The sequence below is a fragment of the Triticum aestivum genome, chromosome 5D (assembly GCF_018294505.1).
Source record: "Triticum aestivum cultivar Chinese Spring chromosome 5D, IWGSC CS RefSeq v2.1, whole genome shotgun sequence".
In the NCBI taxonomy this organism is placed as follows: Eukaryota; Viridiplantae; Streptophyta; class Magnoliopsida; order Poales; family Poaceae; genus Triticum; species Triticum aestivum.
This window is the reverse complement of record NC_057808.1, coordinates 371,151,620-371,212,694: the sequence shown is the minus strand read 5'-3', so window position 1 is coordinate 371,212,694 and position 61,075 is coordinate 371,151,620. Positions and strand designations below refer to the sequence as shown.

Genomic DNA, 61,075 nt, shown 5'->3' with positions numbered 1-61,075 from the left:
TCAAACTATGAAAAAAAATCATATTGCTAATGACATCTAGTCAAGGTTTTAGATCATCATGATACTTCAAATCCTAATTTTCATCAAGTGTCAAATTTTGTTCTTCAAGTTTTTTAGCAAGATCATCATGATAAAATAACTACTCAAATTTTGTCAACATCACAAAATGAAACTATAGCTATTTGACAACATCTCAAATATACCAATTTTGTTCTTCAAATTTGACAACATTTGACAACATCACTAACTTACCAAAGCTATAACTAACCAATATACATCAATCCATCCATTCATCCATACAACATGCATCTATCACATAACAAGCAGTAAAAAATGCAAAAAAAAATGAAAAAAAAGCTCACCGGGGCGGCCGCGGACGGTGAGGCAGGGGCGGCCGGTGCAGCGGGCGAGCAGGGGCGGCGGTGGAGGGCCTGTTGAGGCAGGGACGGCCGGGGACGGGAGGGCAGGGTCGGCCGGGGACGGGAGGGCCGGGCGCGCGGGCCGGCAGGAGCCGCGGCCGGCGCGCGGTCGGGGGGAGGCCGGGACGGCGGTGGGGTCGGGGGAGGCCGGGGCGGCGCAGCGCGGTCGGGGGAGGCCGGGGCGACGGCGGGTGGAGACGGCGACGGGGGAGGCAGGGGTGGAGACGGCGGGTGGAGACGGCGGCGGGGGCGACGGCGGGTGGAGACGGCGGGGGGAGGCAGGGGTGGAGTGGGCGGCGGCAGGGGGCGGGGGCGAGTGCGGCGGCGGAGTTCGCGGGGTCGTGCGGGGGAGCTGGGAGAGAACCAGTGGACCAGACGCCGCGCGAGGGGATAAGGCAGTCTATGCCGACGGCTGCCGTCGGCATAGACGCCACGTCACCGATCCGCGTGACACGTCCCCTGTGGCCGCATCTATGCCGACGGCTTTGCCGTCGGCATAGCTATATTTTTTGTTTTTTGCTGCTGTTTATAGTTTATACTTTTCCTTCTTTATTTTTTATTAAATACAGATTTTTGAGTGTTTTTTATAGTTATATTTTCCTTTTTATGTTTTTATGTATTATTATTTCATATAGATTTTTAATGTTTTTTTAACCGCTCGGCCCTCTCCTCTCCCGGAACCACACAGAGGGGAGGGGAGGCGCCAAACTCGAGCAGCTTCGTCCGTCGAGGCCTTGGCCTGGCCGCGGGTCTGGGAGCGCTTGGCCGCCGCCTCGCGTGCTCGATCTGGAGCTTAGTAGGTCAGCTGAGTGAAGGGTGAGGGGGGTCGTCGACGGACAGTGAGGCAGGGGCGGCCGGGGACGCGTGCCACCTCTTCGGACATGCCACAACACCACCCCGCATGTATGAGGGGTCGGTGCGACGCTCCGGTGGCATTGCTACCCGCCCAGGGCCCTCATCCCGCCTAACCCTGGAGCGATTGACCACGAGATCTAGCCCTTTGACTTCCCACGGGCGGGTTTGACCAGTGGACCTCTCCACCCGGTTGTGTCATGTCAGCACAGAGGGACACCTGGGAGCAACATCCGGGCCAAACCCACAGCTACATCCCCTCCGTGTAGACCCGACGCGTCCGTTTCCCCCCTCCAGGTGCCGGCGGCGCCGTCCGTGAGCTGGGAGGCCACGCCCCGGAGACGCGTGCCGGGCGTTTGCAACCACCACAAAACCTCTAGACTTGTGAGAAGCCACGTACGCAAGATTGGCGGCATGCTAGCCCACGGAGGCCGCCGGTCACAGTTGTAGACATGCGAAGGGCAATCCGCGTTGAGGGAATTGTTCGGATACTTCTCCATCACCAAAAATTATGAAAAATTACCATCGTTCCTATAGAACATGTGCCCACGTCGTGTAAAAAACTCATGATTTTATCGCGATCCGAGTATTTAATAATATTCACGCCGCACCGTTACCGCAGAACGTCTACTACTGTGTCATCGCCGTCCGTGAGGGGGCCACACCCCGGAGACGCGTGCCACCTCTTCGGACATGCCAAAACACCACCCCTCATGTATGAGGGGTCGGTGCGACGCTCCGGTGGCATTGCTACCCCCTAGGGCCCTCGTCCCGCCTAACCCTAGAGCGGTTGACCACGAGATCTAGCCCTTTGACTTCCCACGGGCGGGCTTTGACCAGTGGACCTCTCCACCCGGTTGTGTCATGTCAGCACAGAGGGACACCTGGGAGCAACATCCGGGCCAAACCCACAGCTACATCCCCTCCATGTAGACCCGACGCGTCCATTTCCCCCCTCCAGGTGCCGGCGGCGCCGCCGTCCGTGAGGGGGGCCACACCCCGGAGACGCGTGCCCCCTCTTTAGACATGCCACAACACCACCCCGCATGTAGGAGGGGCCGGTGCGACGCTCCGGTGGCATTGCTACCCCCCAGGGCCCTCGTCCCGCCTAACCCTGGAGCGTTTGACCACGAGATCTAGCCCTTTGACTTTGCACGCACGGGCTTTGACCAGTGGACCTCTCCACCTGGTTGTGTCAGGTCAGCACAGAGGGACACCTGGGAGCAACATCCGGGCCAAACCCACAGCTACATCCCCTCCGTGTAGACCCGACGCGTCCGTTTCCCCCATCCAGGTGCCGCCGCCGGCGCCGTCCGTGAGCTGGGAGGCCACGCCCCGGAGACGCGTGCCGGGCGTTTGCAACCGCCACAACACCTTCAGACTTGTGAGAAGCCGCGTATGCAACATTGGCGGCATGCTAGCCCACGGAGGCCGCCGGCCATAGTCGTAGACATGCGAGGGGCAATCTGCGTAGAGGGAATTGTTCGGATACTTCTCCATCACGAAAAATTATGAAAAATTACCATCGGTCCTATATCACATGTGCCCACGTCGTGTAAAAAAGTCATGATTTTATCGCGATCCGAGTATTTAATAATTTTCACGCCGCACCGTTACCGCGGAACTTCTACTACTGTGTCATCGCCGTCCGTGAGGGGGGCCACACCCCGGAGACGCGTGCCGCCTCTTCGGACATGCCACAACACCACCCCGCATGTATGAGGGGCCAGTGCGATGCTCCGGTGGCATTGCTACCCCCCCCCCCTCTAGGGACCCCGTCCCGCCTAACCCTGTAGCATTTGACCACGGGATCTAGCCCTTTGACTTTGCATGGACGGGCTTTGACCAGTGGACCTCTCCACCCGGTTGTGTCAGGTCAGCACAGAGGAACACCTGGGAGCAACATCCGGGCCAAACCCACAGCTACATCCCCTCCGTGTAGACCCGACGCGTCCGTTTCCCCCATCCAGGTGCCGCCGCCGGCGCCGTCCGTGAGCTGGGAGGCCACGCCCCGGAGACGCGTGCCGGGCGTTTGCAACCGCCACAACACCTTCAGACTTGTGAGAAGCCGCGTATGCAACATTGGCGGCATGCTAGCCCACGGAGGCCGCCGGCCATAGTCGTAGACATGCGAAGGGCAATCTGCGTAGAGGGAATATTTCGGATACTTCTCCATCACGAAAAATTATGAAAAATTACCATCGGTCCTATTGCACATGTGCCCACGTCGTGTAAAAAAGTCATGATTTTATCGCGATCCGAGTATTTAATAATTTTCACGTCGCACCGTTACCGCAGAACGTCTACTAATGTGTCATCGCCGTCCGTGAGGGGGGCCACACCCCGGAGACGCGTGCCGCCTCTTCGGACATGCCACAACACCACCCCGCATGTATGAGGGGCCGGTGCGACGCTCCGGTGGCATTGCTACCCCCCAGGGACCCCGTCCCGCCTAACCCTGTAGCATTTGACCATGGGATCTAGCCCTTTGAATTTGCAGGGACGGGCTTTGACCAGTGGACCTCTCCACCCGGTTGTGTCAGGTCAGCTCAGAGGGACACATGGGAGCAACATCCGGGCCAAACCGACAGCTACATCCTCTCCGTGTAGACCCGATGCGTCCGTTTTCCCCCTCCAGGTGCCGGCGGCGGCGCCGTCCGTTAGGGGGGCCATGCCCCGGAGATGGGTGCCGCCTCTTCGGACATGCCACAACACCACCCGGTTGTGGTAGGTCATCCAATAGAAACACTTGGGAGCAACATCCCCACCGTATAGACCCAATGCGGCTGTTTCCGCCCTCCAGATCCTGGCGGCGGCGCCGTCTGTGAGAGGGGCACACCGCGGACGTGAGGGGGTCACACTCCGGAGACGGGTGTCGGGCGTTTGCAACCGCCACTAAACTTCTGTCGCATAGCTGTTTTTGATTTTAATAAAATATAAGTTCCTATATTCAAAAGAACATGAAAGCACATTATTAATGTGCTCGAAAAAAATTACAAACTATATATATATTCATAATCTATGGAAAAATTACAAACTACATATATATTCATATAATACATAAAAAGCATAAAACATATTTAAAAAAGCATAAAACATATGTAAAAAAAGCATAAAAACATAAGCAGGAAAACGCATGTAAAAAAAATATATGGCAGGGTTTTGGTGGGCGCCGTGCCGCGGATCGGTGACGTGGCACCTATGCCGACGGCATACCTACGCCGCGGATCAGTGACGTGGCATGCGGAGATATGCCGATGGCCGCCCGTCCCGACCGTCGGCATAGGTTTGACGGCGTTAGCCGCTTGTCACGGGCGGGGTCGCCGGGCCCACAGGTATACCGACGGCGGATTTGTGCCGACGGCTGCTGTCGGCATCTCTGCATCTAGGTCAACGGCCGTTGTGTGCCGACGGCTGCCGTCGGCGTAGATCGGTGTAACCCGACGGCCAGGCTAAGCCGACGGCCGTCGACATAGCGCTAACTAGCGCTGACTGGGCTGTTGGCATAGCGCTAGCTAGGCCGACGGCAGCCGTAGGCATAGGTTTGGCCGTCGGGGTAGGCCCGTTTTCCGGTAGTGAGCAGCAGCCCACGCTTGTTCAATGACCTCGGGTAAATCTGAAGCTCTCTCCCAAAAGAGTTCATACTGCCTGCATCTTTTCTTGTTCTGCACCAATTGTTCAGCCTAAAGCTTGAGTAGAAGAAAACAATGATCCGAGCAAGATGTAACAATATGTTCCACAGAGGCATCCGGAAAGAAATCCCGCCAAGCATCATTCACCACGACTCGATCGAGTCGTACTCTTACATTCTTCCTACCGGCATGTTTGTTATCATAAGTGAAAGGAACGCCTCTAAATCCAAGATCAGTGAGTGCACAATCATTCAGAGCTTCACGAAAAGCCTCCATCTGGCTCTCGGCGCCGCGAGTGAGGGAGAAGTGCTCAAACTGCCAGATAGCCTCGTTGAAGTCGCCCTTGACACATAAAACAGGCAGCACTCTCCTCTCTGCTCCCTGATTGTGCCTGCGTTTGTATCCCCACAAGGCAAAGGCTGCATGCGTGCATGCCTGCACCACGCCAGCGCCACACCGCACAATTCCTGACCATGCATGCATGCCTGCACTCGATGACACCTGCATCTGCATGCATGGCATCCGCATGCACGTCCGCCTCGTCTCGCCGCAGCGCTTTCTTGAAATGAAGAAACGCCGCAGAGCAGCGGCGTGGCGCCATGCCGTGCCGCGCGCCGCTACTCGCTGCAAAGTTAGGAAAACAGAAGGCCCATCGCGGCGGCAACCTGGGACCTCTGCCATCGATGCAGGAACTGACATGGATAGACTGGTCATGTCATGTCACCAGGCCATTCATCATATAGACAATAGACTTGCGTCATGCGTAGCGGATCAGCGTGGCGGACATCATGGTACGCATCTGTCGGTTTCTGAGCAGATGGAGATGATGATCGAGGAACAACGGCAAGCATTTTGCGAGTGTGTTTTGCACATGGTATCGGTAAATGCCCGTGTTTGCCGAGTAGCATCTATTGCCGAGTTTTCCTCTCGGCTTACTTTGCTTTGCCGAGTGTCCGTGGTTTGGTTCTCGGCGAAGAGCTAGGCACTCGGTGTATGAGGAAATTCTAGTGGTGACGCGGCATCTTCTCAAAGCTCAAATAGGGTAAAAAAAAAAAGAGGAGCACAAATATTTTCCTTTTTGATAAACACCGGTTACAACATACACACATGTTTTTGCACACAACGCCTACTGAAGATCAGTACGCTTCTTTTTTTTGACAGAATGAGTTGCGAAATCATAACCGTAATGCTCCTACTTATGATACTATTGTGCCACAGCAAGTTACGACCTGCTATTTCTCCTTTGGCAAGACTTAAGCACGAGTCTTGGTTTAAATCTGCTTATGAGCTAAAAGAGACCACGGCTTGCTCTCGAGTCTTGGCACCATACAGTCGTTGTCAGGAAGAGGAACTGTAATGGATTAGATACGAGAGCTTCGTAATTTCAGGGCAGTACTAACATGTCTCCATTAACCGGGCACGGCGCTGCAGAATCAGGTTGTCCACGTCGACGAATCGAATCTGGAGCTCGGCTTCCTCTTTCGCTTGGGCCTTGATGGGCCGGCCTCGCTCTCCTCTCCTTTTCTCTGCTGCAAAACAAAGGATGCTGTTCTAAGAGAAAGGATACAGATGCTGATCTACAGCCTTGCAAAATGACATGATTTTACTATTCAAATCATTCTAAAACCAGGGATGCCCCTGCTCTTTTCTGACCTAAACACGTATGGTGCAGAGTATCAACTTTTGTGTGCGTCTTTAATTTTGATGTTTCCAAGATGAATCAGAATATCTACTTCAAACTTCTACCAGTGCTTTGAATAAATGAATTGTATCTAAACTGAACTGCACATGTAGCGAAACTGCAAAAGTGAATACCATCATACTGATATACCCTAGCAGCAAGTCATTACCTTCCTTGTTTAAGGGAAATGGGGCTAGATAAGGAACATGTAACATGAACATGGAGGCTACTAGAGTAATTGTAAGTTAGGTCTTCACAAACCTTTGCGTGGTCTGCCGCTAGGGTCATCTTCTTTTTCTCACCACAGGCCGCGTCCGCTGCCTGCGCTATGACCTAGAAATAACATGTCAGCTTTGTCAAATTCACAACATCAGAGACAATAGCAAAATGATTCTGCTGAAAGAAGAACGTACCGCCCATGGAGCATCCAAACCCTCAAGATGAGATTTCAGCATGTTCGCCACCCGCCTCTGCTCCACCCAATTAAGCCGTCGGAGGGGGCTATCCTGCTGCATTCACATCAGACACTTTTAAAAATCCTCACTCCAAATTCGTAAGGAAATGTTGATCCAATATATTAAAATCTTGGTAGCTTTCAGTTCGACGCGGAAGGATGAAGTTTACCTGATCTGGCGGGGCAGGCAAGTTCAGACTGATGGCTACGCCCATCATACGTGCCAGTTCCTGCCAACAAGGGTTATTACAGTGTGTCACACTCAACATCTTCAACAGTAATGAAATTAACATATATAGGTTAACAAGGGAAGTGAAGCTATTATACATGCATCCTTTGCTGAATCCCATGGCCGGCTCTCCACAGCTCCTCTACCTCAGAGCGTTCGTGTTCCCACGCCTCCCACTTCTTCAATCTCCAACCCTCTTTTCGCCTTGGCGTGCACACGATGCCGGCCTTCTTGTATGCATCCAACCGCACAAGTGACTTCACATACATATAGGATTGCATATGCCCGATCCAGCGGGGGCTGAAATCTAACAGCTTCGCCAACTTGGTTACGTCAATCGTAAATTTCTGGCTAGTCAATTCATGGCAGTATATGCCATCGTTACCACTATGCATGGCAATCTTATCCCCGTAGATGAAATGCGGTCTTAGAATGTAAAGTGCTGATAACTCAATACTATGCTTCAGGATCCAGCTTTGCTTCACCTTGTTGTCAAGTGTCCAAACATGCAGCCTCCCTGCAAGCCCAGAATCTCTTCTGGCTTGAACAGCAGCCACGGACACCTTGGAATCTATCTCCGTGATCCGATATAACGGATTACCAAATGCAGGATCCGCAAAAATAACCTCGGGCAACCGTATTAATTTTTGACGTTCATCTCTGAGATCAAAGGATACAACGGCCCGTCGCCAGCTGCTTTCTTCGTCTTTGGTTAGCCAGTACATTGCTCCATCAGCGTTGACGACCCCAGTTTGTTTCACACAGAACAAGCTCAGAGCTTGTTCAGTTCTGACGTCCCTCCACTTCTCATCGCCCAGTGTGTAAACTTGAATGACACTGAAGGAACCACCAACATGGTGGCGCTCCTCGCCCGGAAGAAAGTGCAAGACCTTGTATTCATTTGTAGCTGGGCTGAAACCAAAGCTGTAGAACGAAGAGTGATCATCCATGGAGTGCTTGTACTTGACGGGTTTGGCGAGGTGCATACTTTCACCGGTGGCGAGGTTGGCTATCTTGATGGTTGATTTATCCGAGTACAAGCAAACAAGACCATTGCACGAAGCACACATGAAATCATCAGGCTCAATCACCGGCACACCCCGTGTCGACGGCAACCAGGCCTCATCAAAGAGGACCGCTTCGCTAGGGAAGGACTTGCCATAAGTCTCGCCTCGTTGGAAAAATAAAAGGGGGCGAGGCTGCGCGTGCCTGAGGTGTGCCATGGTGAACTGCGGATCCCGGATGATGCCATCCCACTGCTTGCAGACAACACGGCACCGCAGCAGATTGCTCACCGGAAGCCTCACAAGTACCAGTTCGATGATATCTTGCGGCAAGCTGGCCACGCGTTTCTTCTTTGTTGGCTGCATTGCCATGGTTCCATCGAAGCCACAGTGAGAGAGCTACCAGATCCTTCTGCTGTCAACAGTTTGACGGACTGGCAAGTGAAACAAATTCGGAGACTGAATAAACTCTGCAGAAAATGCATGAAAGTAAGATCATTCATCGTAATTTTAAAACAACATGGGATCAGAGCAGGAGCTGAAGAAATCGCCATATGCTCTCAACATTATCCCTCTTTATCTGACTAGGAGGTTCATCAAACAATCCATGATCCATAATCTTTGAATCTAATCTAATTATATACAGAAATAAAACACTCCCTCCATCCGAAAAACCTTGTCCCAAGATTGTCCCTCAAATGGATGTATCTGGCACTAACTTGGTGCTAGATACATCCATTCGAGGGACAAGCTTCTCCGGACGGAGGGAGTAAATGGTAGTACTACCTAGTCATGCATCCGTCGCCGCCACTACTTCGTACTCGCCTGAATTTCATACTATAGATCCCGACGGATTGAACGTTTTTCCCTTGCGGGTTGCAACCTAACGATCGATTTGTATTCCCTAGGGGATCAAGCAGGCGCGTGATGCGGAAGAAGCGCCGTAGCAGAAAACGTAGAGGAAGGGAAAACGAGATCGGGAGTTAGGGGAGGGGAGGGGAGACTCACGGGCGGATTCAGACGAACTCCTCCGCCGGCGCCTTGGCCCCCGCAAGATGAGAGAAATAAAAGATGAGATCACGCCGCCGTTTCACCGAGAGGGAGCGCGGTATTTGACCGCCTGTGCGCCGGACACGGCTCACGGAATTCCGTCTCTGGCCCGGTGGTGAAGTGGCCAGGTTCGGAACGGATACGGCTTCAATCCCCAATCCCTTTGTGGCGCCTATAGCGTTGGTCATATTGTTATTTGTCTCTAAAATAAACCGCTTCCCATGGTTTTTTCTGTAGCGGTTTCCTGTGGGTTTTTTCAGGACGTTTTTTTTGGTTTTCTTTTTGTACTTCGTTTAAAATATTTTATCCGTGAACTTTTATTTCAAATTCCCCAAAAAATAATTCCTGGACCTTTTTAAAATTCGTGAACTTTTCTCACATCCATGACCATTTTTTGAATGTGCGGATTTTTTTTCAATCCATGATTTTTTTTTCAAATTCACAAACTTTTCTAAAGATCCATAAACAATTTTCCAGATCCAAATACAGGGAGGTCAAGACAACCAAGGATACTTGCAGTATGAACCATTTATGCCCGTCTTATACACTACACATCCACAAAACCCATGTGACATGGGGTATTTGGAGGAACATGTATTTTAGACGATGTTACAGTTGAATAAACACTATCAGCTTGATATTTTTAAGTGAAGATCACCTTACAAAACACATCAAATAAGGTGCATAAAAAGGGATTAATATCACAGACAATTCATAATTCAGTGACATGTATAGCCCCTTCCGTTGAAGTGGTCTGCGTCGTCTATGCACAGTTCTTGCAAAAAGACTACCGTGGAAGAAGCTTTTTGAAACCAGCAGAAAATCATCACCGTGGCAGCAGAAAATCATCACCGTGGCAGCAGAAAACGCTGTCATGGAAACAGTTTCGAAAACTCTACTGTCGCAATCTATTTTTGCTGCCGTGGCAGAACTTTTCTACCCTAGCATGATTCTTCAACTTTTCTCACCGGAGAACTCCTTTTTCGCATATGACGATTGTATCTCATATAAACATATTAATCTTATGAAGGCTCATACCACATCACATGCAAACCTCCTGCAAAAATAAGTTAGATGCCTCTAATCACTTTTGCTAATTACCATGGATGCTATACTTAAGTGGATCTTTTTTATTTTCCTACGAAACCATAAGCACGCACTTCACGTTGTTGTTTAATAAACATGCAGGGTGCCTTAGAGCATGCATCTCCAGCCGTTGGCCCCCAGTGGGCGCCTAAAATCGCCGCCTGAGGGTGAGCCGGCGTAAAAAATCAGCCTGGGGTGAGTTGGTCCCCAGCCGCCGGCCCCGGGCCGCCCCAGGCGCGTTAAAATATATATATATATATATATATATATATAGCAAATTTCGGCAAAGTTCGGCTAAACACGACTAAATTTCGGCGAACTTGGGCATATATTAGACATGTTCGCGGATTTTCATTACATAGCAAATATATAAACTAATTTAAAAAAGAAACTGGCTGAACGCCGAGTAGTCGCCGTCGTCGCCGCCATCCTCACCGCCGTCGTCATCGTCGGCCTTCTCCTCCTTGACGCGGGCGTCCCTGCTGGACCCTTGCCCGGCCTCGCCATGGCGGACTGGTGGCGGCGGCGGCGCGGCATCGTCGTCGTCGTTGTCGTCGATACGACGACTCCTCCTTCGTCGCGGCCCTGGCGGCGCTGCGCGAAGCGCCGCAGGGCGGCGCACTGGCGCTCCCTCGCCATCTTCAGGGAGTCCTGGCGTGCCCATTCCAGGGCCGCGTCGTCATCAAGCTCCACGTCGCCGTGCTCCGTCTTCACGGCGGGGAGACCCGGCTCCGTCTTCACCGGCGCGAGCCCCAGCTCCGTCTTTGGCTTGACGAAGCGCGGAGGAGGAGCCGACGAGGAGGCGCGCCGGCCGCCCTCGTTGATGACAATGCCGGCGCTGCGAGTGCGCCGGCCAAGCGGCGTCTCCGTCGCGGGCTCGGCCTTGATGCCGAGCAACGCCGGAGAGCCGGAGGAGTGGGAGGAAGAGCGCGAGGAGGAAGAAGAGGAGGAGCCGAACCTCCTTGGCATCCATTGCCCATAGCGTCGGCGGTGCGCCGGGGCGGCCGCCCTCGCCGGGGGGTATGCCAACGGCGGGTTGTTGCCGCCCTCGAGGTGCGTCAGCACGCCCTTGAGCGTACGGCCGAGGACGCCCCACCACAGGTGGCGCCCCTCGCTGTTCTTCAGGCCGCCCACCACCGGCGCGCCGTTCGTCGACGCCAGCCTCTGCTGCTGACGGTGCTGGAAGTACGCCGGCCAAGCCGCGTGGTTGCCGGCGGTGTACTGGGGGAGGGCGAGCTGGGCGTCGGTGAGGGAGGCACGCACGATCTCTACCTCGTCGGCGAAGTAGGAGAGGCGCGCCACGGCGTCGGGCAATGGGGGAATGGGCACTCCCCCGTTGCTGAGCCTCCACCCCGTCGGCCCGGCGCACATGTCCGGCGGCGTCGGGATGTTCGCCTGGAACAGGAGCCACGACTCCTGTTCGCGGAGCGTGCGGCGGCCGAAGCCGTTGGCCGCCGCCTCGTCTCCGGGGAAACGCTCGGCCATCGGGAGAGGGGAAGGGAGAGGGAGGGCTCGGCGGCGGCTCACGGGAGAGGGAGAGGGAGGGCTCGACGGCAGCGCTCGGGAGAGGTAGAGCTCGGCGGCTAGGGCGGGGCTGGTGTGGCCAGAGGCGAGCGAGGCCACCGGCTTATATAGCCGCGCCGCGCCCGTGTGTACGCGTGCGAGGGAGGGGAGGCGTCGGCGCGCCGCCCCGTGACGCGCCGCCCGTGAGGAATCAATGGCAAGGCTGCAGCCTTGCCATTGATTCCCCGCGGGAAACCGAGGCGTTGGGGGAAGACGAGGCGCGGTGTCGCTGACGCGGCTGGCCCGCGGCTCTTTCGCGCCAAAACCGCTCGCCCCGGCGCCCCCGGGCGCCCCCAGCGCGCCGGGTTCAGCCTGGGTCCGCCGACGCTGATTTCGGCCCAGGCCGGCGAAAATCGGGCTCCTGGGGCGCGACTGGGCCTTTTTTCGGCGCCGGCACGAAAAAATCGCCTGGGGAGGCCTTTCTGGGAGCGCGGCTGAAGATGCTCTTAGGATATACCGAAGACTAAACTTCATCATTACACGCGACCCCGTGTAGATCAAATCTACAAGCCCTCTTCATCGTAAGATTTAGCATTCTCAACTTTGGTTGAACCGGAAGAATCTGAAGCATAACTTCGGTTAGCGAACAACATACTCATGAGAAGCATAAAAGTACCTCATAAATTCAGACCGTTGTAACAAAGTTCTTCCATGCCATCGAGATCAAAACTACGCTAAATAAGGGTTACAACATGAACGTGCGGTAATTAGAGCTCCCTAACCACTCCGCACGCAATGCCGCATATCACCATATGCTCTAATTGTACCTGCATCTACTCATAGATATGCTCATGATACCATTGTAGGGGAACATGCTATACGCAACAACAAAAAATTATGCTACACGATCACACCCAGGAACAATATCAAGAGGGCAGTAATGATCAAACTCACAAGTAGAGTAGCGGAAGTGGTTAAGAAGTTGGTGAAGCATGATGATTCCCACAACTAGGTTATACCGCCCAGCGCAAAAATATTCTCTGAAACGAGAGCCGAAGTAGACGATCCTACCGAGGTATACATGCGTTCCAAAGAAGTAATCCAACAAAGATCCAACGTCCAAGAATATGAACACCAAAAAAACTAGAAAGAGAGAAAGCCTAGCGGCGCTTCTCGTCTAATTTGGAGTTTATCTAATTGGGATCCTAAACCTTTAGACCAATAAAGCGTGGAGCTATGTGGAGAGGACCTCCAAGATTTGATGTGCTTTGGAGGAGATGGATGCGCGCGCGCGCACACAGAGAACAAGGAAAGGTGCAAGAGGCCAAACCGAATTGGGGAGGAATCCTCCACCAATCCGGTCACCACAAGGAGGTGGAGGAGAATTAGGATTCCTCCTCCCCGATTCGCCCCCCTGAGCGAAAACTCAAATTCCAGCAGCAATCTACATCTAGAGGGCTTAGATTTGTCTCCCGCACACAAATCCACACACCCGTCGTTTTGGATTAGAAGCGGATTTTTTTAGAGGCGCAGCACGCAGAGTCATGGCGATGGGGAGGGGGCCGCAGCAGATCATAGTCGATTGGATTTTGGGTGGTAGGCAATAATTCCTATCGCCTTCCTATCCGATCCCAGGGATGTAGGCAATAACATGCAGTGTTTGTAGGCAAATAGAAGATGTAAAACAACTCCGATAGCTAGGCAATAACTGTGGATTTTCAGGCCTCTTTTCTAGAGGAGGCAACAATGTGTTTCAGTACTTGCCTACATTTTATATCAACTGACGGAAAACACACAAAGCACCTGCCATCTTTTATAGGCAATACAATATGTTTTTGCAGGCAATGCGATGTGTTCTTTTAGTCTTGATCTCTTACTGCCAGTGGGAGTTATGAAGTTAATCTCTCTAGTATTTTTTGTGCCAGCACAAGTTCTTTTTCTGCAAACCCCTGCTGCTGTTGTTAGTGTCGTTAAATTTCAGTTAAGTTCAGTCAAAAGATTGGTTTATCGTTTCTGCTGTTGAACATTTTTCTGAATAATTGTTAGGCCACATAGTAAGGTCCAGCCAATAGTAAGCAAAAAGATTTATAAGACGCACCACCAGGGAGAGTTTTTTTTGTGTGTGTGTGTGTGTGGTAGTTCCATTAATAGTTTACTGTGAGCAACTTCTCTTTTTAATTGCAGCAGCTTGATGTGCCTACAATTTTTACATTGGACAATACAGGGGAACTACTACTATATATTATATGAGCAATTCATGTCCTCTTTTTGTAACAAAGCCCTGGAAATGTAGGCACATTTAACTTACAATGGCACAGAGAACTTTGCTGTAGGCAAAATTCTACCCAAATGCTGAGCGGTGCGCGTGGGCGTTATCAAACGCACTCAAGCAGCCGCACAGGAACCATCCATCTGCTGTAAGATCATGACACGTGGAGAGGTGGACGTCAAGCGGACAAGCATGAGATGGTGGTTTTTTGTCGCTTCCCCTTGAAATTTGGGGAGACGCGCCCAATTTTTTTTAATTACTATAATTTGTGTATAGACCAAAGGGTTCGATCAGCATGTGGCATATTGTTTAATTGGTTTTGGGAAGGCAAGCATATAAGTTCCTCGGCAAAACAAATTTTGTTGTGTAGATATTGCTGTACTAGAGATCCATTCCTATATTTTACTGATATGCATGCTTCAATAGTAGTACTTATGTTACGATGAGGAGTAACGTAAGATGAAGTGAAACATGGTGGACATGGCTTCGTCACCGAGCTAGCGGAGAAATGTCACGGGAGATGTTGAGGCCGGCGGCAAAAGAAATGGCCAAATGGGGTTCCTCGGCGCTAGCGAGGAGGCTGGTCGGTTCCCGTGGAGCAATGCAATGTTGCAACAACAACATCTTGGGTTTCATTTTCAGGTGGAGAAGAACTGATGAACGACATGTGCGTGATTCATTCGTTCATTTTTTATCCTTCCTTGTTTCACTCAACTCAGATTCATTAACTTTTGCACTTACCCATGGAATGAGGACTGAGGAATATCATATATCCATAAACCTCAGATATTTAGTGACATTAATTGGAATGAGGAATATCATATATCCATAAAGCTCATATTCCTTTTTTGGGAAACCTCATATTCTTTTAGTGGAACATGGTAATGATGAACCAGCAAGATTTTAAAAATGCCCGTGGCAACGCACTGGCATTCTACTAGTTAAGTATAATTTCTCATACTTCTCTGTTAATATGGTGGTGACCGCCGGCGCTGCCGAATCAGGTTGTCCACGTCGACGAATCAAATCTGGAGCTGGGCTTCCTCTTCCGCTTGGGCCTTGATGGGCCAGCCTCACTCTCCTCTTCATTTCTCTGCTGCCAAACAAAGGATACTGTTCTAAGAAAAAGCATACAAATCTTTTTAAAAAAAAATAGGTATGCAAATGCTGATCTACAATCTTGTAAAATGGCATGATTTATAGTATTCAAATAGTTTTAAAACCAGGAAGGTTCCTGCTCTTTGCTGAAGTAAATTAACACATTTGGTGCAGGGCTTCAACTTTATGTGTGTCTAATTTCGATGTTTCCAAGATGAATCAAAATATCTACTTCAAACTTTTAGCAGACTGCAGACCAGTGCTATGAATCTGTTAATTAAATTTAAACTGAAAAGCACATGTTACAAAAGTGAGTCCCATCATACTGATATACCCGAACAGCAAGTCATTAACTTACTTATTTAAGGGAAATGATGCTAGACTAGAAGGAAACAAGTAACAACAACAGGGAGGCTACTAGAGTAACTGGAAGCTAGTAGAGCCATCACAAACCTTTGCCTGGTCTGCCGCTGGGGTCATCTTCTTGCTCTCACTACTGAAGGCGTCAGCTGCCTGGACTAAGACCTATAAATAATATGTCAATTTCACAACATCAGACAAACAGCAAACGATTCTGCTCAAAGAAGACCTCCACACCATACCTTCCATGGAGCATCCAAACTATCAACATGAGACTCCAGCATGTCCGTCACCCGCCTCTGCTCCACCCAATTAAGCCGTCGGTGGGGACTATTCTGCTACACTCACATCAGGCAGTTCTAATTAAGAATCCTCACTCCAAAATTAACTGAAAAATGTTGATTCAATGTGTAAAAATCTTGATAACTTTCAATTCGATGCGGAAGGATAAGTTTACCTGATCTGGTGGGGCAGGCAAGTTCAGACTGATGGCTGCGCCGATCACATGTGCCATTTCCTGCCAACAAGGGTTATTACAGTGTGTCACACTCAAATCTTCAGCAGTAATGAAACATATACTACTGTACTATATAGGTTAATAATGGAAGTGCAGCTATCATACATGCATCCTTTGCTGAATCCGATGGCCTGATCTCCACAGCTCCTCTATCTTAGAACGGTCATGTTCCCACGCCTCCCACTTCTTCAATTTCCAACCCTCTTTTCGCTTTCGCGTGCGCACCATACCGGCCTTCTTGTATGCATCCAACCGAACAAGTGACTTCACACACATATAGGATTGCGTATTCTCGTAGCTGCGGGGGCTGAAATCTAACAGCTTAACCAACTTGGTTGCGTCAATCGTAAATCACTGGCTTGTTAATTCATGGCAATATATGCCACCATTACGACTGTGCATGATAATCTTATCCCCGTAGATGAAATGCGGTCCAAGAACGCTAAGTGCTGGTAACTCAATACTATACTTCTGGGTCCAGCTTTTCTCTACCTTGTTGTCAAGTGTCCAGATATGCAGCTTCCTTGCGAGCAAGGAATCTCTTCTGGCTTGAACAGCAGCCACAGACACCTTGGAATCTATCTCCGTGATCCAGTAACAGAACGGATTAGCAAATGCAGGATCCGCAAAATCAACTTCGGGCAACCGTATTAATTCTAGACATTCATCTCTGAGATCAAAGGATATAACGGCCCGTCGCCAGTTGCTTTCTTCGTCATGGGTTAGCCAGTACATTGCTCCGTCAACATTGACAACTCCACTTTGTTTCACACAGTACAGGCTTACAACCTCTAGAGTTCTGATGTCCCTCCACTTGTCATCGCCTAGCGTGTAAACTTGAATGACACTGAAGGAAGCACCAGCAGGGTGGAGCTTCTGGCCCGGAAGAAAGTGCACGATCTTGTATTCATTTGTAGCTGGGCTGAAACCAAAGCTGTAGAACGAAGATTGATCTTGCGGAGCGTACTTGACGGGTTTGGCTAGGTGCATACTTTCACCGGTAGCGAGGTTGGCTATCTTGATGGTTGAGTTACTTGAGTACAAGCAAACAAGGCCATTGCACGAAGCGCACAAGAAATCATCAGGATCAATCACGGGCACATCCCGTGTCGATGGCGACCAGGCCTCATCAAAGAGGACTGCTTCGCTAGGGAAGGACTTGCCTGAAGCCCGGCCTCGTTGAAAAAATAAAAGGGGGCGATGCCGCGCACGCCTGAGGTGTGCCATGGTGAACTGCGGATCCCGGATGATGCCATCCCACTGCTTGCAGACAACACGGCACCTCAGTAGATTGCTCACCGGAAGCCTCACAAGTATCAGTTCGATGATATCTTGCGGCAACCACGTGAGGCGTTTCTTCTTTGTTGGCTTCATCGCCATGGCTTCCGTCGAAGCCACAGCAAGAGATCTACGAGATCCTTGGGCAATCAACAATTTCACGGACTGGCAAGCCAAACGAACTCAGAGACTGAATAAACTCTGCAGAAAATACATGAAAGAAAGATCATTCATCGTAACTTTCAAACATTTTGGGATCAAAAAAGGAGCTGAAGAAATCGCTATGCCCTCAACATTATCCCTCTTTATATGACTACTCAAGAGGTCATCAAACAATCCATGATCCATAATCTTTGAATCTAATATAATTATATACACAAATAAAAGACATGGGTACTGCTACCTAGTCATAGGGCGCCGCCAATATTTCGTGCTGGACTGAATTTCATACTAGTACATACTAGGTTCCGACGGATTGGAGTTTTTCCTTGCAGGTTGCAACCCTAACGATAGAACTTGTATTCCCTACGGGCTCAAGGCGCGTGATGCAGAAGAGGCGCGATTACAGAAAGCGTAGAGGAAGCGAAAACGAGATCCGGAGTTAGGGTAGGGTATAGGGGAGACTCACGGGCGAATTCAGATGAACTCCTCCGCGCGCCGGCGCCTTGGCCCCCCGCAAGATGAGAGAAATAAAAGATGAGATCACGCCGCCGTTTCATCGAGAGAGAGTGCGGTATTTTAACCGCCTGTGGGCCGGACGCGGCTCACGATCGAAATTCCGTCTCTGGCCCGGTGGCCTAGTGGGGGCCAAGGCGCCTTCAACCTTCAACCGTGGGACCTTTTTTCTTCTTCATTCAAAAAGAATCCGAAGGCCGAGGGGCAAAGTCTCCTGGGGCCTGAAACCTTCGGGTAGATTTTGCGATAAAAGAAAAAATCAAATGTCCTTGGGGAGCATCCTCATTCACCCATTTGTACCGGCCTTGAGCAGTCAGTTCAGACTTGAGAGGCAATATGAAAGGTTTTGCTTTCATCCATAGACAGAAGATTATAGTGCAACTACAAGTTTCGCACTTGCAAGTATTCGGTAAATCTTCAATACATACTCGGTGGCAGGAGTTAGTTTGATCTTCAGATCAAATGTCTTGCTGCCCCGCAGATTCTTCAACATCTCAAATTGACCAATATGTTTAAGTGCCATAAATATCATGAATTCAAATGGACAAAAAACATGACAGCGCATAGGTGGTACTGCAGAGATCACTGTTTTACAGGTGAAACAGCTAAATGTTCCATCGGGGTACAAACGAACAAGAGTTCCCGAGAGCTGAGAAGAATGTGACGATAAGCTCTCAAGTATCAAATCTTCACATCATCACCCTCACTGCGATTCTGAGAAGAAATGCCAGCATCGGAACTCGACGCACCAATCTGAAACATGAGTAGGGTTCAAATACAAGACAATACTTTCATCACAAGTCAGGGGAAGTGTGGAATTCACATTTGAGGAGAGCATAGCATCATTGTTTTCTTTTCCTCGAAATCAAAGGTGCATAGACTGTTTTACAATGCCGTTAAATTTCAAAATCAAAGCTCAAAACAGAAAATGGGAAATGGAAATTTTGACATTTACCAACCAATCCATGCTTCATATTCTAAATGTTCCTTAACTCTTCCTGTGCTAATATGTCTGCTATATAAGGGTGTAGGATGTACTAGAACAATTTAAGTACCTCTCCACTACGTTACTTGACAGCAACCGAGTAACTTTTCATTCTAAGCACAGCTATGCCCAATTTATCATTATTCACTTAGTGTGCCAGCAAATGTGCAAAATGGAACAGCAGAGAATACCATGCGATTCAAAGATGCTAAAATTAATAGCTTGATAGGACCTATATTTATGCAAATCTGAAAATACAAGTTAAGGAAGGAATCGACACGCAAAGTATTTTGCAATCAAACCCAGTTCATAAATTTAGGGCGCCTATGTTAACCTTGACAAAAAATATTTCTTATTGATGTAAAATATGTTGACTGTGGGCTACCTACGTAACAGCGTAATGAACACAGTAACTAGACAACTTGCACAGTAAGAAAAAGGAACTAAAGTACACAAGTATGCATACATTAAAATATGGGATGGAAAATTATTGTATTAGAGGGGAAGTCATTCACTTGTATGAAAGGAGATAATACAAGTACTTCGCTTATATTTCAAAAGAAGCTAATTTGTCTATTTATTGCGGAAGATATTAAAACAGATATAGGAGACAAGAACTAGTGAGCTATAGCAGAAAGGGAAAACATGAATAAATTAGAGCAAATGTAAACCTTTACCTGATTTAATACAGCATTAACCATCATGCTAAAGATACTATGCCTTGCCTCCCTCGTAGCCTGTACACAAGTTAACTTTATTAGTCCGCAAAAAAATATAACTTTATTAATTTGACATGTCTTAAGGAACAGTTGCATATGATCTGGCTTGTAAACTTGAAACACTATTACCTTCGCGATATTATTCCAATTCTCCATACAACCGAATAAATTTTCCCTATCCTGCTTCCGTGCCACACAATTAAGCTGCCGGAGGGGCCTTGGCTACTGGAGTCTCATGCAAGAAATGTGTTGAAACAACAATAAGGGTACACTTAAACAACATTAAATATTCTACTTTTCAGATGATTGTCGACCATTCAAACTTAATATGAAAATAAAAGGTATGCTGACTTCCATTTAGATAAAGAAGTACCTGATCTGGAATGTTCGGAAATATTTGATTGATTTTCATGCCTATTTCCAGTTGAATCGTGTCATTCAATATACGCGGCAGCACACCATTGATCATTGTGCGATAGCATTGTGCATGTGCCTATCAAATAGCAATGCAGAAATTATAAATATTTCCAACAAATTCTCATTAAGCTAAATTTGAATTCAGCCTACATACAGCTCCCTCATGCTCGTCTCGATGAGTATCGGTCCATATTCTTTCATTCTCAGAGGGCTTGTGCTCCCACGCCTCCCACTTCTTCAATTCCCACACTCCCCGCTGTTTTGGCCTACGAACAATGCCAGCCTTCTTGTATACATCTAAGCGTATAAGTGACTTCATACAGATGTAGGATTGCATGTTGTCAGGCTTGTGGGGCCTGAAATCTAACAGCTTTGCCATCTTACACAATTTAGTATTGGAGTTGTCCCCAAGCAACTCAAAGGAATATAGGTTACGGTCACGACGTTGCAATATGATCTTATCCCTATGAACCAAATTTGGACCCGGAATGTAATCAGGTGAGTACTGAATATTGTACTTCTGGCTCACCTTTGCTCCGTTTTGTTCTCAAGTGTCCAAATTTGCAGCTTACCAACAAAGCCTTCTGGGCTGAAAGGAACAGGTTTGAGCCGTTGCTATACATATCTTCCCATCAATCTCTCTAACCCAGTACCGACGAGGCCCATCACCTGCAGAGTCTTCAAGCACAGTTGCTGGCAGTTGTATCCGTGCAAAATTTTCTTCACTGAGATCAAAGGTCATAACTGCATGCTGCCAGGTAGCTACCATGTCTTCAGTTAGCCAGTACATTGTTCCACCAATATTAACTGCTCCAGAGTTTTTTACACAGTTTAAACTTAGGGCTTCTGGAGTTTTAATATCTCTCCATTTGTCATCACCAAGTGTGTAAACTTGAACGACTCTGAATCTGCTATTATTATGGAGAGGGTGGCCCTCGACAGAATCACCAAGGAAGTGTATAATCTTGTATTCTTTTGTCACTGGGTGAAATCCAAAGTTATACAAGAAGTAATCACCCCTTAAATTCTTTACAGGTTTATCAAGATGCAGACATTCACCCGTTGCAAGGTTTGCTATCTTGAGTGTTGATGACTTTGTGTATAAGCAAAGAAGCCCGTTGCATGAACCACAAAGGGAATCACCAGGGCCAACCACTGGCACTGCACATGCCGACTGTGACCAGGTCTCATCAATCAGGATAGCATCAGCAGGATAGAGCTTTCCTGAGATCGACTCTTGTGGGAAGAATAGGAAAGCACATTGGGGCGCATCCTGGAGGTGAGAGGTGACAAACTGGGGATCTCGGATGATTTTGTGCCATTCCTTGCAGACACCAGTGCACCTCAACAAAGTGCTCACTGGAAGCTTCAAAAATATCCGCTCAATGAGTTCTCCTGGGAGACCGTTTATAATGCGTTCCTCATCTTTTTGCTTCTTTGGTTTGGTTTCCTCAGCCATAGTAAGCAATCTAGTCTCTTGAGGAAACCTAGATACCAAATTCTTCTGCAGACACATTTGAAAACAATAGGGCAAACTGAATAGAGATTATGATTGAAGTAATTTACAGGAAAATAACATGAAGTTTAGGTGAAGTTTAACAGATGTTTGAGTTTATCTTCTTAGAATTGGTAAAGAAGGAAATATGCGGCAGGCCTTACAAATATGGAGCCCTGTATGGCTATTGATTAATGACCACAAACAAATCAATATATGTATGATGCCTACAAAGTTGAAAAATCAAGCTAGCTTATTACTAAAAGCATGGTGAAATACATATCAATATGCATATATGAAACACAAAGCGAGTATGACACTGCTAAAACTCGCCATACAATTTTAGCCAAACGCCGCAAATGACTCTCCTCAACAATTATGTGCATCAACGCAACAACCAGACAACTTAGAAATAGTTTGCATTGCGACACTGGACAAAACAAGCAGATAACGCATTCTTTGGCATTAGAAAAGACGTATGAACTCCGGAATCAAGCAGCGAAACTGCATCAGCGACAAATAGGACCGGTCATAGACAGCAATTTCTGCACCTTTTGTAAGTTTCAGTAGCTACAGTAGTATGCAAATGTCTAAACAGCTCTCTGCTATATTCCGGCAGCGTGGAACAGAAAATAAGGGTGTGTCTGGTTGTTCACATTACTCCAGCCTGCAACGTATCTGGGATCCTGGCTGAGTTGATGGAAAGATAAGCTCAGATGTGTGTTTGGTGGCCTATATGCTTTGGGGCAGGCTGAGCAGAGATGTTGTTTGGTTGTTTCTTTCTACTAAGGGTGTATGAGAGATGATGTATTTAACAGATGTTGTTTGGTAGGTTGCACCTAGTTGAAAAACTTCTGATCAGTATGAGATGCGAACCACCAACCAAGGTGCAAAGTGATATATACATAACACATCATGGCATCAAATTTAAATTATCATCAGTCCTCATGAGCAAACTAGTACAAGGCCAAATCCAAATGTGCTTATCAATTCCCGTATTTTCTTTTACAAGAATTCATATCCACCAATTCTGTGCCACTAGAAATACATTACCAACAAAAATATAATCACCATTTATTATATAGAACAACCATAACAAATCTGAGTGAGAGAAGCTAGCTAGATTTTTTTGGAGAGGAGGCCGGCTACCACCTCCCAACGGCGGCGGCGGAGAAGTAGAAGAGGGCTGGTGAGGTCCCCTCCGGCTGCTGGATCTCAATGGCGGCAAAGGAGCAGAAGGAGCCGCCGGCGGCAGCGGCCCTCCTTCAGGGCGACGGAGGCGAATCTGGGGACCGGTCGAAGGAGGAGGAGAAGGCGGCGGCGGCGAATCTTAGGCCGGACGGAGGGGATGGGAGGACCGGCGGTGGCAGCGGAGGCGGGCGTGGTGCGGGCGAGAGCAAATGTGGGGAACACAGGTTGGTTTGTTTTCTTTGTTTCTTTCGCTCTTTGTTTTTCGTTCATTTTTAATTTTATTTTGTTTATATTTGACATATTTTAAATATATTTGTATTAGTTTAATTTGGAATTTGCATAATTTCTAAAAAAATCATTGCGCATTAAAAATGTTCAATCTACAAAAGCGTTTCATGATTTTGGAAAAAAAGTACCATTAAAAAAGAAGTTTGTAACATTTAGAAAAATGTAAGTAACACATAAAAAAATGTTTCACGTGTTTTTAAAATTGTTCAAATCATTATGGAAAATGTTAAATGTGTATTCAAAAAAGTTCAACGTGCATTTGACAAATGTTCAACATTTATTCATAAAAATGTCCATCATGTATTTGGAAAATGTTCAACGTCCATCTGAAAAATGTTCATTGTGCATTTGACAAATGTTCGACATGTATTTGAATAAAATATTCAACATGTATTTAAAAATGTTCAGTGTGCATACAATTTTTTTCAACTTGTATTAAAAAAATCAACATGTATTTGACAAGAATAAAGAAAACAAGAAAAAGAAGAAGAAAAAAAAGAATAGAAGACAACCCAATGAAAGCGATGAAAAAATACTGAAACCAAAAAGAAAAAAAAACACATGCAGAAGCATCCCAAAACTGCTCCAATGAAGCACGTTAGTGGACCGGTCTACTAGCGAGAGCACCAGAGGCGAGTCGTGCTTTGCTCTCTCAATAGGCGAGATCTAGCAATTACGTCCATGGAACGATTGAGTCGTGTGTATCTCTCAGTCTGGTTGAGAAGGTATTTTTTGCATCAGTTGGGCCAGGCCCAGATAGCTATGCAGTTATGTTGTTGGGGTCACTTTCTGGTGTTAATTACTTCCATGTAGTTCATGCTTGTGATTATTTGGTGAAAGATATGTGTGTTCGGATTGTTATCATATTATTACCCCACTGATTATGATCATAATAATGTCTTGTGAGTTGTTTGTACTCCCTCCATTTTTATATACAAGGCCACTATCAAAATTACAATTTGCAGATATACAAGGCCACTAACGCTAATCGATGCAATATTAATGATGTTTGCCTCATAGTACTAGCAAAGGAGGCATTAACACTTCTATCCGGCTGATGTTATAGAGATTCTGAAAATAAAAACCTCTCGCCGAGGGGAGGCTGATTCTATTGCTTGGCAACCAGACAAGCATGGTCGTTTCTCTGTGAAGTCGGCGTACAATTTTGCAAGGGATGATATCTTGGCTCGAAAGGGGACTGTTGCGTGTAGTACTCGGCCTGATGGCTCAAGGCCGGGGTGGAAAATGCTATGGAGTTGTGGAGCACCACCCAAAGTCTGTGTGTTTGCTTGGAAAGCTGCTAGGGAAGCACTGGCCACTAGGCAGAACAAGATGAAACGCCATATGGAGGTTGATGGAGTGTGCACCATTTGTGGACAGGAAGATGAATCAGTTCATCATGCACTTGTACGCTGCCCCCACGCTCGGAACTTGTGGAATGTTATGAGGCTAGTTTGGGACCTGCTATCGGAGGAGGTTCTTAATAAAAGAGAACCAGATTGGTTGTTGCTGCTCTTACACGAATTATCTGAGACCCAACGGATGCTTGTGCTCATGGTGTTATGGCGTGCTTCGCATATACACAATGAGTTGACTCATGACAAGCCACTGATTCCAGTAGAGGTGTCCAAGAGGTTCCTTTGTGATTATGCGCAATCCCTGTTGACAATCAAGCACTACCCACATGCGGATACTATCAAAGGGAAACTGTCGGTCCTGACAGAGTTAAGCAATTTTGTTCCTGTCACTAGCAGTACAAAATGTTTGGTCAGTCCTGTTGCTTGGGAACCCCCACCGGACGGACATGTCAAACTGAATTTTGATGGCTCGTTCGTTGTCGCTGATGGGTCTGCGGGAGCGGGCATGGTACTGCGTGATCACTTGGGCCAAGTAATTTTTGCAGCGTGTAGATGGCTGTATGATTGCCCAGGACCACTGGAGGCTGAGATTGCTGCATGTGCTGAAGGGCTTAACTTAGCTCTGCATTGGTCCCAGAAACCCATCTTAGTAGAAACAGACTGTGCTGAACTTGTGTCCATGATCAAGACTGGACCGGCGGATCGATCTAGTAGCATGTACCTTATTTCAGAAATCACGGATGAAAGGATCGATATAGTTGACTAGAGGGGGGGTGAATAGGCAACTAACAATTTTTAGCTTTTCTTTACCAAATTAAACTTTGCATCAAAATAGGTTGTCTAGATATGCAACTAAGTGAGCAACCTATATGATGCAATGACAACAAGCACGCAAGCAAATAAGAGTAAACTTGCGAAAGTAAAGGGACGAGATAACCAAGAGTGGAGCCGGTGAAGACGAGGATGTGTTACCGAAGTTCCTTCCTTTTAAGGGGAAGTACGTCTCCGTTGGAGCGGTGTGGAGGCACAATGCTCCCCAAGAAGCCACTAGGGCCAGCGTATTCTCCTCACGCCCTCACACAATGTGAGATGCCGTGATTCCACTATTGGTGCCCTTGAAGGCGGCGACCGGACCTTTACAAACAAGGTTGGGGCAATCTCCACAACTTAATTGGAGGCTCCCAACGACACCACAAAACTTCACCACAATGGACTATGGCTCCGCGGTGACCTCAACCGTCTAGGGTGCTCAAACACCCAAGAGTAACAAGATCCGCTAGGGATAAGTGGGGGGAATCAAATTTCTCTTGGTGGAAGTGTAGATCGTGGCCTTCTCAACCAATCCCGAGCAAATCAACAAGTTTGATTGGCTAGGGAGAGAGATCGGGCGAAAATGGAGCTTGGAGCAACAATGGAGCTTTTGGGGGAAGAGGTAGGTCAACTTTGGGGAAGAAGACCCCCTTATATAGTGGGGGGAACAATCCAACCGTTACCCCCACTTCAGCCCCGCAGAGAGCGATACTACCGCTTGGCCAGCGGTACTACCGCTTGCCCCTATAAGCGGTACTACCGCTCCCCCTCGCGGTACTGCCGCTGGGCCCAGAGCGGTACTACCGCGGTGGCAGGGCGGTACTACCGCATACGAGCGGTACTACGGCCCCCACTGCCGTGGCTAGTACCGTAAAACCCGACACGAAAAAAGACCCCTCGAATCGAGGCGGTACTAGCACGAGACCGCAGCGATACTACGGCTGGGGGCTACCAGCGGTACTACCGCTCCAGAGTGGTACTACCGCTCTGGCGCGGTACTACCGCTTATAGCACCCAAGCGGTACTACCGCTCCGGCCCGTGGTACTACCACTGGGACCAGAGAGGGCACACTGAAGTGAGGAACGAGCCCATCATAGAAGCGGAAAGGCTCGGAGGGGGGGCAAAGGAAGTGTACGTGATGATTCCGCCCTAGCCTTTCCAAAGCGGACCCCCTCTTGATAGTACGGTGATCCCTATGAAACTAGTCCACCAAACTAATTCGAAAGGACTGCACCGTCTTCGCTTCAAGCTCCGAGGGGAGGGAATCGTCTCGTGCCAAAAGGATGAATCTCTGAAAACACTCAATGCACACGATTAGTCCGCAAAAGCATTGTCATCAATCACCAAAACATCTTAGGGATAAATATGCCCTTACAATCTCCCCCTTTTTGGTGGATTGATGACAATACGGGATTTGCACAACTGGGAAAAGACAAAGGACATAAGCAAACCCCAAATCTCTAAAATATAGACGGGCTCCCCTAGATGTGTGCCATCAAGATAAGTGCTTTGGACTGCATGACACACATACTAGGATCAACACTCCCCCTGTATTTTAGAGACCAACAACCTAAGCGAGATACAAGATAGCAGGATATATAACATAATAAAGCATGCAACTCATGAGATACCAAATGACTAGAGACAAAGATAAAGATATGATAAGGATAGGGTAGCATATGTCTCACACCATATGACTTGAACTAAGGTCTCACTGAACACAAAACCAAACAAAGCACAAGGTAGCAAACACAACGAAAGCACAAAGTCAAAGACAACACACTCGCAACACAACGACGCAAATCCCTAAACTCTCTCCCCCTTTGGCATCGAGACACCAAAAGGGGCAAAGAGCAAACCTACGGCTCCAGGTGAGAGCAAGCTGAGGATCTCGAACATCAGGACTCTGCGTGATCATCTGCACCGCCGTCCTCGGCCGGAAACTGCTCGGCATCTGAATCGGTCCACGGACAGTGCTGCTGGATCCACTCCTCCTCCTCAGCGATCTGACCCTCAGAGTCGCTGGTGACTGTCGCACCCAACTGACGCATAAGCTCCTTGTGACGTCCCCTTGCCTTCTTCTCAGCCACATGAGTCATGTACTGACCGTGAGACTCCATGCAGAACAGCTTCTTCATCTTGTGTTTGAGCTTCTTTGCCCAAGAGGGCTCTGCCACAGAAGGCTCTGTCCCAGAAGGCACATAATCCTCATCGTCATCATCGTCATCAGCCTCGCCCTCGGTCTCCATGGCAGCAGCAGAAGATGGAACTCCAGATCTAGGAATGCCCCAATTATCCTTCTTCCGCAGACGCTTGATCTCATGAGAAACCAACTCTCCAGTTTCCAGTGGCTCCTCAGGATAGGTACGTCTCCAGGCCTTCTCAATGAGCAACATAATGAACGGACCATAAATCGGGCACTTGCGCTCAGAAATAGCAGCAAGAAGTTCAGACCACATGACATGAGAGATGTCCAGGGACTCGCCAGTGTTTGCTTCCTTCTCACGCTGGCAGAAGAGAAGCATGTCCATGAGATAAGAGTGTACCATGTCCAGATTCCCGATACGAGGGAAGAGAGTCTCGCGGAAGATACGGTGAAGGATGTCCAGATAGGCAGACAACTCATAGGTTTCCTTCCTGGTCTCAGGGTTGACCTTCCGAGTACAGTAGGGCCAGAGGGCTTGCTTGTGAGTGGAGGTAACATTTTGGTGAGGACGAAAACCGACTGGAGTCTCGAGCCCTTGATCTTCCACCTCAAGCAACCCCATGAAGGCCTGCCACTTGACAGCTAGCAACTTCCCATTAGTCATCCAAGTCAGAGTCCTGTCTTCATCAGTTCCTAGGTGGACAGTGGCAAAGAACTGTGCCAGCAAATCTGCATCAAAGTCCTTGTTGAACTGCATGATCCTGAGAATGTTCAACTGAGAGCACATCTGAAGGGCATCACCAAAGTACTCAGGGTCCTTCTCCATAGCATCCGTGTTGATGGAATGAACATTGACAAAGAGGTTCTTCTTAGCCTTGATCACATCAAAGTAGGTGGCATACTGAAACCGGTTCCAGAACGGGCGATTGACAAGGTTGGGTTCTTGGTCTTCCTCATATGGGTTGCGGCGACGCCTGTCCTAGAATTCCTCGCTAGACATCTCAGTCACCTTCTTGCCACTTGGCTTCGGCCGGTTGGCAGTCTTCTTCTTGAGAGGAGGATTAGCACTTGAGGAAGCACCCACTGGCAGCGGTGGAGCACTAGAAGAACCACCTGTAGTCTCAGATGAGCGGTACCGCTTTGACGTTGAACGCCCGGGGTTGACACGGCGGACTTGTTGCTCAGGATGTTCATCACCTGGAACCAAACACACGGACACAAGAAACAACCAGAAGGAGCGATCAAAACCAAATAAACACAACAAATATGGATCAACATGTGGTAGGAAACGATGGAACTGGGCATCCGGCGGTAGTACCGTGTCTGCACAGCGGCAGTACCGCACCAGCGGTAGTACCGCTCCAGTGGTAGTACCGCGCCAGATGGGCGGTAGTACCGCCCGAGACGGGGCACGGAGGATCCCTACTGCCGTGGTCAGATCCGGCACTAGCGGGGATGCCAAATTCAAAAATAAACCTACCAAACATCAATCCAAAGAGTCTAATTGCCTTATCCAACCTACTCAAGCCTAGATTTGGCCAAAAATCTAGAGATGCAACTACTATTGCCCCTAAAACGCGAGATCTGAAAACTAGACAAGAAGAGAAGAGGAACGGGGGCAATACCGGCATCCATGGCAAGAGGACGAGGTGGGGATCGACTCCACCGAAGGAAATGGAAAGGAACGGTCCGGAGACGGAGGGCCGCCGGAGCCCTCCCGCGGCGAGATGGCGCTGGAGAGAGAGGAAGAGGAACCGGGGGACGAAGCAAATGGGTATGGGGGGGAGGAAACCACCCCTGGCCCCGCCCCTCAGCGGTAGTACCGTGGTGATGGGCGGTAGTACCGCTTAGCCACATAAGCGGTAGTACCGCTCCGTAGAGCGGCAGTACCGCTCCAGCGGTAGTACCGCGCCTTCACAACGGTAGTACCGCCCAGTGCAACTCAAAACAAGACTCAACACCTATGGCACAAAACGAAAGACGGGAAACGACGGCAAGAAGACCAACAAGAGCACCAGCAAGAGAACAAGAACCACACGCCTCTATACGAGAGGGCGGTGGCCGAGGCCACCTATGTTTGAGTTAATTGGTATGGCACCGCGAAGAATTATCCTTGGGCCCATGACCAAATCTCGTCTTTGAAGCACAAGTACCATCAAAAATGGCTAATGTGGAAGAGTGAGATTAGTTTATGCATTATGGGGGGGGAGGAAGAGTTCATTGAGAGAACAACACTCCCCCTAAGTCCATGCCTACACCTAGACAAGAATGCATGATGAATGTGAGGGATGTGCAAAGGTTCAAACCACATTGCTCGAATCAATGATATTTAGCTCATGCCTTAACTCGCGAAATCTTGCTTCATCCAATGGCTTCGTGAAAATATCTGCAAGGTTATCATGAGAGTTGACATAGTTGAGCTCGATCTCCCCTCGCCTAATATGATCCCGGATGAAGTGATACCGAATCTCAATATGCTTTGTCTTGAAGTGTTGCACCGGGTTGAGAGAAATCTTGATAGCACTTTCATTGTCACACCAAAGAGGCACTTTGTCACAAATGACACCGTAATCCTTTAAAGTTTGCCTCATCCATAAGAGTTGTGCACAACAACTCCCGGCTGCCACATACTCCGCTTCGATGGACGAGAGAGACACACAACTTTGCTTTTTAGAAGACCAACTTACCAAAGAGCAACCAAGAAATTGGCACCCTCCAGAAGTGGACTTCCTATCCACTTTGTCTCCCGCCCAATCGGAGTCCGAATAACCTACAAGCTTGAAGTTTGCTCCTCTTGGGTACCATAAGCCAAAGTTTGGGGTATGAGCCAAATATCGAAAGATTCGCTTGACCGCCACAAAGTGGCTTTCCTTAGGTGCGGCTTGAAACCGTGCACATATTCCCACACTCAACATGATATCCGGTCTAGATGCACAAAGGTAAAGCAAGGATCCAATCATGGAGCGATATACCTTTTGATCCACCGCTTTACCATTGGGATCAATGTCAAGTTGGCACTTGGTGGGCATTGGAGTGGAAGCCGGCTTGACATCACTTAGCTTGAATCTCTTTAGCATGTCTTGAGTGTATTTGGCTTGGTTGATGAAGGTTCCTTCTCTTCTTTGTTTGATTTCGAATCCGAGAAAGAACTTCAACTCTCCCATCATAGACATCTTGAACTTTGAGGTCATGAGAGCGGCAAATTCTTCATTGAAGGCTTTGTTAGGGGAACCAAAAATAATATCATCAACATATAGTTGGCACACAAACAACTCCCCTTTGACCTTCTTAGTAAAAAGAGTGGGGTCGATTTTCCCGATTTTGAATCCACAATCTTGTAACAACTCCGTAAGATGCTCATACCACGCACGTGGGGCTTGTTTAAGGCCATAGAGCGCCTTGTGGAGTTGATACACATGATCGGGGAAATAGGGATCTTCGAACCCGGGGGGTTGTTTGACATATACCAACTCATTTATGGGACCATTAAGAAAAGCACTCTTCACATCCATTTGTTGCAACGTGAAATTATGATGAGAAGCATAAGCAATCAACAAACGAATAGATTCAAGGCGAGTGACGGGGGCAAAGGTTTCACCGTAGTCGATACCCTCGACTTGGGAGTAGCCTTGTGCCACCAAACGAGCCTTGTTGTGAACAATGATCCCATGAGCATCTTGCTTGTTCTTGAATATCCACTTGGTTCCAATGACATTATGGTTCCCGGTTGGCCTTGGCACTAATTTCCACACTTGGTTATGTTCGAAGTTGTTGAGTTCTTCATGCATGGCATTGAGCCAATCCGGGTCCTCGAGCGCTTCATAAACCTTTTGGGGTTCGACACAAGAAACAAACGCATGATGTTCACAATAGTTTGCTAATTGTCTACGAGTGCTTACCCCCTTTCTTAGGCTTCCAACCACATTCTCCATGAGATGACCTTTGGTGGTGAGCTTGGAAGCGATCTTAGCGGCACGACGCTCCAATTCCTCCTCAGAAGTGAAACGAGGAGGGGTTACTTGATCATCTTGAGTGTCGTCTTGAGCTTGTTCTTGATCTTGAACTTGCTCGAGGGGGAGAACTTGACCTTGGGCATCATTTGGTGGATCACCACCATCTTGAGGTTGATCTTGCCCTTGATCTTGTTCATGAGGTTGAGGGCCTTCACTTTGTTCTTCGGAAGCGTGTGGGTCTTGGGTTGGTGATGGCTCCACTTGAGTGGAGCATTGTCCTTCTCCTTCGGCCACAAGGGGTTCCTCAATGGGTAGGATATAACCAACACCCATTCTTCTTATGGCTTGGGGAGGAATTTCATCACCTACATCACAAGTACCACTTTGCTCCACTTGGGATCCGGTATTCTCATCAAACTCCACGTTACACGTCTCCTCAATAAGTCCCGTGGACTTATTGAGAACACGGTAAGCATGGGAGTTTGTAGCATAACCAACAAATATGCCCTCATGAGCTCTAGTCTCAAATTTAGACAAACGAACACCTTTCTTGAGAATGAAACACTTACACCCGAAAGTACTTGAGGTTGGGCTTGTTACTGGTGAGTATCTCATATGGAGTCTTGTTCAAGCCTTTGCGGAGATAGAGCCGATTTGAAGCATGACACGCGGTGTTGATGGCTTCGGCCCAAAAGTTGTATGGAGACTTGAACTCCGCCATCATGGTCCTTGCCGCATCCATCAACGTTCGGTTCTTCCTCTCCGCAACACCATTTTGTTGAGGGGTGTAAGGTGCGGAAAATTGATGCTTGATCCCCTCATCACTAAGAACTCATCCAAGGTGTAGTTCTTGAACTCGGTGCCGTTGTCACTTCTTATTGTCAATATCTTTGCATTGTGTTGACATTGGGCTTCATTTGCAAAGTCAATGACGGTTTGTTGGGTCTCACTCTTCCTCTTGAAGAAATACACCCAAGTGTATCTTGAATAGTCATCCACAATTACCAAGCAATACTTTCTACCCCCAAGACTATCAAAGGATGGAGGCCCAAAGAGATCCAAGTGAAGGAGCTCCAAAGGCCTCTTCGAGTAAATGAGAGTCGTGGGAGGGTGAGCCTTCTCATGAAGCTTTCGTTCGATACAAGCACGATCTTTAGCAAAACTAACGTTCGTTAGTCCACGGACATGGTCCCCCTTGAGAAGACTTTGCAAAGATCTCATATTGACATGGGCTAAACGGCGATGCCAAAGCCATCCCACGTCAACTTTAGCCATTAGGCATGTCGCGGTCTTAGTGGGTCGCTCCGAAAAGTTAATCACATAGAGACCGTTCTTGACATGCCCAACAAAGGCTACTTTAAGAGTCTTGCTCCACAAGAGGGCCACGATATCAATATCAAAGAAAGTGGCAAAGCCCATGGTAGCAAGTTGACGAACGGAAAGTAAATTGTATGCAAGGGACTCAACTAGCATGACCTTCTCGATCGTGAGATCATGAGAAATGACAACTTTGTCGAGTCCCAATACCTTAGAAGACGAGGCATCACCCCACTCGACATTGGTGGGCATAGATGTTGGGGATCGTTGCAGAAATTTAAAATTTTCTACGCATCACCAAGATCCATCTATGGAGTTTCCTAGCAACGAGAGGGAAGGATTGCATCTACATACCCTTGTAGATCGCGAGCGGAAGCGTTCAAGTGAACGGGGTTGATGGAGTCGTACTCGTCGTGATCCAAATCACCGATGACCGAGCGCCGAACGGACGGCACCTCCGCGTTCAACACACGTACGGAGCAGCGACGTCTCCTCCTTCTTGATCCATCAAGGGGGAAGGAGAGGTTGATGGAGATCCAGCAGCACGACGGCGTGGTGGTGGAAGTAGCGGGGATCCCGGCAGGGTTTCGCCAAGCGCAAGCGGGAGGGAGAGGTGTCACGGGAGGGAGAGGGAGGTGCCAGGGGCTCGGTCACTGCTGCCCTCCCTCCCCCCCCCTATATATAGGGTCCCTGGGGGGCACCGGCCCTGGGAGATCCCATCTCCAGGGGGCGGCGGCCAAGGGGGTGGCTTGCCCCCCAAGCCAAGTGGGGCGCCCCCCCACCCCCAGGGTTTCCAACCCTAGGCGCAGGCGGGCCCAAGGGGGGCGCACCAGCCCACCAGTGGCTGGTTCCCCTCCCCACTTCAGCCCATGGGGCCCTCCGGGATAGGTGGCCCCACCCGGTGGACCCCCGGGACCCTTCCGGTGGTCCCGGTACAATACCGATAACCCCCGAAACTTTCCCGGTGGCCGAAACTGGACTTCCTATATATAATTCTTCACCTCCGGACCATTCCGGAACTCCTCGTGACGTCCGGGATCACATCCGGGACTCCGAACAACTTTCGTTTTCCGCATACTAATATCTCTACAACCCTAGCGTCACCGAACCTTAAGTGTGTAGACCCTACGGGTTCGGGAGACATGCAGACATGACCGAGACGACTCTCCGGTCAATAACCAACAGCGGGATCTGGATACCCATGTTGGCTCCCACATGTTCCACGATGATCTCATCGGATGAACCACGATGTCGAGGATTCAATCAATCCCGTATACAATTCCCTTTGTCAATCGGTACGTTACTTGCCCGAGATTCGATCGTCGGTATCCCAATACCTCGTTCAATCTCGTTACCGGCAAGTCACTTTACTCGTACCGTAATGCATGATCCCATGACCAACCACTTGTTCACTTTGAGCTCATTATGATGATGCATTATCGAGTGGGCCCAGAGATACCTCTCCATCATACGGAGTGAGAAATCCCAGTCTCGATCCGTGTCAACCCAACAGACACTTTCAGAGATACCTGTAGTGTACCTTTATAGTCACCCAGTTACGTTGTGACGTTTGGTACACCCAAAGCATTCCTACGGCATCCGGGAGTTACACGATATCATGGTCTAAGGAAATGATACTTGACATTGGAAAAGCTCTAGCAAACGAACTACACGATCTTTGTGCTATGCTTAGGATTGGGTCTTGTCCATCACATCATTCTCCTAATGATGTGATCCCGTTATCAATGACATCCAATGTCCATAGTCAGGAAACCATGACTATCTGTTGATCAACGAGCTAGTCAACTAGAGGCTCACTAGGGACATGTTGTGGTCTATGTATTCACACATGTATTACGATTTCCGGATAACACAATTATGGCATGAACAATAGACAATTACCATGAACAAGGAAATATAATAATAACCATTTTATTATTGCCTCTAGGGCATATTTCCAACAGTCTTCCACTTGCACTAGAGTCAATAATCTAGTTACATTGTGATGAATCGAACACCCATAGAGTTCTGGTGTTGATCATGTTTTTGCTCTAGGGAGAGGTTTAGTCAACGGATCTGCTACATTCAGGTCCGTATGTACTTTACAAATATCTATGTCTCCATTTTGAACACTTTCACGAATGAAGTTGAAGCGACGCTTGATATGCCTGGTCTTCCTGTGAAACCTGGGCTCCTTGGCAAGGGCAATAGCTCCAGTGTTGTCACAGAAGAGAGTCATCGGGCCCGACGCATTGGGAATCACCCCTAGGTCGGTAATGAACTCCTTTATCCAGATTGCTTCCTGTGCTGCCTCTGAGGCCGCCATGTACTCCGCTTCACATGTAGATCCCGCCACGACGCTTTGCTTGCAACTGCACCAGCTTACTGCCCCTCCATTCAAAATATACACGTATTCGGTTTGTGACTTAGAGTCATCCAGATCTGTGTCGAAGCTAGCGTCGACGTAACCCTTTACGACGAGCTCTTCGTCACCTCCATATACGAGAAACATATCCTTAGTCCTTTTCAGGTACTTCAGGATATTCTTGACCGTTGTCCAGTGTTCCATGCCAGGATTACTTTGGTACCTTCCTACCAAACTTACGGCAAGGTTTACATCAGGTCTGGTACACAGCATGGCATACATAATAGACCCTATGGCCGAGGCATAGGGGATGACACTCATCTTTTCTCTATCTTCTGCCGTGGTCGGGCATTGAGCCGTGCTCAATTGCACACCTTGCAATACAGGCAAGAACCCCTTCTTGGACTGATCCATATTGAACTTCTTCAATATCTTGTCAAGGTACGTACTCTGTGAAAGACCAATGAGGCGTCTTGATCTATCTCTATAGATCTTGATGCCTAATATATAAGCAGCTTCTCCAAGGTCCTTCATTGAAAAACACTTATTCAAGTAGGCCTTTATACTTTCCAAGAATTCTATATCATTTCCCATCAATAGTATGTCATCCACATATAATATGAGAAATGCTACAGAGCTCCCACTCACTTTCTTGTAAACACGCTTCTCCATAAGTCTGTGTAAACCCAAACGCTTTGATCATCTCATCAAATCGAATGTTCCAACTCCGAGATGCTTGTACCAGCCCATAGATGGAGCGCTGGAGCTTGCATACCTTGTTAGCATTCTTAGGATCGACAAAACCTTCCGGCTGCATCATATACAATTCTTCCTTAAGAAAGCCGTTAAGGAATGCCGTTTTGACGTCCATTTGACATATCTCATAATCATAGAATGCGGCAATTGCTAACATGATTCGAACGGACTTCAGCTTCGCTACGGGTGAGAAAGTCTCATCGTAGTCAACCCCTTGAACTTGTCGATAACCCTTAGTGACAAGTCGAGCCTTATAGATGGTCACATTACCATCTGCGTCTGTCTTCTTCTTAAAGATCCATTTGTTTTCTATCGCTCACCGATCATCGGGCAAGTCAGTCAAAGTCCACACTTCGTTTTCATACATGGATCCTATCTCGGATTTCATGGCTTCTAGCCATTTGTCGGAATCTGGGCCCGCCATTGCTTCTTCATAGTTCGAAGGTTCACTGTTGTCTAACAACATGATTTCCAGGACAGGGTTGCCGTACCACTCTGGTGCGGAACGTGTCCTTGTGGACCTACGAAGTTCAGCAGTAACTTGATCCGAAGCTTCATGATCATCATCATTAACTTCCTCCCCAGTCGGTGTAGGCACCACAGGAACATCTTCCCGCGTTGCGCTACTTTCCGGTTCGGAAGGGGTGACTATCACCTCATCAAGTTCCACTTTCCTCCCACTTATTTCTTTCGAGAGAAACTCTTTCTCCAGAAAGGACCCGTTCTTGGCAACAAAGATCTTGCCTTCGGATCTGAGGTAGAAGGTATACCCAATGGTTTCCTTGGGGTATCCTATGAAGACGCATTTCTCCGACTTGGGTTCGAGCTTTTCAGGTTGAAGTTTCTTGACAGAAGCATCGCATCCCCAAACTTTTAGAAACGACAGCTTAGGTTTCTTCCCAAACCATAATTCATACGGTGTCGTCTCAACGGATTTCGACGGAGCCCTATTTAAAGTGAATGCGGCAGTCTCTAAAGCATAGCCCCAAAATGAGAGCGGTAGATCGGTAAGAGACATCATAGATCGCACCATATCCAATAGAGTGCGATTACGATGTTCGGACACACCGTTTCGCTGAGGTGTTCCAGGCGGCGTGAGTTGTGAAACGATTCCACATTTCCTTAAGTGCGTACCAAATTCGTGACTTAAATATTCTCCCCCACGATCTGATCGTAAGAACTTTATCTTTCGGTCACGTTGATTCTCCACCTCATTCTGAAATTCCTTGAACTTTTCAAAGGTCTCAGACTTGTGTTTCATTAGGTAGACATACCCATATCTACTCAAGTCATCAGTGAGAGTGAGAACATAACGATAGCCTCCGCGAGCCTCAACACTCATTGGACCGCACACATCGGTATGTATGATTTCTAATAAGTTGGTTGCTCGCTCCATTGTTCCAGAGAACGGAGTCTTGGTCATCTTACCCATGAGGCATGGTTCGCACGTGTCAAATGATTCGTAATCAAGAGACTCCAAGAGTCCATCTGCATGGAGCTTCTTCATGCGCTTGACACCAATGTGACCAAGGCGGCAGTGCCACAAGTATGTGGCACTATCGCTATCAACTTTACATCTTTTGGTATTCACACTATGAATATGTGTAACATCACGTTCGAGATTCATTAAGAATAAACCATTGACCAGCGGGGCATGACCATAAAACATATCTCTCATATAAATAGAACAACCATTATTCTCGGATTTAAATGAGTAGCCATCTCGAATTAAACGAGATCCTGATACAATGTTCATGCTCAAAGCTGGCACTAAATAACAATTATTGAGGTTTAAAACTAATCCCGTAGGTAAATGCAGAGGTAGCGTGCCGACGGCGATCACATCGACCTTGGAACCATTCCCGACGCGCATCGTCACCTCGTCCTTCGCCAGTCTCCGTGTATTCCGCAGCTCCTGTTTTGAGTTACAAATATGAGCAACTGCATCGGTATCAAATACCCAGGAGCTACTACGAGTACTGGTAAGGTACACATCAATTACATCTATATCACATATACCTTTGGTGTTGCCGGCCTTCTTGTCCGCTAAGTATTTGGGGCAGTTCCGCTTCCAGTGACCACTTCCCTTGCAATAAAAGCACTCAGTCTCAGGCTTGGGTCCATTCCTTGGCTTCTTCCCGGCAACTGGCTTACCGGGCGCGGCAACTCCCTTGCCGTCTTTCTTGAAGTACTTCTTACCCTTGCCTTTCTTGAACTTAGTGGTTTTATTCACCATCAACACTTGATGTTCCTTTTTGATCTCCACCTCTGCTGATTTCAGCATTGAATATACCTCAGGAATGGTCTTTTCCATCCCCTGCATATTGAAGTTCATCACAAAGCTCTTGTAGCTCGGTGGAAGCGACTGAAGGATTCTGTCAATGACCGCGTCATCCGGGAGATTAACTCCCAGCTGAGACAAGCGGTTGTGTAACCCAGACATTTTGAGTATGTGCTCACTGACAGAACTATTTTCCTCCATTTTACAACTGAAGAACTTGTCGGAGACTTCATATCTCTCGACTCGGGCATGAGCTTGGAAAACCATTTCCAGCTCTTCGAACATCTCATATGCTCCGTGTTTCTCAAAACGCTTTTGGAGCCCCGGTTCTAAGCTGTAAAGCATGCCGCACTGAACGAGGGAGTAATCATCAGCACGTGACTGCCAAGCGTTCATAACGTCTTGGTTCTCTGGGATGGGTGCTTCACCTAGCGGTGCTTCTAGGACATAATCTTTCTTGGCAGCTATGAGAATGATCCTCAGGTTCCGGACCCAGTCCGTATAGTTGCTGCCATCATCTTTCAGCTTGGTTTTCCCTAGGAACGCGTTGAAGTTGAGGGCAACATGGGCCATTTGATCTACAAGACACATTGTAAAGATTTTAGACTAAGTTCATGATAATTAAGTTCATCTAATCAAATTATTCAATGAACTCCCACTCAGATAGACATCCCTCTAGTCATCTAAGTGAAACATGATCCGAGTTAACTAGGCCGTGTCCGATCATCACGTGAGACGGACTAGTCAACATCGGTGAACATCTTCATGTTGATCGTACCTTCTATACGACTCATGCTCGACCTTTCGGTCTTCCGTGTTCCGAGGCCATGTCTGTACATTCTAGGCTCGTCAAGTCAACCTAAGTGTATTGCGTGTGTTCTGAGGCCATGTCTGTACATGCTAGGCTCGTCAACACCCGTTGTATGCGAACGTTAGAATCTATCACACCCGATCATCACGTGGTGCTTCGAAACAACGAACCTTCGCAACGGTGCACAGTTAGGGGAACACTTTCTTGAAATTATTATAAGGGATCATCTTACTTACTACCGTCGTTCTAAGTAAATAAGATGTAAAACATGATAAACATAATATGCAATCAAATAGTGACATGATATGGCCAATATCATTTTGCTCCTTTTGATCTCCATCTTCGGGGCGCCATGATCATCTTCGTCACCGGCATGACACCATGATCTCCATCATCATGATCTCCATCATCGTGTCTTCATGAAGTTGTCACGCCAACGATCACTTATACTTCTATGGCTAACGTGTTTAGCAATAAAGTAAAGTAATTTACATGGCGTTATTCAATGACATGCAGGTCATACAAAAAATAAAGACAACTCCTATGGCTCCTGCCGGTTGTCATACTCATCGACATGCAAGTCGTGATTCCTATTACAAGAACATGATCAATCTCATACATCACATATATCTCATTCATTGCATCCTTTTGGCCATATCTCATCACAAGGCATATGCTGCAAAAACAAGTTAGACGTCCTCTAATTGTTGTTGCAAGTTTTTACGTGGCTTCTATAGGTTTCTAGCAAGAACGTTTCTTACCTACGTAAAACCACAACGTGATATGCCAATTTCTATTTACCCTTCATAAGGACCCTTTTCATCGAATCCGTTCCGACTAAAGTGGGAGAGACAGACACCCGCTAGCCACCTTATGCAACTAGTGCATGTCAGTCGGTGGAACCTGTCTCACGTAAGCGTACGTGTAAGGTCGGTCCAGACCGCTTCATCCCACAATGCCGCCGAAACAAGATAAGACTAGTAGTGGCAAGAAAATTGACAACATCTACGCCCACAACAAGTTTGTGTTCTACTCGTGCATAGAAACTACGCATAGGCCTGGCTCATGATGCCACTGTTGGGGATCGTTGCAGAAATTTAAAATTTTCTACGCATCACCAAGATCCATCTATGGAGTTTACTAGCAACGAGAGGGAAGGAGTGCATCTACATACCCTTGTAGATCGCGAGCGGAAGCGTTCAAGTGAACGGGGTTGATGGAGTCGTACTCGTCGTGATCCAAATCACCGATGACCGAGCGCCGAACGGACGGCACCTCCGCGTTCAACACACGTACGGAGCAGCGACGTCTCCTCCTTCTTGATCCATCAAGGGGGAAGGAGAGGTTGATGGAGATCCAGCAGCACGACGGCGTGGTGGTGGAAGTAGCGGGGATCCCGGCAGGGCTTCGCCAAGCGCAAGCGGGAGGGAGAGGTGTCACGGGAGGGAGAGGGAGGCGCCAGGGGCTCGGTCACTGCTGCCCTCCCTCCCCCCCACTATATATAGGGTCCCTGGGGGGCGCCGGCCCTGGGAGATCCCATCTCCAGGGGGGCGGCGGCCAAGGGGGTGGCTTGCCCCCCAAGCCAAGTGGGGCGCCCCCCCACCCCCAGGGTTTCCAACCCTAGGCGCAGGGGAGGCCCAAGGGGGGCGCACAAGCCCACCAGTGGCTGGTTCCCCTCCCCACTTCAGCCCATGGGGCCCTCCGGGATAGGTGGCCCCACCCGGTGGACCCCCGGGACCCTTCCGGTGGTCCCGGTACAATACCGATAACCCCCGAAACTTTCCCGGTGGCCGAAACTGGACTTCCTATATATAATTCTTCACCTCCGGACCATTCCGGAACTCCTCGTGACGTCCGGGATCTCATCCGGGACTCCGAACAACTTTCGGGTTTCTGCATACTAATATCTCTACAACCCTAGCGTCACCGAACCTTAAGTGTGTAGACCCTACGGGTTCGGGAGACATGCAGACATGACCGAGACTCGATCGTCGGTATCCCAATACCTCGTTCAATCTCGTTACCGGCAAGTCACTTTACTCATACCATAATGCATGATCCCCTGACCAACCACTTGGTCACTTTGAGCTCATTATGATGATGCATTACCGAGTGGGCCCAGAGATACCTCTCCGTCATACGGAGTGACAAATCCCAGTCTCGATCCGTGTCAACCCAACAGACACTTTCAGAGATACCTGTAGTGTACCTTTATAGTCACCCATTTACGTTGTGACGTTTGGTACACCCAAAGCACTCCAGCAAACGAACTACACGATCTTTGTGCTATGCTTAGGATTGGGTCCTGTCCATCACATCATTCTCCTAATGATGTGATCCCGTTATCAATGACATCCGATGTCCATAGTCAGGAAACCATGACTATCTGTTGATCAACGAGCTAGTCAACTAGAGGCTCACTAGGGACATGTTGTGGTCTATGTATTCACACATGTATTACGATTTCCGGATAACACAATTATAGCATGAACAATAGACAATTATCATGAACAAGGAAATATAATAATAACCATTTTATTATTGCCTCTAGGGCATATTTCCAACAATAGATGGAATCTTGTGCACGTCCACCACCAAGTCTTTGCTTCCGGTCATATGATTTGTAGCTCCACTATCGAGCAACCATGATCCCCCACCGGAAGCAAACACCTACAAGAGATCAATGCTTGGTTTTAGGTATCCATTTTGTAATGGGTCCTTTGATGTTAGTAACAAGGGTCTTAGGAACCCAAATGGACCATTCAATATACTCATGAGGAGAACCAACAAATTTGGCATAAACATGCCCATCACTTGCACGGCATAACACATAAGAAGGATTAAAGTCGCCGGCTTTGTTGGATGGGGTGGCATTGCCCTTCTTGACACCGTCACCCTTCGCATTGTTCTTCTTCTCCTTGGAAGTACCCTCTCCCTCCTTCACAAAAGTTTGCTTGAGAGGGGGAGGTCGTTTGGTCTTGTCATTCTTCTTGTTCTTGGGCTTGGGTGCGAACCCAATCCCCTCCTTGGCCACAACTTCCTTTTGGTTTCTCAAAAGGTCGTTGAGGTTCTTCTCACCTTGTATGCATGACACAAGGCCTTTCTCAAGTTGCTCCTTCAACTTAGCATTCTCCTCAACAAGATGCACATGCTCACAACAAGGGTTAGTAGCATTTGCATTATCAATTAACACCATATGAGGAAAGGTGGCTTTCTCCTTAGTTAGCATTACTTGGAGTTGATCATGAGACTCCTTGAGGCTAGCATGAACGCCCTTCAAGACTTTGTGAGCCTTGTCGAGAATGTCAAACTCCTCTTTAAGTCTAGCAAGATCAACCCCAAGTTTTGCCTTCTTGGAGTTTAGCACACGAGACGCAACAAGAGCATGATCAAGATCTTTGTTTAACTTAGCATGATCATCGTTGTATGACTCCTCAAGAGCCAAACGAAGACCACGCTCTTCGTCAAAAGCATTGGAAAGATCCGAAATCTCATCGGCATAGTCACGACTATGCCCCTCCATCTTAGAGATGGTATCTTCGTGAGCCTCGATCATGTCATTGGCTTCACCAAGTTGTTCCAAGAGAGCAACGAAGTGCTTCTTGGATTTACCCTTGAGTTTACCCATAAAGGTCTCAAACTCATTTTCCTCCACATTTGTCCCCTCATGTTCATCAATGCTATCCGTCGAAGAAGGATGATTAATGATGGTAGTTTTGATGTTGGAGGTTACCTTATTGGTGGCTTTAGCCATGAGGCACTTGGCGGTGATGTTCTCATTGGGTGAGTCGAAGAGAGACATCCGTGGAGTCTTCGCAATGCCAACGGAGGCCATGGCAACCGACTCATCATCTTCATCATCGTCATCATCCTCGTTGTATTCTTCTTGTACCACTAATGCCTTGGGAGGAGTCTTCTTGGTGAAGTTGCTCTTGTTGGGGAACGACTTGGCCTTGTCCTTTCTAATGAGCTTGCCACCATTGTCTTCCCTCTTCTCGTAAGGGCACTCCGCAACAAAGTGGCTCACATTGCCACAATTGAAGCAAGTTCTCACTCGTTGCTTGCCCTTTGCGCCACTTGAATTGCTCTTGTTGAAGTTTGGCCTTGTGTTCTTCTTGCTCCAAAATTGCCTTGAAGCAAGAGCCATGTGTTCATGATAGGCATACTTCGTATCTTCGAGGTTGCCCTCCTCTTCTTCCTCTTCATCCTCTTCCTCCATACTAACCTTGGCCTTTAGAGCAAGGTTGGGCTTCTTTACTCTTTGAGAGCGAAGAACCGCATTGTCGGCGGTCTTGTCCAAGATGCTCATAGCAACAAACTCATCCAACACTTCACTTGATGACAAGGTGTGGAAGTCCGGCCTTTGACGAATTACGGAGGACATGGCTTTGTGGTAGGGCATCATTGCCTTGAGGAATTTGCGCTTGATCCAATTGTCATCCGTGTCCTTACTTCCATGATCTCGGAGAGAGACCGCGAGTTTGGTTACTCTCCGAAAGAGCTCACGAGGTTCTTCATCTTCTTTCATTGCAAAGTCGTCGGCTTCATCTTGCACCACTTCATAGTTGGAGCGTTGAATGCTTGCGCTTCCCCGATAGAGGGAAACAACTTGGAGCCAAGCATCTTTGGCCACGGTGTAAGGCCGGAGATGAGGAAGATCTTCGGGTGGGATTGCTTCTTGGATGATGAAGAGAGCATTCTCATTGAATTGATGATCCACAACTTCTCTAGGAGTGAAGTTACTTCGGTCATGCGGATAGAAACCTTCTTCAATGATTCTCCAAAGGTTAGTGTTCACATGATTTAAATGACGCTTAAAACGATTGACCCAAGAATCAAAATCTACATTCTTCTCAATCTTAGGAGCCGGGCCGGCATGATTCAAATGAGTGGAAGGGAGCGGTCCACCATAGACAGGTGGAGGTTCCACATGGGCAAAGATGTCGGTGCCCTTTTTACCACTAGAAGAAGGAGCTTTCTCGCTAGTAGCTTCCCCTTTGTCGGAGGTAGCATCCGTCACCTTGTTGGCGGGATCACCCACTTTCAACGGTGCGGTGGAAAGCTTAAGCCCTTCTAAGTATTTATTAAACATGCTTTCGACCTCGGTAGTCATGGAGGTTTTCAATGTGTCCAACGCTACATTTAATTCCTCACGAGAGACCGCGGTTCCCCCATCTCCCGTAGACGAGACTGGATTCACACCGGAGTGCTCCTCCACACCGTCTACGACGTCAACCATACTCTTCAGACGGTAAAGTCCTTAAAAAGAGACGAGGCTCTGATACCAATTGAAAGGATCGATATAGTTGACTAGAGGGGGGTGAATAGGCAACTAACAATTTTTAGCTTTTCTTTACCAAATTAAACTTTGCATCAAAATAGGTTGTCTAGATATGCAACTAAGTGAGCAACCTATATGATGCAATGACAACAAGCACGCAAGCAAATAAGAGATATAACACGAGTAAACTTGCGAAAGTAAAGGGACGAGATAACCAAGAGTGGAGCCGGTGAAGACGAGGATGTGTTACCGAAGTTCCTTCCTTTTAAGGGGAAGTACGTCTCCGTTGGAGCGGTGTGGAGGCACAATGCTCCCCAAGAAGCCACTAGGGCCAGCGTATTCTCCTCACGCCCTCACACAATGTGAGATGCCGTGATTCCACTATTGGTGCCCTTGAAGGCGGCGACCGGACCTTTACAAACAAGGTTGGGGCAATCTCCACAACTTAATTGGAGGCTCCCAACGACACCACAAAACTTCACCACAATGGACTATGGCTCCGCGGTGACCTCAACCGTCTAGGGTGCTCAAACACCCAAGAGTAACAAGATCTGCTAGGGATAAGTGGGGGAATCAAATTTCTCTTGGTGGAAGTGTAGATCGTGGCCTTCTCAACCAATCCCGAGCAAATCAACAAGTTTGATTGGCTAGGGAGAGAGATCGGGCGAAAATGGAGCTTGGAGCAACAATGGAGCTTTTGGGGGAAGAGGTAGGTCAACTTTGGGGAAGAAGACCCCCTTATATAGTGGGGGGAACAATCCAACCGTTACCCCCACTTCAGCCCCGCAGAGAGCGATACTACCGCTTGGCCAGCGGTACTACCGCTTGCCCCTATAAGCGGTACTACCGCTCCCCCTCGCGGTACTGCCGCAGGGCCCAGAGCGGTACTACCGCGGTGGCAGGGCGGTACTACCGCATACGACTGGTACTACGGCCCCACTGCCGTGGCTAGTACCGTAAAACCCGACACGAAAAAAGACCCCTCGAATCGAGGCGGTACTAGCACGAGACCGCAGAGGTACTACGGCTGAGGGCTACCAGCGGTACTACCGCTCCAGAGCGGTACTACCGCTCTGGCGCGGTACTACCGCTTATAGCACCCAAGCGGTACTACCGCTCCGGCCCGCGGTACTACCGCTGGGACCAGAGAGGGCACACTGAAGAGAGGAACGATCCCATCATAGAAGCGAAAAGGCTCGGAGGGGGGGCAAAGGAAGTGTGCGTGACGATTCCGCCCTAGCCTTTCCAAAGCGGACCCCCTCTTGATAGTACGGTGATCCCTATGAAACTAGTCCACCAAACTAATTCGAAAGGACTACACCGTCTTCGCTTCAAGCTCCGAGGGGAGGGAATCGTCTCGTGCCAAAAGGATGAATCTCTGAAAACACTCAATGCACACGATTAGTCCGCAAAAGCATTGTCATCAATCACCAAAACATCTTAGGGATAAATATGCCCTTACAACGGAGATGTTAAAGGAGCGACACTCCCAAGTTCGGAAGATCACTCGTGCACAGAACAAGGTTGGACACGCTATGGCAGCGATAGGGCGTGGACAGCAAAGGACGGCTTGTTGGCTCGCAAATGTTCCTCAGGAGATTAGCATTGTTGTTATGAATGATTGTAACACTATGATCAATTAAGTAATGAAATGCTTTCCCCCCGCAAAAAAGGAGGACATTAATTATCCCTTGCATGCATGTGGGAGTGAGAGCATGGGCTTGATGTGCATGAAAGAGAAGAATACACATTAATTTACACGGCAAACAAGGAGACAAGCTGGCTTGCAACATTGACTTAGAAGACATTTAACTTTTGCCTTGGTACCTGTAATATGAGTTTGTGGACTTGTATACAAAAATGGAGGGAATAACGTTTTTTAGGACTTGGGAGAAATTTTGTTGTTAGTAACCATGTGAAATTGAATGGAGTTTAATGTTTTGACATTATGTTGTGGTGTAATTCTCTAGCGGTGAGGGGTGAACATCGACTTCACACTTCACCTATAAAGGGCGAAGAGCATTATGTCATTATTTTGTTTATGATGGATGGTTGGGATGGCAGATATTACCGGGCCTAGAGTTTATGAACTGTTGCAAGAAGAGTTAATGGGACCCTAAATTTTAATTTTATGATTAAATTTAAATTTATCTTAATTATTCTTGTTATATTTGTAGATGCTTGCGTAGATATTATAATCATAAGTGTGTATGTTGTTCAATTAAGGGAAATACATAAGTGTAGGCTCCACCAAACAACAATTATCAAGGCACTGAAAGTTAAATTAATTGCAAGGTGAAAAAACTTGGTGAAATACTCGTTATCCTCGAGAATGATTTGATCCACATAAGATATAGGAAACTGTTGGAAGTATGCCCTAGAGGCAATAATAAAATGGTTATTATTGTATTTCCTTGTTCATGATAATTGTCTATTGTTCATGCTATAATTGTATTAACTGGAAACCGTAATACATGTGTGAATACATAGACCACAACATCTCCCTAGTAAGCCTCTAGTTGACTAGCTCGTTGATCAATAGATGGTTATGTTTCCTGACCATGGACATTGGATGTCATTGATAACGGGATCACATCATTAGGAGAATGATGTGATGGACAAGACCCAATCCTAAGCATAGCACAAGATCGTGTAGTTCGTTTGCTAAGAGCTTTTCTGATGTCAAGTATCTAGACCATGAGATTGTGCAACTCCCGGATACCGTAGGAATACTTTGGGTGTACCAAACGTCACAACGTAACTGGGTGGCTATAAAGGTGCACTACAGGTATCTCCGAAAGTGTCTGTTGGGTTGGCACGAATCGAGACTGGGATTTGTCACTCCGTATGACGGAGAGGTATCTCTGGGCCCACTCGGTAATGCATCATCATAATGAGCTCAATGTGACTAAGGAGTTAGTCACGGGATCATGCGTTACGGAACGAGTAAAGAGACTTGCCGGTAACGAGATTGAACGAGGTATTGGGATACCGACGATCGAATCTCGGGCAAGTAACATACCGATGGACAAAGGGAATTGTATACGGGATTGATTGAATCCCCGACATCGTGGTTCATCCAATGAGATCATCGTGGAACATGTGGGAGCCAATATGGGTATCCAGATCCCGCTATTGGTTATTGACCGGAGAGGTGTCTCGATCATGTCTGCATGGTTCCCGAACCCGTAGGGTCTACACACTTAAGGTTCGGTGACGCTAGAGTTGTTATGGGAAATAGTATGTGGTTACCGAAGGTTGTTCGGAGTCCCGGATGAGATCCCGGACGTCACGAGGAGTTCCGGAATGGTCCGGAGACGAAGATTTATATATGGGAAGTCCTTATTCGGTCGCCGGAAGTGTTCGGGGGTATATCGGTATGGTACCGGGACCACCGAAAGGGTTCCGGGGGTCCACCAGGAGGGTCCACCTGCCCCGGAGGGCCCTATGGGCTGAATATAGAGGGGAACCAACCCCTAGGTGGGCTGGGCGCCAAACCCCCTAAGGGCCCATGCGCCTAGGGTTGGGAGAAACCCTAAAGGGGGCGCCCCCTTGGCTTGGGGGGCAAGTCTCCCCCCCTTGGCCGCCGCCCCCCCTCTAGATCCATCTGGAGGGGCGGGCCCCCCTCTCCCTTTCCCCTATAAATAGAGGGGGGGTGGGAGGGCAGCTGCACCACATCCCAGGCGCAGCCCCTTCCTCCTCATACATCTCCTCCTCCTCCGTAGTGCTTGGCGAAGCCCTGCCGGAGAACCACGAGCTCCATTGCCACCACGCCGTCGTGCTGCTGGAGTTCTCCCTCAACTTCTCCTCTCCCCTTGCTGGATCAAGAAGGGGGAGACGTCCCCGGGCTGTACGTGTGTTGAACGCGGAGGCGCCGTCCGTTCGGCGCTAGATTGGATCTTCCGCGATTTGAATCGCCGCGAGTACGACTCCATCAACCGCATTCTTGTAACGCTTCCGCTTAGCGATCTTCAAGGGTATGAAGATGCACTCCCTCTCTCTCGTTGCTAGCATCTCCTAGATTGATCTTGGTGACACGTAGGAAAATTTTGAATTATTGCTACGTTCCCTAACAGTGGCATCATGAGCTAGGTCTATGCGTAGATTCTATGCACGAGTAGAACACAAAGTAGTTGTGGGCGATGATTTATTCAATTTGCTTGTCATTACTAGTCTTATCTTGATTCGGCGGCATTGTGGGATGAAGCGGCACGGACCGACCTTACACGTACACTTACGTGAGACAGGTTCCACCGACTGACATGCACTTGATGCATAAGGTGGCTAGCGGGTGTCTGTCTCTCCCACTTTAGTCGGATCGGATTCGATGAAGAGGGTCCTTATGAAGGGTAAATAGCAATTGGCATATCACCGTTGTGGCTTTTGCGTAGGTAAGAAACATTCTTGCTAGAAACCCATAGCAGCCACGTAAAACATGCAACAACAATTAGAGGACATCTAACTTGTTTTTGCAGGGTATGCTATGTGATGTGATATGGCCAAAAGGATGTGATGAATTATATATATGTGATGTATGAGATTGATCATGTTCTTGTAATAGGAATCACAACTTGTATGTCGATGAGTATGACAACCGGCAGGAGCCATAGGAGTTGTCTTAATTTATTGTATGACCTGCGTGTCAATGAAAAACGCCATGTAATTACTTTACTTTATTGATAACCGTTAGCCATAGTAGTAGAAGTAATAGTTGGCGAGACAACTTCATGAAGACACGATGATGGAGATCATGGTGTCATGCCGGTGACGAAGGTGATCATGCCGCGCCTCGAAGATGGAGATCAAAAGGCGCAAGATGATACTGGCCATATCATGTCACTTTATGATTTGCATGTGATGTTTGTCATGTTTACATCTTATTTGCTTAGAACGACGGTAGCATAAATAAGATGATCCCTCACTAAAATTTCAAGAGATGTGTTCCCCCTAACTGTGCACCGTTGCGAAGGTTCGTTGTTTCGAAGCACCACGTGATGATCGGGTGTGATAGATTCTAACATTCGCATACAACGGGTGTAAGCCAGATTTACACATGCGAAACACTTAGGTTGACTTGACGAGCCTAGCATGTACAGACATGGCCTCGGAACACAAGAGACCGAAAGGTCGAACATGAGTCGTATAGTAGATACGATCAACATGAAGATTTTCACCGATGATGACTAGTTCGTCTCACGTGATGATCGGACACGGCCTAGTTGACTCAGATCATGTATCACTTAGATGACTAGAGGGATGTCTATCTAAGTGGGAGTTCATTAAATAATCAGATGAACTTAATTATCATGAACATAGTCAAAAGGTCTTTGCAAATTATGTCATAGCTTACGCTTTGGTTCTACTGTTTAAGATATGTTCCTAGAGAAAATTTAGTTGAAAGTTGATAGTAGAAATTATGCGGACTGGGTCCGTAAACTGAGGATTATCCTCATTGCTGCGCAGAAGGCTTATGTCCTTAATGCACCACTCGGTGTGCTGAACCTCGAGCGTCGTCTGTGGATGTTGCGAACATCTGACATACATGTTTTGATGACTACGTGATAGTTCAGTGCGTAATGCTAACGGTTTAGAATTGAGGCGCCAAAGACATTTTTGAAACGTCGCAGAACATATGAGATGTCCAAAGACTGAAATTGGGATTTCAGAATAGTGCCCACGTCAAGAGGTATGAGACCTCTGACAAGTTTCTTAAGCCTGCAAACTAAGGGAGAAAAGCTCAATCGTTGAGCATGTGCTCAGATTGTCTGAGTACTACAATCGCTTGAATCGAGTGGGAGTTAATCTTCCAGATGAGATAGTGATGGTTCTCCATAGTCACTGCCACCAAGCTATTAGAGCTTCGTGATGAACTATAACATATCAGGGACAGACATGATGACACCGCGAAAGTAGAAATCAAGTAGGAGCATCAATTGTTGATGGTTAGTAAAACCACTAGTTTCAAGAAGGGTAAGGGAAAGAAGGGATACTTCATGAAACGGCAAATCAGTTGCTGCTCTAGTGAAGAAACCCAAGGTTGAACCCAAACCCGAGACTAAGTGCTTCTGTAATGAGGGGAACGATCACTGAAGCAGAACTACCCTAGATACTTGGTAGATGAGAAGGCAGGCAAGGTCGATAGAAGTATATTCGATATACATTATATTAATGTGTACTTTACTAGTACTCCTAGTAGCACCAGGGTATTAGATACCAGTTCGGTTGCTAAGTGTTGGTAACTCGAAATAAAAGGCTACGGAATAAACGGAGACTAACTAAAGGTGAGATGACGATATGTGTTGGAAGTGTTTCCAAGGTTGATGTAATCAAGCATCGCATGCTCCCTCTACCATCGAGATTGGTGTTAAACCTAAATAATTGTTATTTGATGTTTGCGTTGAGCATAGACATGATTGGATTATGTTTATCGCAATACGGTTATTCATTTAAGGAGAATAATGGTTACTCTGTCTATTTGAATAATACCTTCAATGGTCTTGCACCTAAAATGAATGGTTTATTGAATCTCGATCATAGTGATACACATGTTCATGCCAAAAGATATAAGATAGTAATGATAGTACCACATACTTGTGGCATTGCCATTTGAGTCATATTGGTATAAAACGCATGAAGAAGCTCCATGTTGATGGATCTTTGGACTCACTCGTTTTTGAAAAGATTGAGACATGCGAACCATGTCTATTAGTATATATGCATGAAGAAAGTCCATACAGATGGATCGTTTGGACTCACTTGATTTTGAATCAATTGAGACATGCAAATCATACCACATGGGCAAGATGACTGAAAGGCCTCGTTTTCAGTAAGATGGAACAAGAAAGCAACTTGTTGGAAGTAATACATTTTGATGTGTGCTGTCCAATGAGTGCTGAGGCATGCAGTGGATATCGTTATGTTCTTACTTCACAGATGATTTGAGTAGATGCTGAGTATATTTACTTGATGAAACACAAGCCTGAATTATTGAACGATTCAAGTAATTTCAGAGTGAAGTTGAAGATCGTCGTGACAAGAGGATAAAATGTCTGTGATATGATCATAGAGATGAATATCTGAGTCACAACTAATGCCGCCTGGAACACCATAGTGTGATGGTGTGTCCGAACATCATAACTGCACCCTATTGGATATGGTGCATACCATGATGTATCTTATCGAATTACCACTACCGTTTATGGGCTAGGCATTAGAGACAACCGCATTCACTTTAAATAGGGCACCACGCAATTTCGTTGAGACGACACCGTATGAACTATGGTTTAGAGAAACCTAAGCTGTCGTTTCTTAAAAGTTTGGGGCTGCGACGCTTATGTGAAAAAAGTTTCAGGCTGATAAGCTCGAACCCAAAGCAGATAAATGCATCTTCATAGAATACCCAAAATAGTTGGGTATACCTCCTATTTCAGATCCGGAAGCAAAGTGATTGTTTCTAGAAACAGGTCCTTTCTCGAGGAAAAGTTTCTCTCGAAAGAATTGAGTGGGAGGATGGTGGAGACTTGATGAGGTTATTGAACCGTCACTTCAACTAGTGTGTAGCAGGGCACAAGAAGTTGTTCCTGTGGCACCTACACCAATTGAAGTGGAAGCTTATGATAGTGATCATGAAACTTCGGATCAAGTCACTACCAAACCTCGTAGGTCGACAAGGATGCGTACTACTTCAGAGTGATACGTAATCCTGTCTTGGAAGTCATGTTGCTAGACAACAATGCACCTACGAGCTATGGAGAAGCGATGGTGGGCCCGGATTCCGACGAATGGCTCGAGGTCATAAAATCCGAGAGAGGATCCATGTATAAAAACAAAGTATAGACTTTGGAAGAACTACTTGATGGTCGTAAGGCTGTTGGGTGCAGATGGATTTTAAAAGGAAGACGGACAATGATGGTAAGTGTCACCATTAAGAAAGCTCGACTTGTCGTTAAGATGTTTTCCGACAAGTTCAAGGAGTTGACTGCGATGAGACTTTCTCACTCGTAGCGATGCTAAGAGTCTGTTGGAATTATATTAGCAGTTACTGCATTATTTATGAAATCTTGCAGATAGGATGTCAAAACATTGTTTCCTCGACAATTTTCTTGAGGAAAGGTTGTATGTGATACAACTAGAAGGTTTTGTCAATCCTGAAAGATGCTAACAAGTATGCAAAGCTCCAGCAATCCTTCTAAGGACTGGAGTAAGCATCTCGGAGTTGGAATGTATGCTTTGATGAGATGATCAAAGATTTTGGGTTTTTACAAAGTTTATGAGAAACTTGTATTTCCAAAGAAGTGAGTGGGAGCACTATAGAATTTTTGATGAGTATATGTTGTTAACATATTGTTGATCAGAAATGATGTAGAATGTCTGGAAAGCATACAGGGTTATTTGAAAAGTGTTTTTCAATGGAAAACCTGGATTAAGCTACTTGAACATTGAGCATCAAGATCTATAAGGATAGATCAAAAATGCTTAATAGTACTTTCAAATGAATACAAACCGTGACAAGATTTTGAAGGAGTTCAAAATAGATCAGCAAAGAAGGAGTTCTTGGCTGTGTTACAAGGTGTGAGTATTGAGTAAGACTCAAGACCTGATCACGGCAGAAGAGAGAGAAAGGACGAAGGTTGTCCCCTATGCTTTAGACGTAGGCTCTACAGTATGCTTTGCTGTGTACCGCACCTGAAGTGTGCCTTGCCATGAGTTAGTCAAGGGGTACAATAGTGATCCAGGAATGGATCACATGACAGCGGTCGAACTTATCCTTAGTGACTAGTGGACTAAGGAATTTTCTCGATTATGGAGGTGGTAAAAGAGTGCGTCGTAAAGGGTTACGTCGATGCAAACTTGGACACTAATCCGGATGACTCTGAGTAGTAAACCGGATTCGTATAGTAGAGCAGTTATTTGGAATAGCTCCAAGTAGCGCATGGTAGCTGCATCTACAAGATGACATAGAGATTTGTAAAGCACACTCGGATCTGAAAGGTTCAGACCCGTTGACTAATAACCTCTCTCACAAGCGAGATATGAACAAACCCCATGGGTGTTGGATTCATTACAATCACATAGTGATGTGAACTAGATTATTGACTCTAGTGCAAGTGGGAGACTGTTGGAAATATGCCCTAGAGGCAATAATAAAATGGTTATTATTGTATTTCCTTGTTCATGATAATTGTCTATTGTTCATGCTATAATTGTATTAACTGGAAACCGTAATACATGTGTGAATACATAGACCACAACATGTCCCTAGTAAGCCTCTAGTTGACTAGCTCGTTGATCAATAGATGGTTATGTTTCCTGACCATGGACATTGGATGTCATTGATAACGGGATCACATCATTAAGAGAATGATGTGATGGACAAGACCCAATCCTAAGCATAGCACAAGATCGTGTAGTTCGTTTGCTAAGAGCTTTTCTGATGTCAAGTATCATTTCCATAGACCATGAGATTGTGCAACTCCCGGATACCATAGGAATACTTTGGGTGTACCAAACGTCACAACGTAACTGGGTGGCTATAAAGGTGCACTACAGGTATATCCGAAAGTGTCTGTTGGGTTGGCGCAAATCGAGACTGGGATTCGTCACTCCGTATGACGGAGAGGTATCTCTGGGCCCACTCGGTAATGCATCATCATAATGAGCTCAATGTGACTAAGGAGTTAGTCACGGGATCATGCGTTACGGAACGAGTAAAGAGACTTGCCGGTAACGAGATTGAACGAGGTATTGGGATACCGACGATCGAATCTCGGGCAAGTAACATACCGATGGACAAAGGGAATTGTATACGGGATTGATTGAATCCCCGACATCATGGTTCATCCGATGAGATCATCGTGGGACATGTGGGAGCCAATATGGGTATCCAGATCCCGCTATTGGTTATTGACCGGAGAGGTGTCTCGATCATGTCTGCATGGTTCCCGAACCCGTAGGGTCTACACACTTAAGGTTCGGTGACGCTAGAGTTGTTATGGGAAATAGTATGTGGTTACCGAAGGTTGTTCGGAGTCCCGGATGAGATCCCAGACGTCACGAGGAGTTCCGGAATGGTCCGGAGACGAAGATTTATATATGGGAAGTCCTTATTCGGTCGCCGGAAGTGTTCGGGGGTATATTTGTATGGTACCGGGACCACCGAAAGGGTTCCGGGGGTCCACCGGGAGGGTCCACCTGCCCCGGAGGGCCCTATGGGCTGAATATAGAGGGGAACCAGCCCCTAGGTGGGCTGGGCGCCAAACCCCCCTAGGGCCCATGCGCCTAGGGTTGGGGGGAAACCCTAAAGGGGGCGCCCCCTTGGCTTAGGGGGCAAGTCTCCCCCCTTGGCCGCCGCCCCCCTCTAGATCCATCTGGAGGGGTCCGGCCCCCCTCTCCCTTGCCCCTATAAATAGAGGGGGTGGGAGGGCAGCCGCACCACATCCCTGGCGCAACCCCTTCCTCCTCATACATCTCCTCCTCCTCCGCAGTGCTTGGCCAAGCCCTGCCGGAGAACCACGAGCTCCATTGCCACCACGCCGTCGTGCTGCTGGAGTTCTCCCTCAACTTCTCCTCTCCCCTTGCTGGATCAAGAAGGAGGAGACGTCCCCGGGCTGTACGTGTGTTGAACGGGGAGGCGCCGTCCGTTCAGCGCTAGATCGGATCTTCCGCGATTTGAATCGCCGCGAGTACGACTCCATCAACCGCGTTCTTGTAACGCTTCCGCTTAGCGATCTTCAAGGGTATGAAGATGCACTCCCTCTCTCTCATTGCTAGCATCTCCTAGATTGATCTTGGTGACACGTAGGAAAATTTTGAATTATTGCTACGTTCCCTAACAGAAACACCATCGGCTTGACCTTAAAACAATTAAGGATTGGGTTACTTGCTGCACTTTTTGCTTTTGTTACAATTAAGGATCTATCATTCAAATAATCTTCTCCGCTTTTACAGTGATTTCGTACTAATTTTTATAGACCAATTCCTTCTAATCCTTGTTGAGTGTGGCACTATTACTAATGAAAAGATCTATAATCGAACACCTATGTCTTCATAATGCACAACTATAGGTTCATATTACTAATCCACTTTATATATGTTTATGTTTGGGCGAAGCCAAATAAATATAATTGCAGACAACGCAACTCCGTATCATGCACGCCACCACCGTCCCTACTCTTACGGTCTTAACGGGTGAAGGCAACGATGATTAAGGGTCTCCTCATGGACAGCTTAAGACTCTCAGATCTCCGTCTATTCCCCTTATCGTAGTTCCGCAAAAGAGAGAGATAGTTTTTATCACCGCAATACATCCTCATCTCCAATGACAATGATGGTAACATACTTCAAGTCCATATAGGTAAATGTTGTGAGGTCGATTTCATGCAACATCCTAAGAACAGCTAACCCAAACATATAAAGAAAATAATGTACTTGTTGAAGTTCGATTCATACATATATTAGTTCCTCCATATCCTCGAGAACTAGGGGGGTTTACTCAGACATAGAAACAATAAACTTCATCATGGTGTTCATGTTGATAATGAATGAACGATTTAATGTAATACAAGTATGCGCTAGGGTTTGGTTTTACGATAGAAGGGTTGATGTCATGATACGACCCCTCATAATAATTTAAATACCAAGGTCGTTGTTGTTTTGTGTACACTGGAGCACCTGCGGCTAAGTTATGGAGACGAACAAGCACTAGTAAATGTTAAGTTCATGCATGTTAATGTGTCGACGATGTGCATAGGCAAAGAAGAGAAACTTGTTCAAGTTGAGGTGATATTTTCTTCACACATCAGAAGGAAACCAAGAAAATGAATATTATAATTATTTTAGAAAGAGCAACTCTAGCAAATACACTATTTTCCCCGTCCCGTACCATGACGCCTCCAACGGAACAGATCATGTAAACTCGTCCCGCAAAATTTTGTGGGACAAGTTTGCAAGATCTGTTCCGCCCTCGCGATGCCGCCAAAAAAACGAAGCTTTGCAAATTCATGATTTTCAAATATATAAACTTAATAGAATCACAATATAAATCAAACTTATAAATGTTTTACCATCATACAAATACAGCAATCATCTCCATTACAACAAATGTTTAAATTCAAATAATTAATACATCAACAAATGATCCAGAAGCCAAATAATTGTTCAAATCAGAGACAAATACATATAAAATTTATTGAATAAAATGGGAGTCTATCTCCCATACAGTTACCACTGATACTCAACAAGATCATCACGAGAGCTCGGTTACGCGGAATGCAAAGCCGGCTAACCGTCGATCTGCGGTGCTTTCTCCTTAGGTCGGCTTCAAATTTGTCGACGAGTTGCAACAACACTGGGTGGTCGACATCGTCGTCCAAAATCATCTCCTCTATGCCAGAATCATCGCCTCCTTCTTTCTTCTAACCAGGACAGATATCGTTTTATCTCTTCCTTACGATCTAGCCTCCGCCGCCGTTAGAGGGTTTCCTTCTGCCACCGTCCTCCAGCAATTCCCCTCTGCCGACGACCTCAATCGTTGGTGGTGAGGGGGTCATCGGATCCACACGGTTGTCGATGGGGAGGGGGGGTCGTCGGATCCACGCGTTTGGATCGTTTAGGGCACTATTAGCAGCTTAGGGTTTGGGTTATTTATCATCTTGGCTTGGCGGTGGTGATGGCAACGCCGAATAAAAAATCTTTAAATCCTTTTCCGACGAAGCGATCTGCATTGGGGTTGGATTTGAAAACCAGTATGTTCAAGCAAGAATGGTGCGGCGGCGGCGGCATCCACGTGGTGGACCTATAACCTTGGGCTCTGCCATCGTGACGACGTTTGCTCCAGCGCGCCGAAGATGGTGGATCGTGTGCTGGGTTCGTGGTTCATGGCAGGCAGATATGGTTTCCTCCTCCGATGTCTTAGTCGTGCGGTGCCAGATTTGGAGTTCGACGGCGTGTACGAGGTGTTGCCCCAGTCTAATTCGTTCGACGGCAATGACTTTGCCTCTATTGACGAGCCACCTTGGAGGTCCGCAAAGCTGCGTCTCAGCGATGGAGTCGCATCGAGCTCGGGAGTGAAGGTGGTCCTCGTTGTTTTCTTTGGCGGCTGCTATGGTGATGTTAGAGGCAGATGCTAGGTGTTGATGTCAAACTCTGATAATTTTTCAGTCTTGTTTGTATTTTTCATTTCTTGATTTGTGGTCCTTGCAAATGCTAGCGTTATGTTGTTTTTTCAGTTTTGTTAAATCACTAAGTACGTGACTTGTACTGTATACTATGATTCTTATGATATAAATGAGACAAGTATTATCATAAAAAAAAAACTCTTTGCAGGTACGTAACATGTACTACTCGAGAGACCGCATCGATCCATGCATGGCTTGCCGGCAACCGGTGTACATACCCGATGGATCTATACATGCATGCTCTTAGACGCACTTGACCTTCTTCGTGAGCGCCGGCGACGACAGAGGCAACTCCAGCGGGCAGGTGGCCTCCAGCCTGTGTACGCGGGTGTGCGGCGGGTACCTGACCTCCCCAGAGAGCTTGAGCTCCAACCGGAACACGCCCCCCGCCGTGCTCTCCTTCACGAACTCCGCCACCTCGTCGCTCCCCAGCTGCGCGCTCTCCCCCGCCGCCGCGACGTGGTACACGTCCGTCTTCCCCGGCTGTATCTCGCGCGAGCTCCCCTGGCCCTGCATCCTGACGCCGGCGATGCGCGCGCCGGCGAAGCGGAGCTCTGCGTCGACGGCGCCCAGCTTGGCGAGCGAGGCCCAGTTGCGGTTGTGCACCGCGACGGCGAGCGAGACGTCGTAGGCGAGCGCGGTGCCGTTGGGCCCGGCGAGGGCGAGCCGGGCGAGGGACGCGTCCTCGATGGTGACGTGGGCGGGGCAGACGACGAAGTAGGGCACGACGAGCAGGACCACGAGGATGACCAAGAGAAGGCAGCAGCAGAGGCAGGTGCAGCGGTCGCCGGCGGCGCTGCGGCGGTGGTAGGAGTAGTACGGCCACGCGCCTCCTCCGTAGCCGTCGCAGGCGCTGCTGCAGCACACGGTGAGGCACTCGCCGCAATCGATGTCGCCGCAGTCCAACTCGCAATCGACGTCATCCATAGTACGTGTCCTGGTGTTGTACTAGCTTTTAATTCAGTGAACGATCATGAGATTTGATACATATATGTACACGGGATGTCTGTATGACGTACTATACAGAGAGTTATGAGGAACAACGATCCAGGTTGGATTCCAAATCAACAGGGGAACCGGATTCCAGCAAAAATGCTAGACGTACGGGGTCCTGGCGGAGTCAGGATTTGGATACCAGTTTGGCTAGGTCTCAGTCAACTTGATAAAATTAAGCCAACCTGATAAAAAAATCCGGTGCACATCAACCATGTTAACAATTTCAGTAGGTTGAGAACAGGAAGCAAGAGGGTCAAAAACAAATTAATCTTAACAGTGTTTGGCAGCACTCTTATATACAATTCCTAAACTCTTCATAACTTGTGAATTGCAATCTCAGAATTACCATATTGTATAAGTTGGACACAGAACATCTTGGCATCAGATACAGATAGGAACTCGAATAAGATGATTTGCATTATGACGATAATCTATAGGAGACGTACATGATATGCACTCTTCATAGCATCCCAGCACACGAAAAAAATAAGTAAATTCGGGTCTATAGTTTCGACACTGACACAAAATGAGAATTGGAAGGGATTAATAGAGTGTGATGCCTTGACCTTGGCTAGTCCGTTGGCTGGAGTAGCGAATTAGGTTGCGTCTGACTCGCCGTATGAATCAGATGGACTCGTTGTATGAATCAGATGGTGAGCAGATGAGCACGATCGAAGAGCAGAGGCGGGCGGGCGGCAAGGGCATGGACGGCGGCAGCTGCGGATAATCACAGTACACGCTGATCACGGGAGAACCAACTTCCACGAGACTAGGGCGGAGGCTAGTTTGCCAATCTGGCCGACCATGGGCTTTTTTCTTTTCTTTTTCCAAAATACATGTTGAGATAGGTCTAAATAGTAAACCTCATATGGATGTATCTAGCACCAAGTTTGGGACAAGCTTTTCCAGACGGAGAGAGTACGGTTTACCCGCAGCCGAAATACATGGAAGACCATACACAAAGAACGTCGCAAAACGAGTTGAAGCACCAGCGGAATGTGCATTGGGGAGTCAAGGGTCTACCACACGACGCTGTCCATTTACAGCGAGGAGGCGAAAAGAGGCTCAGCAGCTCGTGAGAGCAGGGAGCCCAGGACGCTGTCAAGATTTGGTTTGATCTTCAGATCAAATGCCTCGCTGTCAAGCAAATTCTTCAGTGTCTCAAGTCAAACAATATGTTAATCACGTCACGTGGACTAAATAAGCGCCATAAATTCGAATGGAGAAAAACGCAACAGCACATAGATTTGGTTATGTATTTTTGGAATGGGAAGACATATATTCCACTAACCAGAGTGCCTAGCCAAATTGCCTGCCACCAAGTCACGGCTTGGGGTTCAACCTCCATCTAACAGCACATAGATGGTACTGAAGAAATCACTGTTTTACAGGAGAGGGGGCTAAACAGTCTCTCGGGGGTAAAAAGAAACAGCGTTCAACAACAGCCTGAGTGAGCTGAGATGTCACGGTAGGCTCTCAGGTATCAAAGTCTTCACATCATCATCGGCCTCGCTGAGATTGTGAGAAGAAATGCCAGCATTTGAACTCGAAGCACGCTTCTGAAACATGAGTAATGGTTCAAATACAGGACAATGGTACTTTCATCACAGATCAGGTAGAATAGCCGTTCGAGAAAAAACATGACAGCACTGTTTTCTTTTTCTCAAAGAATTAAAGGTGCAGAGACAGTTTAACCAGGTCGTTGCTCATATTCAAAGCTCAAATCAGAAAATTGGACATGGAAAATTTGGCGTTTAACAATCAGTCCATGATTCCTAATCTGAGTGTTCCTTAATTCTTCTTATGTTAATTTGTCTGCTATATAAAGGTGTACGATGTGGAACATTTTTAAGTACCTCTCTGTTACATTACTTGACAGCAAACAAATAACTTTTAATTCCATGCACAGCTAGCACAGCTATGCTCAATTAACCATCATTCACCAAGTGTGCCAGCAAACGCACAAGAATGGAACTGTAGATAATAGCATGCATCCAAAGATGATAAAATTTAACAGCTTGGCAGAACCTATATCTATATGTACAAGTCTGAAAATACAAGTTAAGAAAGGAATCAACACTTGAAATGTTTTGCAACCAAACCAGTTCCTAAATTTAGGGCACCTACACAAACCTTGATGAAAAACTATTTATTGTTGATGTAAAACATGTTGACTGTGATTCTCAAAAAAAAAAATGTTGACTGTTGGCTGCCTCAGCACAATGAACATAGTAACTAGACAACTTGCACAGTAAGCAAACAAAGAACTAAAGTACACGTGTATGCATAAATTAAATCATTAAAATATGGGATGGAAAATAATTTTATTACAGGGGAGATCAGTCATTTGTACAACACGAGATAATACAATTACTACCCCCATAACAAAATATAAGACATTTAGTTACAGAGGTAGTACTTTACTTATATTTTAAAAGAAGCTAATTTGCTTAATTATTGCATGAGAGATTAAAACGGATATAGGAGACAAGAACCAGCGAAATGAAAAACATGAATATACTAGATCAAATATAAACTTTTACCTGATCTTCTATAGCACCACCCATCATACTAATGATACTACTTGTTACCTCATCCGTAGCCTGCAGACAAGTTAACTAAT

General features: G+C 47.3%; 2 protein-coding genes and 2 pseudogenes across 8 annotated transcripts in view; all 4 read right to left on the bottom strand.

Annotated features, from left to right (window-relative positions):
• Positions 1 to 5,972: 5,972 nt before the first annotated feature.
• On the bottom strand, positions 5,973 to 9,470 carry LOC123124967 (putative F-box only protein 9). Of its 4 annotated transcripts, none has more exons than XM_044545510.1 (6): positions 9,280 to 9,470; positions 7,366 to 8,741; positions 7,209 to 7,268; positions 6,998 to 7,093; positions 6,846 to 6,917; positions 5,973 to 6,432 (listed from the first exon to the last, which is right to left on the bottom strand). In XM_044545510.1, exons 2-6 carry the CDS (start codon positions 8,641 to 8,643, stop codon positions 6,337 to 6,339), a joined length of 1,602 nt encoding a protein of 533 aa, XP_044401445.1. In that variant the 5' UTR covers positions 8,644 to 8,741; positions 9,280 to 9,470; the 3' UTR covers positions 5,973 to 6,336. The 4 variants fall into 4 exon arrangements, with proteins under 4 accessions (XP_044401445.1, XP_044401447.1, XP_044401448.1 ...); XM_044545512.1 differs by having other exon boundaries at positions 5,973 to 6,429; XM_044545513.1 differs by having other exon boundaries at positions 6,998 to 7,090.
• A 5,496-nt stretch (positions 9,471 to 14,966) lies between these two features.
• Positions 14,967 to 19,967, bottom strand: LOC123120636 (putative F-box/kelch-repeat protein At1g62270; annotated as a pseudogene).
• LOC123121846 (F-box protein At3g07870-like) lies at positions 18,481 to 23,153 on the bottom strand (annotated as a pseudogene).
• A 36,519-nt stretch (positions 23,154 to 59,672) lies between these two features.
• LOC123121845 (F-box protein At3g07870) overlaps positions 59,673 to 61,075 on the bottom strand; it is a 4,496-nt gene continuing 3,093 nt past the window's right edge. For 3 of the 4 annotated variants that reach the window (XM_044541920.1, XM_044541922.1, XM_044541919.1), the window contains exons 5-6: positions 60,996 to 61,055; positions 59,673 to 60,011 (exon numbers count right to left, since the gene is read on the bottom strand). In XM_044541920.1, coding sequence (XP_044397855.1) covers positions 59,916 to 60,011; positions 60,996 to 61,055 — 156 coding nt within the window. In that variant the 3' untranslated portion in view covers positions 59,673 to 59,915. The remainder of the gene's footprint in view (positions 60,012 to 60,995; positions 61,056 to 61,075) is intronic. The other variant, XM_044541921.1, reaches the window with a different exon arrangement.

Coding starts and splice junctions, on each gene's coding strand:
- LOC123124967 (XM_044545510.1), bottom strand. CDS start 8,643: ATGGCAATGCAGCCAACAAAGAAGAAACGCGTGGCCAGCTTGCCGCAA. Junction 7,269..7,365: donor GGATTCAGCAAAGGATGCAT/GTATAATAGCTT, acceptor CCTTGTTGGCAG/GAACTGGCACGTATGATGGG. Junction 6,918..6,997: donor GTTTGGATGCTCCATGGGCG/GTACGTTCTTCT, acceptor TGTTATTTCTAG/GTCATAGCGCAGGCAGCGGA.